Genomic DNA, 72,089 nt, shown 5'->3' on the forward strand with positions numbered 1-72,089 from the left:
TTGAATTCATAAGTTTTAGGGGAATCAGACCAAAACCTTGGCCGAATACTTGTGAAACACATAGGCTTTCAAAAGATTCATTTATTTCTCACAAAGAAGGACTAAATTAACTTTATCAACATCAATAAAATATCTATATTATGATATAGTCACATAAATCATATATTTTATGACCCCAATAATATCATTTGATAGAATCATTGCATTTCTTAACATTTATTTCGACGCCGACGCAATTGCCATAATGTTATGCAACGGGCGAACGAGCAGTAATTTGAGGAGCATTTAAAATTTAAGTTTTCATCATGTTCATATTATGCCATTATTGTTCTCTGTTTCTAGTTTTTGTCAATACGGTATCGTAGTATAGTGTTTACAGTGACAGACGGTTTTTATCTGTTCCTGTTATAAACGAAATTTGACAAATTGAGAAAAAATCAAACACTTTTTTTGAAATCATTGAAAGGAATTTCGTATTAAAACATTAACTTCTCTTATCATTCTGAAATTCATGATTAAGATTTTGATATTGAAAATTAATTATGTAGATGTGATTTATATTGATGAAAATCAATTTTGGAATTAAATTTCATAGCTTGGAGGTTGGAATTAGGATATATATTGCACAAATACAAATATGTTTTGATCAGTATTTTAATTCGTTCAAAATTGCATAAATTTATTAAAGAATCCATGTATCCATATACGTCTCCAATTGTTTCATATAAAATATACGTAAAGGATCGTTCGTTTCTCGTATCCATATTGCCACTATGTTGATTGTACTGTTTTCAGTTTTCTATGTTGATTAAGTCTATTGTATCAAGTTCTGAGTCCGAAGATGATGACAAGCTCAAATCTTGTCAGCTTATGGTGATCTAATGTGATTGAGGTGTCGAATATAGATTTTATAATTGCCTTCATCTCAGCTGTAATAACTAGATCATTTTGTTGTTCGTGTTGCTCCTCCTTTTTCTAGTCTATCTGCTCTCTCTACGTTGCTATAGTGGGATGTGATCTTTTTGTTGTTTAGAGCGTGTATTGGCAAAGTACAGACGAGGCATCAACAAGAAAAAAAACTTGTACTGTGATGTTGATTTATGTCAGTCGTCTGATGGCATTTGATGCTTGCATTATTGCTTGTATCTCTGTTTTAAAATTTGAAAAAAATTGGTGCCTGTTGGGATGGCCTCATATTGTTCATCATCATGCATCATAGTTTTGGTCAGTACTTTTTTTTGGAAATGGTGTTCTGAGCAGTAATTTTAAATTTTATATTTGGAACAGTTGTTTCTGTGATGGTAATTTTTTTCCGTCTCCTCATTTTTTTAGTTGATCATTCCATGCAAGCGATATTGGTGGAATACTGTCTGGTAATTGATTATGATGTTTCATTAGCTAAGCTTTGAAGACCCATAGGCGGCCTTTCATCCCAGTGGGATTGTTGTCCTTTGGAGATATTCACCATATCCATTCTCCTTATATTTGGTTTCATACACAAACTTGATCTTCTCAATCTTTCTGATAATATCTGTTCTTTGGTTTGTCCAGCATGCATTTGTGTTTTATTCCTTGGATCATAGCTTGTTCATTTCTGTATGATAAAAGTGTTAATTTGTGCATTCAATGTGTTTATTTCCTGAGTTGATATTATAATTCTCGAGTTTGCAATAAAAAGATAAAATTCATCAATGTAAATGCATCATAACCTTACATTTTACATATTATTTTGTTAAACCGGTATGCTTTTTATTGTATAACTTCTACTTCAGCTCACATGTAATTCCTGGCATATCAAGATTATATTTGTTTTTCTGTGTCATTGTTTAGACTGGGAAAGTTTAAAGCATCTCAACGATGTCCATAAAAAACAAAGATAGATTTATTAGTTTTCTGTATTTTCCTGTAAATAGTAATTGTTATTATCCTATGATACCAGATCCAGTTCCATTTCCAGGAAATCTACAATACGAAAATAGATACATCAATGTATGTTTACAAGCATTAGGCTCTTATAGGTTGTAGGTATTGCTGGAAGAGTAATCAAAGGAACCAAAGTTATAGCGGTTATCACAAGAATGTTATCCAGGGATAAAGATCAGACATGGAAAACAGACATACACAACAAAGAACATAAAGTGACTAAAATCATACATACAAAGTAACAAAAGCAAATGAGCAACACGGACTCAACTAACAACTGGGAGCATGGACCAGGTGTACCGGTAGGGTAAGCGTCCTCTTCTTTTCTAGAAAATAGGTATTCCTTCCTTATTTCTACTTCTACGTAAATGTATCTATGGGATAATGAAACTTGCATATTTGATATTTTAACATATAGAATTGTTATCTAGAAGAGAATGATGATGCGGTATATGTTTTCTCATCACACAAAATGATTGCATATCACTTTGGTTATTGAAATGTCACAAATTAAACATTTAAGCCCAGATAACTCCTTAAAAAAACTAATTTTTCTAACATTTCTGAGCAAATCCAATTACGCAGAGATCAAATAATGGTCATTTCAAATAGAGAAAATATCTTTGAATGAAATTACATTGTCAGATTGGTGGGGTTTTGATTTTTTCCCAATTTTGCCTGAATTATACAAAAACTTACACTTAATCAATAACAACGAACATAAAATTGGCAAGTTCGAAACAGATACACTTCATAGAATATTACGATAAATAATACATGTAATCAGTTAGGACACATTTAAATAGTAGGTAACCCGATTAAAATGCTTATTACACTTTTTATAGATGATGCAATATTGTTTTACTTTGATTCGCAAATAAATCGCTTTTTAACACTGCATGCAGTATCGTCCCAATGGTAGTCTTTTTCTGGGTAGATATGTAAACAGTCTTGTTCATGGTCATTGTTTGGTTCACCTGGTGCCCAGTCTGTAACCGAAAATCCTAAACCAGTACTTGCCCATTTCCATTCCCCTTCAATGATATCATCTCTACTACCAAGCCAATAATCTGCGATTACAATATTAAGAAAAAATGAAGAAAGATAGATCACTCAACGTGGTCTTAAACTAAAATGTATGTATTTCTTTGTGTACATCATGTTTTTAATTGTCAACTCCTCGTATAGGGCTGATATGTGATATTACAATAGACAATGTACAAACATTTCATGAATTTAATGTCGCGTTAGTAAACACTTATATAAAAATATTAAAATTCAACTTATTTAAATCGCAGTTCGTGAGTACTTATATGCTGACAGCATCTCGTTTCTACCTGTGGCAACAACCCTTCAGCACCTGCGTATGAAGTTTTCATATCACAACTAATATATTATGACAAAGCTTGACGAAACTACGCTAAACTTCTTAGGGTTACGATGCTACAAATTATAGTGATCAAAAAGTTTTGGCATTTATCATTAAAACGAATCATTATGATGTATCCATCAGCGGCAATTAGAACCGATTTATTCGCGGTGTCATAGTTTGCCAAACGTTTTCCTCTTTTGTCTACCACAGACAAAACATTTTATGAGAAACTCTGTGGAGTTCTAGAAATGTAGAGGTGCATTTTGTCCATGTTTTTTTGTTGTTTTTTTTGTTTTTTTTTTAGTCCGTGTTGCTCATTTACTTTTGTTTGTGTCTGTGTGTGTTATATTGGTGATTTCGTGTTCTTTGTTGTGTGTCTATATTCCGTTCGAATCTTGATTCCTTTTATTTCCCTTGGCATTAAATCCGAAAGGCATATAATTTTGATAATCTTGATGTAAAATCGTTGCTGTAAATTCGTATGTTCGTCAGAAGGAAGGTCGTCTGCCTAACAATCTTGTACACTGACCTATCTGTGGTGTGATTTGGTAACAAACAAAACAAACGAATTTTGCTTAATATCCTTATAAATGCACATTGGGAACACTATAAGAAATGCCTTTTTCCTGAGAGTACTAGTACTCTTAGGTGAAGATTAAATGATCAAAAAGGGATCGATGACCTCAGCATTGGAGGCCTGATTATTTCACTCCACAAGAGATGGAACAATTAGCAAACCATTGTATTTCTATAACTGAAAAAAGCTACAGTTACACTCGGTGGCAGCTTATTGAAATGGCAAAAACTATAAGTCGTGAGAAGTTCAAACACATCAAAAAAGAATTTGTTCTATGGAGTTTTATCAATGAATATCAGTAAAGATTGATGAGCAAAAATACAGGGGAAAGTTAGACATGATGTTAAGTACGAGCATTTCGCAAAATACTTGGTTCTATTTTGGATCAGCATGATTTGAAAATAAAGGCAGGTCAAATTTGGAACCTAGATAAAACCACACTTTCATTACACCACTCTTCACCAAAAGCATTGTCTCGGACAATACGTGATGTTTTTTTGTAACCTCAGGGAGGTCATCACCTGCAACACTAGTTTCAACTGTAGTGCTCCAGGCAAACCATTCCACTATGTATATGATATACGAGAGTCAACATTTTACCAGGACTTAGTCAGTGATGGTATTGATGGATCCAAATTAGAAATATACCCAAATAAATAGTTTTGGATTTATTCAAAAGTCATTCCTAGTACTTGGTTTTTTTTCTAAGATTGAAATTCAACCCATAAAACTCTAAAATATCTTAAACCTCCACGAAAAATGAAAGTAATCTCTTAGTCATGTCTTGCAGCCATCAGGATGGATTCTGACCCCCAAACACAATCTCAACTGAACGCAGATTTTCAAAAATGCATGAATATCCTTATTATGTTGTAACTAGTGAACGACTTCCTAGGTTTATTTACATTACAAACAAAAGTTTCATGGCTGTTTAAAAAAATAAAAGAATATCGATCGTTGAACTGGAATTTTTTTTCTGTTTTAATTATTAATTGTTCGTGACAAACTTGCCACATCATTTGAAACAAAAAAAAAATATTTTCAACATCCACTGCATCAACACGAAAGAAAGGAAAGATACAAGGTTAATTAAAGTGGAGTTTGAAAGTTGGGGAATACATTCGAAAATTCTACATTAAAACGATGAAACTAATAAAAAAGGGTCTACATTTCTTCTTCCATTTGGAGCTACAATAACTGATCATTCGTTTAGAGAAGGAAATCCTCATTACTATTACATTACTTTTCTCTGAAAACTTAAGAAAAGCAAATTAACAAGAACATGCCGATATGACGTCCTCCGGGTCTTTTCTACCGGGAATAATTTAGCAATTTGGTATTTAAAATCGATCTTTAACTAAAGATCAACCAGAGGGGAAATCTAGATACTTTCCATGCAATTAAACTAATACATGTTCTATCAATGTTTTGGACTGTTTGAAATCTGAAGACGCCTCAACTATATGCCCGTTCTGTCCCTGACGGTATTCATTTTCTTTGGAATGTCTAATTTGTTTAGCGGGTTCCATTCACATTTGGCCGGAGCAAATTTCTTGGCATGATTTGGGAATCTATGCCTACTATTAGTACTTCCAAATGGAAAAAAAAAGGGAAAAAATGCATTAAAATTTTTGCCGCAGCTAAAGCATATTTACTAACTTTATGATCCTCTGGGTGCACACTTCGTTGGGGAGACAAAATTGCCGTTGTGGGAAAAGAGTCAACAAGCATCGATAGGAAAATAAGGATCCTCGGTTTAGAATACTACATGCATGTAATCTTTTCAATCTTTTCAATCAACCTCATCAAGAAAAAAGTACGTGTTTTAGAAAAAATCTACTAATAATATTAATAGCCCAAAATTTGGCCAGTTTTGCGTAATGAAGGATGAGACAACTACTTGGGGAGAGCTATCTACTGCAATGTCATGAGAATGCAGTGATAAACTTACAGATGTTGGAAATTTATCAAGTGATTTGTGCAGTGATCATGTAAATGTAATGACCCTTTTAGCCAAATTTCTTTAATTTCTGAAAGACCTTCGAAATTTTAGACTTGGAAATTGAACATCAGGTGGCAGTAAATTCATATTTTCATTTTATTCTTCATTTTGCAGTTTGTACCATTTTACATTCTCGGTGTGTTATTATCAAAATGAATTCGAACATTTTGTATAATAACCTTTGTATACTAAGCAAGAAACTACATTTTCATAGGTTTGACAGGTTTTAAAGTAAACACAGAAAGGAAAAAAAATCTGAAGTTGTAAAACAAGTAAGACTAATTTAATAAGCTCTGCCGTTTTACATTTTTGTAATGAAGAGCAAAAACTATGACAGGATCATGCCATGTATCAGAGTGTGCCTTCTAACGTTAACATACAGATGTAGAAAGGTGCTAAATAGCATGCTCTTATCATATCAAGAAACATAGTCACATATTTCTTTGCTTTTACTTGAAAAGATATTAATTTTCAGTCTGTGAGGGTTTTACTGATAATAATATTAAATAAACTAACCATATCCATAAGACTTTGCTGTAATTCTCAGGAATCCTAATACGTGGCTTGAGTAAACCTCTGCAAGTCTTGCATTATGTGCCCTACAAGAACTCTTCAAAAAAGAGGTTGTAGAAGTAGTAGTTTTTAATATATGTAATCAAAACGTTGCAAGACATCCACGGTTAGAATTAGAAATAAGCAATTCAAATTAAATCAGACTATTTTGTGTCAAAATATAAGTGTACAGATCGGTAAAGCCTATGTCACACTGTCACACGCTGTCACGCTTTACAACACTCTTGTTCAATTATTGTTTTAAAAGTAAAATCAGACATAGGCTGAAAATACGTCGGCTTTTTTTAAAAAAAAAAAGATAATACTTGTTCTCAGATAAAGACATAGAAAAATATTTCAAATTAAAATAAAGGATGAAACGATTAGTTTTCTAGCTGTAATAGCGGTGATGTGTACTTATTTATACTTGAATTTAAATGCGACGTCATTTTGATCGTAGGCAGGCATAACGAGAATGGATATGGTGAATATGACAAAGAAACAACAACCCCAACGAGATGAAATATGTCAGTTCAAGGCCACCAATGGGATTTCAAAGAACGACGGGAATCCCTTAATACCACAGTGCATGCTGCAGATGGCCCTCAAATAACATTATACATGTACACACTTTTGTGTAACGAGAAAGACTGATGAGTTCCAATTGGTAACCATGGTTACCGCTACATGTAATACAAGCTAGACAATCATGGATTCGTACCATATACATACCTTATATTGCGTGTTGTTCTTATTTATTTATTTATTAATGTATTGTTGTACTATTTTTTGTATGAAGAATGAATTTCAATGAAGGTGTTTCCGATCAACAATTTTATATCTGTATACCCATACTGAGAGTAACTTCGCACAATAATGTTCAAATCGAATCGATCAAGTACTCTATGTTTTTAGACGGTTTTATAGTCAACATAATTTACTTTATTCTATTATTATATCCCTACGTGTAAATTTGCAAGTGGGGTATATTGTGATATGGATGTCCGTCCTTTCCTTTTATAATTCCTTCCGTACTTCTTTTGGTAACACAAAGGGGAACCGACCTCTTACTCCTCCTACACTACTGAATGAAAATTTAATGAAACTTTCAATGAATCTTTATTGCATATTCCCATTGTGCACCTCCTATTTTAGATTTGATCCAAATCGATCTCAGGTGATTTTGTTGGACATTTTTCAGAATGTTTTATTGATCATAATTATTGCATCCGTATTTTTTAGATAATTATTATTCCTTCATCTCGATCCAATACTGGTTGCTTGTTTTGTTCACTTTCAATTTCATTCAAGGTGTTATTATAGTTTCATCACTGACTTCATAGATCACCCTTGATAGAAATGAGACCTAGTGTTAGTCTTGTTCTGATATAGATATTGCTGTATGATGCAGCATGTGATACAGATTTTCCAATGTATTATTCTCTATGGAAAAAACAAAAACAAAACAAACATGTCCCTTTTATCTGCAATAATACGAACACTAAAATGGTGTTAAACTTGCATGTATATCATCTTCCTTATATTTATTTGTGGTTACCTCTGCATCGTACCAACTCAAAACATCGCTGCTGAAGAAAAAACAGGAGAACTCGTCATGAAACCATCCAAGGGGGCAATTAGCCGCTGACGCTTCTGAAATTGAATATGAACGGTATTAGAGCGAAAAATTTACTTTATGTCTTTTACTCCTCTTTGTTTCTTGGATAAACTAGTTTCCATTTTGAAGGTAGAAAATCTGAGCAAAGCTCGGTAGACGATACGAAGCTCCACGCCCAGGTAACAATATGATCAAAATATAAACAAAGTTGTAAAACACGAAGTTGATAATTCTTCAGTCTGAAATCGAGTCCCAGGATATTGCATACCTATATGAATATTTTGTTTAAGTATCAGGGTATAATTGGTCTGTAACAAGCAGTTACAGAGAAACCTTACAAAAAAAATATTTTCCAACCATATGGCAATAATATAAACAAGTCATCAGACATGGAGTTGATTTCGTTCAAGTAGTATGTCAATCCCGACGATAAAGCTTCTGTCAAAATAACAAGTGGCTGTCATTAATGGTTGCAGAGAAAACTGTAATGAAATAATTGTTGACGGACGGATGAATACATGTACCATAATCGCTATATATCTTCCACAAAACGGGGAAAACGTGTTTCCTTTCATAAAATTTGTAGCAAGTATGAAACAAAGTACTAGAAGTCTTAATATGGTTTCCATCTGGATTCTGTTTTGGTAAGTTAGTTATTTCCGGCAACAAGAACTTTTTTTCAAACTTACCAGCTTTTTGTGGTACTGATGAAAAGGTTAGCACTATGATGATCAAGGTATTGAATTCCATTTCTAAATAATGCAATAATGTATCAAGGGCATTATATTTAACCGATCCGGTTCTATGTTCTTATCTTGTCATGTATTAAGTGCAATGATTGTCAAAAGTAAGTTATCGTTAGTTATCGTTCCTGTTCAGGTGGTGCCGTCGTAGCCGGTCGCACAATTGCTTTCACTTTCGTTTAAACAACGAGATGTCAGTTAGAAAAGTTTACAAATTACACTTTTTACGATGTTTAGCACTGGTTGTGCAGTTCCTGGTTGTCATTTGAAAGGTTGACATGCTTTCTCAAGCGTAGAAGTTGGATCAACGCGGTACGCAAATTAGATGCCTTATTATGAAAAACATTCGTACTGATCATGAAATCGAGACACGTTGTGCAGCATTTCTGCAGGCCATGGAAAATCTATTCTGTAAAAATTGGAAACAGAAATGACAAAAAAGGCAGATTCCGATAAGGTAAAAGAAATAATACGAAAAACAATTAAAGAGTCTGAAATTACCCCAGATAAATTAGAACTTACCGAGATAGAAGAAACACTAAGCATGCAAGTGTCTGATATTCGTGAGAGTAGTCTAAGGGAAAAGAACATAATTATTCATGGTGCAAAAGAATGCAAGAGTGATGACAGTGCAACTAGAAAGCAACGAGATGCTGAATATGTCAAATATTTGACCATCTACTTGGAAGTTGAGTATAACGTTGCTTATGTCACTAGCATTGGGAAACGACTGGAGATAAAAGATGATGAAGAGCCAAAAGCTAGACCCATGAAAGTAGTTGGTTAGAGACCGATTCTAAACGCTCGTTCATGAAGAACTTAACTAGATTAAAAGGTATTAATGAAGAAAGTCCATACTTTGGTATAAGTTTATCACATGACATGACAGAAGATGAGAGAGATAACAACAAAAAGTCATTTCAAGAGGCAAAGCCAACATCGTCAATGAAAAGTCGGGAAAATACCACTACATAGTAAAGGGCCCATCGTGGGCCATAAGAACTGTAAAGATACCAAAGCAAAAACAAATATACGTGATAGAGACACTGTGCAAATCAATGTAAATATGTTAGTTGACAGTTACGTCGTGAATGGAATTTTAACGGCAATTCGTTTCTAAAACCATAAATGTTGAACATTGCGAATTAAATTAAGTAAAATGTATTTACATAAATACAGACAGTTTTATAAACAAGTTTGATGAATTAAAACTTCGTTATATGAGTGATGATAATTTAGCATCAGATATTATTATGGTCACTGAACTCTGGATATAAACTTAACAAGGCCGTATTATCACTAATAGGGTATGAGATGTTCCCAGATAGTTTCCTACCAGAGGAAGGGCGAGGAAATCCGATATATGTCAAACAGAAGTTCAAAGATGTAGAGGATAAAATTGAATAGAATTTCCAAGAGCATGTACGGATAAAAATAAATTTGAGAGACAATGATAAATTCCTCGTTGGCTGCATATACAAAAGCCCTTCATCTGATGGCACTAACTTATTGCAGCTAAATGGGTAGTAAACTTTGAAGATTAATTCAGCCAGATCCTAATAGCTAGAGACTAATTTTTCAAAAATTGATTGGTCAAAATGGAGTGGGAAATGACATAGACTTGAAATTTATTGAATGTATCCGTCATTGCTACTTTGCTACTTTTTCCATTTCTGGTCTTTGTCCCTGGATTACATTCTTTTGATTACCGCTATGGCCTTGGTTCCCTTGATTACTATTTGACCAGCTGGTTGATAAACCTACGAAATATCGTATGAACCAGGAACCTTCAGTTCTAGATCTAATAATAGTAAATGACAATAATCGAGCTTCAAAATTCTTGAAAGCCGACTTGGATCAAGTGATCACTACATTATGAACTTTAATTATCATTGCTATATAGACTATGACTCAATCGTTAGCGAGAAATACAACTATTTCAAAGGAGATTATGACAAAATAAAGAAGGAAATAGATTTAGATTAGAACCAACTTTTGAGTAACAAAATACTGAGGACATGATAACCATATTCATGGAGAGAATTACACATGGAATGGACAGTTGCATTTCAAAGAGTAAACCACGTAATAAAAAGAGTAAAATGCCGTAGTCGAAAGACGCAGTCAAGTGCATTAAGCGAAAACATAGATTATGGATTCACTATATAGAAACAAGAAACAGTAAATATAATAGAGTATTGCAAACGAGAAATAAAGCGAAGTCAGTAACAAAAAGTGAAAGAAAAATGAGTTAGGAATCGATAGAAGAATCTGCCACAACCAATTGCAAAATATTTTTGGAAATATGTGAACTCCAAACGCAAATCCGTTTCTGGTCTTGTATATCAGAATTATACCCTGAAGTTGAAGGAACTCCTTTTGTTGCTACTATGATAAAGCCGAAGTACTCGCTGAATTTTTCAGTAGCGTATTTACAACGGAGACGGATAACCCAGTTGATAATGGAAAGCATTATTGTGTCGAATCATCTTCCGATTCACCATTCATTAAAAAAAATTACAAAGATATTGAAGGAAATTAACCCGTCGAAATCACCAGGTCCAGACCAAATACACCCAAAAGTTTTATTCGATAATGGATACTCTACTTTGCATGACATTTAATGGAAGTTTCAACAGCGGAGTCGTGCCACAATAATGGAAAATTTGATGCATATTGTCAGAAGTATTTCCGTTCGCTGATGACACCAAGTTGTTTAGAGACATCAAAACTGAAGATGACGTTGAACTTATACAACATAATCTAAACAACCTCTTCGACTGGAGCATTGCATGGATATTACGCTTCCACCCAGAAAGTGCAGAATGCTTATAATACACAACAAGTGGAAAGAATGTGATGGCTACACATATACAATGCAGAAGTATGATGGCAACTTAACAACTCTTGAAGTAGTTGGTATGGAGAAGGATATTGGGTGCACATCGATAGCAATTTGTTATTCGACAAGCATATTCAAATCCAAGTCAACAAGGCAAATCAAATAGTCGGTATTATTCGTCTGACATTCTGCTCGTTAGAATACAAATCATTTAGTTTATTATTCAAGGTATTAGTAAGACCATATTTAGAGTACGCAAACGGTGTTTGGAACCCTTATAAAAGATATTGACGCAATTGAAAATGTACAACGAAGAGCAACCAAGATGCTACCACATATGTCAGAGAACATTTATCAAGATAGACTGGAAATGTTGAAACTGCCAAGACCAAAATTCAGACGCTTACGAGGAGATATAATTGGAACTTTTAAAACACTATTCTGAATCTATGATGAGAAAACGACAGATGGAATGTTTACATTGAATAGGTATACCACCAGAAGTCACAGTATGAAAGTTGTGAAACAGATGTAAACTTGATGTTCGAAAATATTTCTTCACCAACCGTATAGCCGACACATCGAACAGCGTACCTGATCATGGTGTAGCAACCATCAAAGTTAAAACATTCGAAATAGACTTGACAGTTGGAAAAACATCCACTAAAATACAATTATACAGCAGATTGTGGACTATTAAGAGCAAGTGACAAAATTGTTACACAGAGACAATAGAGATGAACATAGAGGATCAGCAGCTCCTGCGTTCATAATGAACGTAGATAATCGTAGGTAGGTAGACCAAACCACGTTCAAATCTTGAACGCCTTCCGAAACTGCTGTTGTTTGTACGGCTTATTCTACCGAAAATGACTAAAAACGGGAGACACTTCATGGTAAATGCGAATTATTCTAAGGTAAACATGTGCTTTAATGAGGCGTGAATATTTTTTGGAAAAGTTGAATCAGGAGGTACGTGTGAAGTATAATCAGGGTGCTGTGTGGCCTACGATTTCGTAATTGTATTTTTTAACCCATAAAAATAGACAAACATACTAGTCAACCTTTTGTTATGATGAAACTAACGATGGTTAAAGCTAGGACATTATGGATATGCGCTTTCCCTGAAATTGTCAAAGCATTGATTGAAATAGTAGAAACATAGGAAAAGCAACTGTCCAAATCAATTTTAGTTTCAAAACTTCATTTAGTGTGTAATATATAAGTTTTGATATTAAACAGTTTGGCCTCTGTCACACTTGAGCCCCACTAATTCCAAATCCTGGATCTGCCCGTGAAGAGAACATTGTAAAAATACAGGACTCCCTTATCTCACAACTCCATACGTTTGGCATACCAACTGAGTTTGATCAAATTTCTAAGATAATATAGGATATTTTTTTAAAAGAATACAAAGGGGATGTTACTACAGCAGAGAAAAGTTCAGGTCTTGAAGTAGTCATTAATGTGAATCACGTGTAGTACACATGAATACTCGGTGTCTTAATGTGAGATACGCACGTTGCTTTCATCCGATTTTATTGTTGCACAAAAGAAAAAAAGTTTAGTGTAAGGGGAAATGGCCGCGTAGTACCGATTAAACCTGGTTGATAAATTTGTGATCTGTACAGAACTCTTATCTCGAGCAAGCTGGGCTGTATATGAATTAAGGCAAACCTACACTCCATGAAATCACTTACGTACAGGCTATTTGATTTCTATAGGAGTATGAAAGAAAATTAAATCAAATTTTTGTCAAAATTAAAAAAAAAAATCGGTAACACATTTTCAATATCATACGAACTTATGACGCATATACCCAAAACTTTTATCTAGAAACAAAATTTTAAAAAAAGATTCCCGTTACCCCTAATGCAAAATTTTCAATAATATGGTCACATTTTTTGTAGGAATGACCAGGTAAAAGAAATAGTTATTTGAATATAACATGTTATTTTGATCTATTTTAGACATGACATGTGATGACATATTTTAAATACATGTATCGAAAGCCCCTCAATGGCTAGTTAAAAATATACCAAAAACACATGGTTTCTACTTATGTTTACATTTACCTGAGTTATTCCTATTACCTATTAGGTTAAAATTTTGCATTAGGGGTAATGGGAGACTTTTTTTATTTTATTATGATTTTTCCGGTAAATGGTTTCAGAGTTCGTATGATGTCAGAAATGCGTTTGCCAAAATGTAGTAAATTTGGTGAAAATCCTATTTTTAAAGATCCTATAGAAATACAATGGTCGTTTTAATTTATAGAATAACATGCGACTCGGGCGCTAGACCAGCATTACTGGCGAAGTCGATATAATTTAAAATCATTCAATATCGAATCATAAGAGTTTCACAGTCAAAGAAATTGCTCGACCAATGGAGCGGAAATTTAAGTCATTAAGAAATAGTAATTTCACAACAGGCCTACATGAATTTTTAAGTAGCAGACTTTGTAAGAATCATGCAAATTCTGCAAAATGTGAAACATCTAAAAAAAAAAAAAAAAAGCCACATATTTTTATTTTTGTTATTAAGTTGCTTTCTAGATCTATATGATGAAAAATATAATTATTCATTCCAATCATTACAACAGTTTCTATTGTATTTTACTGTCATTTACAGAGTTATCTCCCTTAGCTATGAATTCCCCAGTACACTCTATATAATTTTTATCTTTTAAGAGCACAGGTTATATGAAAAACAACATGTCAATTTCTGTTTACTATAACAATTTAAACAAAATATCAAAGATAAAAATATGTAGGCTTTCCAACTATGAATCACATTTTGCATGATTCTTAGGTGAAGTACTACTTAATATTTTAAACCAAAAATCTACTCCTGACTGCACAAAAGGGGCTTTTAGTTTTTCTATTTTATTTAAGTTCAAGAAAACATGTAATGAGTTACCTTAATTTGTTAACAATAAAATATTAAAGATAAAGTTAACATCTTTCTCCTGGCAATTATCATCGTTACGACTACTCTTACAACGTACAACGTTAGGGTGGCACCAAGTCAAAAAACAGCTTGCCAGACACCCTCTAGCACTGCTGGGGTATCATACCACATATATACGTGAATGCTGAAGTTAACTGACACAGATAGGCTTTGCACTACTACATTATAATATAAAAATGTTGTGCAAATGATACCTGTAAAAATTGCAAATGGCGAAAATGCTCCCCTTCCGGTAAAACCACATAGTAAACAGTTTTGGGTTTTTTTCAGCATGTTCGACAATGCAAAAAAATATTCTGAGACAGGAGTGACCCTCTTTTCCAACTTCCTTATAAAACCTCAAAATCAAAAGTTTTCGTTTATTTTTAAAACATTATTAATAAACTCCTTTGAAAAGGAACCGTATTTTTATACAAAGTCCTATGCCATGATCTATATTTTAAAACTACAATTTGTTCGGGTATAGGAAAGATTCTAACAATTCATCGATTAATACTGAATGTTTAAGATCTTTATATAGATATAAAATCAATTTATCGATAAAAAACGCACAAGTTCACACTGCCCCTATAAGAAAAGATGTTGAATTATCTGCGTAACATGCTGCAGAAGTGATAAAATAAAGTCTGCTGATCACGAATAAAGATCAAACACCAGCACTTTTCCTGGCATAACAATCCACAGTTTACCGGTTCTGTCCAAAACTATGCGATTCGGTGCAACAATATGCAGATATCTCTTTTTCAGTATTTTTGAAAAACGCGTGATTTCTTCGCCCTCACTAGTTAAAACGATGACGTCATTGTTCTTCTCGTCTGCTACAAATATTTGCGAAAAAGAATCACAGCAGACGTCGCTTAAAGATATTTTCTTTGGTGTTGTTGTTGCCATATCAATTTCTGTCTCCGGTGGGTATGTGAATTTAAGGGTACCGTCTTTATTCAAGACGCAAAGACGACTACTTCCGCCACCAATCCGGTCGATTACACAAACGTCGCCATTGTCGTTTTGCACGATGCGGTCGGGAACTTTAAACTCAATTTTATTCAAATCTTCGCTGTTCTGAATCTCAAGTTTTTCGTTCATTCGGACTATCCTTCTTTTTCCTTTAGGACTTTTAAAATCGACATTGTCGCACAAACACATCAAAATTTCGCCATTTTTGCACACATGTATCCCTCTTGGAATTGACTTAAGATCCCTTTTGTCTATGACTGTCCCATCAAGTTTAAACTTAATGACTGTTCTGTTGTCGGCATCGGTTGCGACGAACTCACTCCCGATTGATTGACTCATATCGTAAATACGATGGTCTGACATTTCCGTTTCGCGGGACTGTCCACTCGCTGCCATGGTTATCAGGAGCCTTTTTCTCGTTACAGGGACCATTAACATTGTGTCGTTTTTAACCGTGCTCGCTGATCGTATGTCATATTTCAGGGGCAGAGCAGCTACCAGGTTTGGTCGTATTTTCCACGACGAAAATGGCTTAGCCTTTGTTAATGTTTTCGAAAGAAGCTCTTCTCGTGTTTTCAAATGAAGTCCGCCGCTGAATACACCGATTAATTTTTCAACAGAGTTGTCATACGGACTTCCGGATATAAATTCTGGAATCTCTACTTGGGCATGTCGCTTTTTATATTCTTGTATATCCCACTGTAATTTAAGACGCGATTGGATAAGAGCAGCAGATTTTGCAGCTCCAGACTTGACAGCTTCTTCAGCTGCTACAAGCGACTGTTCGAGAACTTTGATCCCATTTGTCATTTTCTCTTCTAGGTCAGTAAGAAACACCCTTGCCCTCTCTTGATCCTTTCGGCAGATCTGGATCATACTGTCACGGTATTTTTCTATCTTTTTGATCAACTCAGACGTACGGCTCATTATCTTGTTCATAAGTTCTTCGAACTCCTTCCCAGATTTTTCCTTTGTCTTTGATATTGTTTTGATATGTTCTTTCAATCCTGGCATCGTTGTATTCTTCACCAATGGAATTTGCTGTGATAGATGAACTTTGTCCTCAAGACCTTGTTTATTGATAGCTTCAAGGTCGTGTGGTTTGTGCGAGTTTTTGATGCATTCGTCACACACCAGTTGATCACACGTTTTACAGAACATGACCACTGGGTTGTCATTGTGTTCCTGGCAAACTACATCACCTCCCCTTTTCCGTTGCACACTGTTCAGGGACCTCATGTCCGTTGAAGCCATCCCTTCTAAAATTAAAAAAAAATATTTTTTAACGGATTATTTTAAGTCCTTGTTTCTGATTCCTATGGATTAAAATTATATATATACACAGCAAGCATATTGTGTTGTAAATTTTTGGAACTATCACGGTTTTTAATTACATCTAATACGACATATCGTGTTAGTTGTTTTCTGTCGTTTAATTTGTTACTTTACGTGACTGTTTTTGTAAACATTTTTGTATCTTTTCGAACTGGCATGTTTGTTAATTCTCCTTTTATACCTGAAAAAGCGTGTCATTACGACTTTACTTCTGACAAAATCTTGATGATTGAAACACATCTCTAAACAATATGTACATATGATTTCTTTTAAATCTCAAATTAACAAAACACTATTTTACACTATTTTAAAAGTATCAAGCAACATTAAGATCTGATGCTCAAATTTGCGAAAACAATTCATTGCTTTCCTACCTTATTCAATGCCACTATTTAACCCTTCTCAAATGTTTTCCATATCTCCATGTATCACATATTATTACCACTGACAAAGTTCGATATCTAAAAGCCAATCTTTATTTTACAACCCACCGAATTATTCTGCAGATTGGATAAAACCCAAATTAAACCTATTGTTCTGTTAAACACCCTTTAGTATCTCTTACAGATTGTGTTGTTTCAACTCATCTAAAATTCAAATTAAGAACTTGGCAAATAAAAAAAACGCCTGTTGGTGAAAAATTTGACTACATGTGTATTGCGGAAAAGTGCATGTATGTAATTCTCTGTGTTTTTTTCGGTCGTCACCAATCATTGATATTACTACACCTTTGGTATGAATGTAAAAAGCACCTTTAAAATATTTACATTTTTTAAAAATTGTACAGGAAAATTGCGAAAATAGAAGTTTGAACGATGTGATGATATCAATCACGCAGTAATTTAATCTCGAAAGCCTAGTCCGTTCTGACTTTTGATAACGGCATTGGACAGAATGTTCCAATTCCAGATGATTCTGTATTAGAACAATTCGGTTGTTTTAATGTGCAACATAATGGTATCAAAGAAAAAGAGATACTTGTGTTCTGTTGAGACGGTCTTCGTTTCTCTTCTTTATGACACCACATTCGGTAAATCGGTGTAGATTTGGACGTAATTCGCAGTATATTTTTATCTTCACCCGAATATTTCTTTTTTCTATTTTAAAATGGAGAAGAGTCTATTCAGAGGATGTATTGGCTGTTCAAAACAAAAGCTTCAAACATCGGAAACACTCGGTTCTAAAACCCCGCCTATTTTTGCATATTGGTTCATTACAACGGAAACAGCTTAGCGGATATGTAATGAATCGTGTTCATGCTTAGTGAAAATTGGCACTGCCTATAAGTTAGCGGAGTGAGTCTGCTATTAGTCTGCAAAAGAGATTGCACCCTTTGACACCCTGTTCAGGTTCGCTTTGGTTTTTCATTGATCCATTCAATAGCTAAGGACTATACATCTTTTGTCCACAATATCACATTCACATAATTGTTGACAAATTCCATGCCTGATTCTTGGATCATTATGTTCGTATATTTATGCACCCTTTACAAGATTAACCAGTGATAGATTGTTATGTGTATTCAGGTTTGATGCTTATCTGTTTGTGCTTCTGCATGTTGAATATTAATATTTAGACCCGGTTGATGATTAGTGTCAATTGTGTCGTCATATCCCGACCCCGGTGCATGGGTCCATGATGGGTCTCAGATTATTAACTGTGTCATGTTCATATTGTAGCTACACCTAATGACGCTTAACACAATGCGAACGTCATGTAAACTTTGAATTATCTGAAATCTCTTCTTTAATATTTCTTTGATTTTAGCTCATCTGGACCGAAGGTGAGCTTTTACCATCCCTTGGCGTCCGCCGTCGTCGTCTGTTAATTTTTTTTTTAAATCTTCTCTTCTGAAACTATTTGCGCAGAATTTAATTAAACTTTGAATTGCACAGATGTTCCTTCTACACAATAATGTGTTTTGATCCATCAAAAATACATGGCCGCCGTAGCTAAAAATAGAACACAGATCTCTGACCATATGTTTTGAATTTTATTATTGAAACCGTAACAGAAAGGAGAAATCTGAAAAATCCTAGGTTCTTTGGCTCGATGAGATCTATCAATGTCATGATAATTAAATTACCGTGTTGGGTTATTTTCCTTTTCATGTTAATTTTACCAATTTTGGACGTTTTTGAATATATATTCTTTTGTGCTAACTGTAGGATAGTCGATGAGCATGCGTGGAGCATGTCCAACATACACTTCCGCGAGGAAAATTCTTTTGTTCTACCCAAGCCCTACCTCGCGGAAGTGTACATTGAGCATGCTCACCAACTTATCACAAAAGGGTCTATTCAAACTGTATTAAGGCTAAAAACCACTAATTCCACTTTCCATAGGCTTCTATGCTAATTTCACAATATTCAATGGCTTCTCTGGACTTTACCTTAACTTTAACCTGCAGAGGACTATATATCAGCATTATTCTATATATGTCAGCTCACAATCCTCAGAATGGCATGTGGGGTTAGCAGACTTGCAGTGCAGTACTGGTCACCGGAAGTGAAGGGTCTATAAATAGCATGGGAAATCCCAGTGTTTTCACAAGATAGGGGTATATTTAAAAATCATTATGGAGATTAGGCTTCACATCACAAGAAGCAAAATGCACCTATAAAATGTACAGAAATGTTTTTCCTTTCAGAAACTGTTTAATTTTTTTAAATAAGATGAGAACTTTTTTCACAGCACTATGAGGAACAGGGGTAATTTCTGCGTAGGACTATTTTTGCGTAGTTCCAAATGCTCATTGGTTGAATTGGTGGTCTGTAACCTAAAGAGTCACTTTTTGTCTTAGAAAAAATAAATAACTATACAGGTATATTCCTACACACATACTGAATGCATTTGCAAAGTTTCAGTGAAATGTGACAAGCACTTTTTTAAATATTTGATTTTTAAATATAGGGTAACCAAGTTGTGCGAACAAAAAAGTGACAATATTCTACCATACTTAAATGCATTAAATATTTGCAAAGAACTTTTTCTGACTTTTCAAATAAAAAATATCAATCACAACTTGTTTTTTAACAATATTAATGAAGAAATAGTTTTAAAAGTAATCATTTTCTGAGAAATTGGTCTATTTTTAAAAATTTATTTCTGACATGCCTTCCCCTTTTTCTTGATCACATGTCAAAAATCCTAAATCTTTAAATTTTCACAAAAGGTGATATATTTGGCTTTAAATTTGTAAATACAGTGTTTTCACATTAAAACATGACCAGTAAAGGGCACCTAAAACAAAAAAGTACTCAATAATGGATTTTCCATGTTGCCATAGGGGAATGCTGATATGGCCTGAACCGCAGTAATGAAAGTGAGTTTTTCCTCATTTCTAACCTAATTTTTGCTCAAATCTACACAAAACTTGATTTCAAGTGCTTATTACCACCATATTTAGGTAAATATAGCCCTCAAAGTTTAATATTTGATATTTTTACTAAATTTTCTACACTTTTTACAAGATAGGACATAAAAATCAGCCAAAAAGACCAATTTTCCATAATTTGGACCTATAACTTAAAAAAATGCATATTTTGAAGGATTTTTGTAGTGTATTCCTCTCATGGCAAAGTTAACAAGATCTTCAAGTAGTTTAAAGCTATTTCAAGAAACTTTTCATTTTGCCATGGCTTGATCTTCAGGCTAAAAACCACTAATTCCACTTTCCATAGGCTTCTATGCTAATTTCACAATATTCAATGGCTTCTCTGGACTTTACCTTAACTTTAACCTGCAGAGGACTATATATCAGCATTATTCTATATATGTCAGCTCACAATCCTCAGAATGGCATGTGGGGTTAGCAGACTTGCAGTGCAGTACTGGTCACCGGAAGTGAAGGGTCTATAAATAGCATGGGAAATCCCAGTGTTTTCACAAGATAGGGGTATATTTAAAAATCATTATGGAGATTAGGCTTCACATCACAAGAAGCAAAATGCACCTATAAAATGTACAGAAATGTTTTTCCTTTCAGAAACTGTTTAAATTTTTTAAATAAGATGAGAACTTTTTTCACAGCACTATGAGGAACAGGGGTAATTTCTGCGTAGGACTATTTTTGCGTAGTTCCAAATGCTCATTGGTTGAATTGGTGGTCTGTAACCTTAACAATATAAAGACAAGATCCATCATTGGTGCAAATTACAGACTAATCGCGGAGTTATGATCCTTGAAAGGTTCATTTTAAACGATTTTTCAAACTTTTCCTATTTATTTAGAAAATGATAACAGATTGATGTTTAATGTAATTTGAAAAATGTTAAGTAGAGTAAGATCTGTCGTTGGTGCAAATTTAAGAAGAATCTCTTTTGTTTTAGTCATGGCCCCTAAAATTGTAATTTTGACACTGCATCACGGATTTCTTTGAAACTTTGCAGGAATTGTCTATAAATTATGCTGGATACTAATGATATTCATTTCAGTGTGTTTCGATATAAAACATGGTCACCATTGCTAAAAATAGAAAATAGGGGTCAAAATGGAGTTTGTCCTTGTTTTTGCCTCTGCTATTATAAAGAACATTAAAATGGTATCATTACCTATTGAGACAGTTTGTCAGGTGAGCGATTCAGGCTATTTAGAGCCTCTAGTTACTTTGTTAGGTTATCCTCCTGAAATTATGTCAAATATTTATCATAGCAACTTTTAAGATTTCCGAATAATTTGTTCTGATTTTATTGTTTCTTAAAGACCTAACGTTTAAGAAGTTCATGATACTAGTCACTCTAATTATCTTTTAAAAGTTGCAGGCTTCTTTAGGGGTAAGTGTTACTTGTGCATGTACATGTATTTCTTGATTTTTTTTTCAACTCCCTTGTTACTTCTCCCTAGTTGTCTTTTTTTCTTTGTCTGTCCTTTGTTCAGGTTTTAATAGGATGTACTTCCTCCCACATCCAAGATAATGAAAGACCACCCATAAATACATGTTCACCTACAAAAACAGTCAAGACTGTTGCAATTTATGTACATATGTTTTCATGTGTATGTATATGAAGCTAGTGCTTCACAAACCTCTAGACTAGTTGATGTAATATACTTGTACTATTGTGGTACTGTGTATATTATGTAACTGGATGCAATTTAAAATAAAAATATCTGTCTATCTTAAAATGTTACTATTTTTGTGTTCAAAAGAAAAAAAGCCTTGGGCCTACTCTAATAAAGATGTATGGATCATAATTTACAAAGAACTGACATTTACATCTATTCTTGTATTTTCAAACTCCTTTTGTTCACAAGAAAAATTGTGTCATCCAGCATCGACATTGCTGTATAACAGCACATACTAATGCTCCACAGATTATTCCAGATTTTTATTTCATTCCTGGTTATCCAACCTTTTCCATCTGCTTTCTCTGCCACCACTTATCATAGACACTAGATATTTTGCCAGAGGCTTTATATTGGTATTCCATCTTGTGGAATTCAATTTCAGACTGAAGTGACATTGACTTCCTGTTTGAAGACTGTATATATTTGACCAAATGGTTACAGGGAGAGGGAGTTGGGGATATCCTTAGTGAGGTTTGCCAACAGTTTCTCTTGACAAGTCTATAATTGCCTTTTTTCTGTTTGATAATTGAAATTTTTCTTGCTTGTGTTATTCTTGAGGCTGCTGCTAGTAAGATACAAGTTGCAAAACATAACAAACACACACATTATCATCATTTCAGTTTTATTCTCAATTCCACTCTGGGAACTTTTCATAATAGAAACAAAATACAAACTGGACTAAGACTTGCTGCAAGATTGATAAGTATTTGCTTCAAAATGGTAATAAATATCCTTGAAAATCTTGAAATAAAAAAAATTCAACAATATTTTTATCTAATATAATAAATATTTTTAAAAAAACATTTTAACTTTTTTTTTTTAGAAAAAGAATATTTTACTGTTTTAAATCATTAAATAGAAATTAGTTATTTTAAAGATAGATTTAAAATTTACAAAAGTTCCTCTTCAATACTTTAATGTACTAACATTAAACAAAGGGTTTTTTGCAATGTATTTTAAAATCTGTATATAAGAGCTATACAGAACTTTTCACTCAAACTAAATTCCTAAAATATTATGTGATTTTATGGTAATTTGTATGTTAATTTTTTTTAAGAACAGTTAAAGAATATTAAAATTGGAAATTGATTATTGTGATTTTAGAAAAATCCTTCAAGGTCAATGTTGAAAATTCAATAACTTTATTTTCTTTTATTGTAATTTTTTAGTCTGACTCATTTTCCACCATACTTTAAACATCACAATAGTTATTAAATTAACAGAAGGAAATGGAAAATTATTTAGAAATAATGTTTATGGACATTATTTTTAAAAAAATTCCATAACAATTGATCTAATTAAAATCATCATGATATGTCACTCTAAGTGTTGTAAAAATGGTTAAAAAAATCATTGAAAAGGGATAAAAAAAAATTTTTTTAAATTGCCTCATAAAAATGTACAAAAATAACAAATAAGAAAGTGTTCTTCCATAAAAATACATAAAACACTTCAAAACGTTTCTAAAAACATATCATATACTATGCCTGATGGGCTCACTAACAAATTACTGGAAGTACAAAAATTTAAGAGACTAAAATAAATACTAATTAACAATGGTTTTCAAAAGCATGTCTCCCCTTTTCCTTTAAAGTCCCATTTTTCATAGGCAAATCAAAAGTTAAAATTTATAACAAAATATAAATGTGTCATCTAATCATTGTACTGCTATTTTGTGAGAGGTTTTCTTCCAGTCAGAATTTCAACATGAGAAATTAACAGAGAAGAAAATTTGTGACAGACAGATAGACAGACAGAAAAAAAAATGCTTCTCATTAAAGGAAGATGACAAAAAATTACAAAGTAAGGAACAATTACAATAATTATAAAACAAATTTCAGAAGAAATAATACACTAAACAAAATAATTTACAACAAACATAAAAAAAATGTACATGTATGTGTATTTAACATGTTAAAATACACTCAAGCACTACATGTGTAAATGAAATATACAAATGTACAACTGGTTTAGAATAACAATGTCATCATGAATAGGACTATTATTACATACTCATTCTGTTTGTTTACCATGTCAATGAGAACATGGAATCAACCATAATCCCTTACATTTCAGTATCTTCTCAAAATTAATAAATAAACTAAAACTACACTACTGAACATTTATACAATAAAAAGAAATATAGAAAAAAAAACTATGAAAAACTTCCACATAATGAGTATTTCCTTCCATTTACATCAACCCAAAAGGTCATTCAAACGTTTAATACAAACATATACTAACTTTCAACTAAGATATTCACATAACTGATTTTTCTAATGTTACTTAAGTTTTTCACATTATCTAGTAAATCTTTTATCTGTGTCAGTACAACCAATTAAGTCAGAATAATTACTTTTCTGACAATCCACACCAACCAATTCATTAAAAGTTTTGTTTTTTTTCACAGGAACAGCACTATCATGTTACCCAAGGGGAAGTAACTAATCTTCTGTGAACAGGGGAGATAATTCTCAACCACAACAGAATTCTTGTTCTGATACAATTGCAGCTACCCTGTGTTTAGTTTTTCAGTCGAAATGAGCATCTTCACTCCACAGTTACTTTGGTGTATGACTGCTTTGCAATAAAATTCTATAAAATGCTTAATGAATCATAAAAGTTTTTTTAAACACTATCAGCAAAAAACAGTCAAGTATTGCTCATATCAGTACTCCTGTTTCCGAGCAATCACTCATTGAACTAAAATGTTGCAGTGAGCCACCAGCTGACTTCACTTTCTGTTCTAATAAACTCTTCCATGTAAACTTCTGTTCCATGTTTGGGGCTCTGAACATTAGTTTTGCATGTCTCATCTGACTGGCACCAAAGTCTTTCAACAGGAAATGTAGAACAAATTCTGTTCCTGAAAGAATGGAGAAAACATTCAAATTGTAATTCAATAAAAACATAACAATACAAAAACTAAATGCATTAAAAAATTACGTAAACTAGGTGTAAACTCAATCAGCATACAGATAATAATTATTAGTACATGAATTTATTACCTAGGTCATATACAATTATATCTTCATAAACGACCTCTGGTTTTCCTAAAGTGAACTATTGATTTGACATTTTCCACTCTTGAAAGTTTTGAAACTTACCATGCCCTCTCATGGCTTCAATTCCATTCAGATCTCTCAAATGAAGTGGTTCATGTATAACCTTCATGTGTCCATCTCTGTCTGTTTCAGTTTCCACCAGTAAGTCAGAAAACAACATCACATGGAGCTAGAAAATATAAAAAATCAAATTAGTAAAATCAATAGCTTGTACTTATCCTTTAATATTTCAATACCTCAACACATTAACAAAATATGCATGAACAAATCAAAGTATGATTGTAAATTCTACACTTTCAACTGCCAATCAAATTGTTCAATGTATCCCTTTTTTATATAGTTGTTAAAAAATCAAAGTAATAGAACATAATGTAAAAATAATTACCTTTATCCATTGATTTCCTTCACACTTAAACAATTCCCCTGCATAAATTAAATGTCTCTCTTCTTTACATAACTGGAAAACCTGTGGAAAAAAATGAAAGTATATTATTATTAAATCCAAAAATCCTATGCAGCATACATATTTATCAAGATTATCTACCATTGTAAATTCTGATCAAAATTAAGAATAGCAAAATACTTTCAATCATTTTTTTTCCCGTTATATTTAATTTTCTTCAAGTATCTTTATGCATTTTCTCGTACCCAAAATCTCTAAATTCTTGAAAAACATTTACATGTTTACAATTAAGGATGTATTAAGGTCTTGAAAAAATATATTTCGTAAAATGTAAAAACTAATTCTTTTAACTCAAAAACTTACAGGTACATTTGGAGGAAAAACAAGTTTATCTTGAATCCTCATCACTTCAGAATCCATAGACCTCAGGGAACATGAGGCTGGAACTTTAGACGGGTGAGAGCTACTGCTGTCAGAACATGTCGATCGTGATTTGTGGCTCTCCGAGGCAGAGGTAGTTAGGGAAGACAAGCTGAGGACGCGGTCAACACAACTGTAGTTCGTGATACCATTAACACATTCCTGTAGAGCTGAAAAATATGAAATTCATATAATTAATTTGCTTACAAAGTATTTTATATTTATGTAATACATTGGTCGAATTTGGAATTCAACAACCCCAACACTTTGTGGGAACAGTTTTTTTTAATTTGGAGCAAAATTGAGTATATGACAACCTGGAATCCCCTTTTGTAAATTTATAATAAAATAATTCTAAATAATATCAAAATAACATTTATTGACTACCTGATAACATTTTATCCCTTACACCCACTGCACAATTAGTCACAGTCTGCTTGATTGACATCTAAAGGCTGTCTCTACCTTTTTCATATTTAGCTTTAACTTAGAAAGATTGATTTCTGACTTACAACACCTACCTTCAACAACCTGTTTGAGGCCCTGAAAGTCTCGACTCTGGTTATCTGTATTGAGGAATATTTCCTTCAGAGTCTGATAAAGCTCATTCACATGTTGTACAGGTCTGTATATAAATGCACTAATGGAGGGCTGGCTAGATTCTAATTTTGGTTCCTGAAAAAAAAACCACACATACATTTATTTTGATTCTTTCAATGGAAAAGTGATATACAAAATTAACAGTAAAATATGTTGAAATCTTTATCTACTATAGCAAGAAAAGAAATTCTACACTGATACAATTATATAGGTTTGAAATACTGCAATATTTAATAACACAATGATGTAATGATTGATTTTTGTTTTAACTTCTTTGATTACTCATACCAGCCGAACACTGAGAATTGCAAATACTTTTTTACATACCTTGACAAACTTGATAAATTCTGGTACCCTCCTCAATTCAGACAGAGCTTGGTTAGCTGATGCTATACCCCTGGCATACAGATCATAGGCCTGACAAATCATGTTCACCTGTAAAATGATAATATATTTAAGAAAATGATATATTTAAGAAAATGATAACTTTCAAAATAAATATTTTGCTTAGAAATATCAATGTGTGTATGTACATCTATACCATCATACACAATTTTGAATATGGTCTGCAGTTTCAGTATGGCTTTTACTGTCTTTGAAATTTCTCCTCTCTTAGTCATATATCGCCTAAATTTTTACCAGAATAATACCTTTTCATCATAAATGGACACTTATTTCTAATTTTAGATAAAACTATCACTAAATACCACCAACTTTACCAGTTGGGGTGAGAGGGTAATGATTAAACACCTACCTTAGACTGATAGATCATGCACAGATGCTGTACAAACTGATGTCCATTATCACTTGAGACTGAGGTACTGGTGTCAGTGTCTGAGGAATTCATGTTGTCCTGCATCTGTTTCACATGGTACTCTGATATCGTTACCAACTATAAAATACAATACACGAATAATGGTAAAAAATGTGACTTTTGAAGGAATTACCAAAAAGTTACTAATATTCTTAGACTTTCAGTTTTATTGCCCTGGGGAAAGTAGTTTTTCAGGAGTTGAGGATACAGAAGAACACAGAGTTATGGATTCTACCTGCCAAACAGACCACTGAACATAGATTTCTTTATTAACTTTTCTTCCTTTATTTCCAATATCATTTCATACAACTACATTAACTAATTACCAAATCAATGGTTAAAAAAACACAAGAATATTTTTATACCTTTTCAATATTTTGGAAGAGTGCTGAGTGTTGACCTTGGTTAAGGATGCAGTGACGTAGAGGGCGTGAGTATCTCTGCATTCCAGCATGCATTACATCAATAAAATCCATCTCTACTGTCAACAAGCGATGAATTGCTTCCTGTCGCCTCTTTTCTGTTGACTGAACAGTCTAAAACAAATGAAGACACATTATTTGAAGAAAATTCTCCGATTTTTTGTCTACAAAATATATTAAAACCTCATTGAGAAATTCACACTATATTTTACTCTGTTAATTTTTCACTCTTTGAAAGATTTTGATATTTATGTAATTTCTGAATATTAATTATCATCAAGTTTTACTTTTTTCTTATAGGTAAAAAAATTTAACTTTTATCACTTCCATAAATGTAATCAAATGACAAAGTTTGACATGAACAGAAGGAGTATACTTTAATTAATCCTACCTGGTATCCATTGCACATTAGAGGTAGAGGTGTACTGGTAATGAGGTTGCTGGGGAGAGAGTAGATACCCTCATCTACGGAGAATTCATTCTCTTTACAGTCATCATCAGAGAAACTATCTGAGCTGTTGTGTCTGTCCTGGATCTTACTCATTGCTACATAGTCTCCCTGTAAATAAATAGAACATGTGTAAGAATGGCTTATCAAATAACTGTACTTATCATATTCTGCTTGGGACATAAAATTTCTCACTGAAACTAAAGAGAAGATAATCATTGTTTCTGTATTATTGGTTTTATTTCCAAACTCTTTAAAGATTTATTTTTTTGTTATTTATGATCAACTTGAACACATTTTCACTTTACTCATTAACTCACAACCAATGAAAAAATGAGAAAAAAAGACATTTTATATACTAACCAAATGATAATCATAAGCCCTGTTCACATTATGGTATTCTGGTGCCCTGTATACATTTTGATGATCTGGAACCCTGAAGTTCTGGTAATCTGGTGCCCTGTCCAACCCCTTGATGTTCTGGTATTCAGTCAACTTTGTATTTTGGTATTCAGGCAACTTTCTGGTATGCATATAGTTCATATTCTGGTAGTTTGCGTTAATATTTTGGAAATTCTGCAGACCACGGAAATTTTGATAGTTCTGGACTTCCTTCATTGGGAGGTAGTCATAGGCACTCATGGAGGGTTGTCTAAACTCTGTCTTGTCCAGGGTTTCAGATGAAACTTGTTTAAGTCTTTGGATTTCTAAAACCAAATCTTGACCACCATTTCTACAAAAAATTTATACTTGTTTAACTTTTTGTTTATTGTTGTTTTTTTCTTTAAATTCGCATTAATATTATATTTTTAATTACAAAGTTAAAATTTTTTTCTGATTTTTATTGGAACAAAACACATTTACTAAACCAACTATTCTCTACTTACTTGACTAGTTTTGCCACACTTCCTGCTTGTGACCTTGACACATTCTGACCATTGACCTTGACAATACAATCTCCTGGAAGAAGGCCAGCATTTTCAGCAGGGGATGCTCCATCAACACGTCCAACTTTAACAGGGCACTCCTCCACAACAGAGAACCCATAACCATGTTTCCCTCTCTCAAGGGTAATCTGTAATCAAATAGAAGTCAGATGATCAATTTCTGATTTCAAAGTTGAATGAAATATTTCTGTCAATATTTCAGAGTGTTTGATAGTCATTTCTTTTTACTTATCTCATGCAATTACACCCTAATAGCTTAAGAATCAAAATATACCAATTAGCATTGCTTGTAACTGTGCCAACCTAACAGAAAGAAACTAAAGGAGATAACTTACAGTGAGTGATTCCATTCCCCATACATCTTGGTTTACAGCAGGAATGTTTTGAGCTAATAAGAGAAACAAAATGAAAATAAAATAATATTAAATTGTTATAAATATAATAAGATCAATTATACTTCCGCTTAAAATTTTCATTTATTAATAATAAAAAAATAATGAACTTCAGTTAACTCATTACAAGGGTATAAGTATGAAAAGTTAAGCTGATATGAGTCAAAAATCATAATAAGTACATATTTTTTTTCTTCCACAGTTCAAACTCAATTCATTATTGGTATGTACCTTTAAGTTGGAGATTTGGTCTCTGTTTGCTGGATACTTGTAAATGTTTTCTTCTCCCAAATTCTTCAGTCAACATGTAATACCAGCCAGTTATATCCTTAAATATTAAAAACAAATAAGATTGGTGGAAAAAATGTACATTGAAAATTATCTTTTTGTTCAATTAGTAACAGGACAAAATTAGAGTATATGAATTATTCTAACAAAATTTATATGCATTTACAAGCTTTAATAATTCGTTAAATATTTCAAATGAACTATGAAGTTTCTTATTTCAGTTTTAATTGTATTCTGAGAGTGAAATTCGCTGGAGGAAAATTTTTAAACAAGTTAACATGCTTTCCTGTTTTTGAATGACTCAAATTCTGCCCTTGTATGAACTAGTTGGTGCTATCATGCACCAACCCATTCAAAAGCCATACTTTCAGGTCAATTTGACATCTTAAGGTTATTTAACCTGGATATTTAAGTGTCTAAAAAGAGAGGTGCAATTTAACAACTAAATTTGACAAATTACGCATGTTAGCAAGTACAATGAAGGAGGATTTTTAATAACGACTCACCTTTTTGGGGTTTAACAAATGACGAACTCCGAATGACATTGATCCAAGAAATTCACACATACTAAAAAACAAAATAACATATTTTAAATTGAAGTCAAACTAAGCATAAATTACTTTAAAAAGAACTTAAAATACAGGTTACTATTCTCCTTGTCCAAACTTAATTGATAAAATCTTGAAATTTCAATGTACGAATTGCACTTGAAGTAAAGTTTCTATTTTCAAATCGTTAAAACTTTGTTAAGGTGTCAAATTAATTTGCTTAAATTGAATTTTCAGTCATTTGAAAATGTGTTAATAATACACTGCATTGTGACTGATCACAGATGATACAGATCAAAGAGTCACACCTGTAGGATCAAAGGTAATTTAGCTGACAAATTACCCCTCATGTTTCTGATAAAAATCAATGACCACTTTTTCAATTGTTACTATTTTCTATACAAATTCAACAAAAAATGAAGACATCATTCCATATTCAGTAAATATTTAATAGAATATAGAAATTGTAACATTTTGAAACATATGGAATATACAAAAACAAGAATGGAGAAAAAAATACATGAATATTGAAATAAAATTACTTTGAAGTTTGGTCCTTGTGCCAGACAGATATAAAGAGCCTTTTATTGTAGTCTTCTTCCAACAGCTCACTGAAAATAAAAAATATGAAAAATTAGTAAATCATGATACTCCTTAACCATGGAAATAAAAGTAACTTTTAAATTAATAATGCAAATCAAAATCCTTTTACTCATTATCTAAATAATAAACCATGGCAGGACGGCCAGACATTTGGGGTTTAAAATAAATTATTTTCATTAAATTTAACTTCAATTTAAATATCAATACCACAATAACAAATAAAACTTGGGTACATATCTAAATACCTTACCCATTGCCCGATAGTAATAACCAAAGGAATGTCCAAATTTTCCAAATACAAAATATTTTCCATAAAAAAATTCACATCTGTTTTCAATAGCCCTGGCAAAACATTGACCAAAGCACCATGTCACAAATGAGAAAAGACATGTTGAAAATTGTCTTGGGTTTGAAGATATTAGAGGGATCTTATACAGCATGTGGCCAAATTCTGTAACAAAGACCTAACTGCAGTGGTCTACTTAGGGATATAAGTTTGTTATAAGTGGCCTGAGACTTCCAGCAGAGGGATTAAGTGTTTTAATACATAGCAATCAAATGTCAAGTTTCAACAGACTAAAGCATTTGGTTTGAGTATACATGTAATACTCATAAGATCTATTGCTATACAAGTATGTGGATAAAAGGCACCAATACCTAAATTGAAGCTGGGAGACTTATAAAATTAAACACAATATTAGTAAATAAAACAATATCATAATTTATAAAAATACAAGTAGTTCTCATCAACACACTTAAAGCACTTACAGTTGTATAAAACATTTGCTGACTCCATTCATCCAGCAACTATGTTTTAAAAATTTGCTTGGAGGCACATTTATTTTCCGAATTAACAAATTTCATATTTTTCATTAAAAATTTTTGTTCTTAATTCAAGGTAAGTTTTAGCTTTATCTTCAAAGAATGTATCTTTGAAATTATTTTTCCTAATTTTCTTTTATTCAATAAAATCTAAAGATAAGCAATTTATCAACACACATTGCATAATCACTCAAAATATTACAAACATCAAATACATATGTATGTATTCTTAATATAACTCATTAGAAGAAGTCACAAAGATAAACAAACAAATATAACTATTCATAGGAGTACTCCTCCCATTCAGGACTTAATTTAACTGTGATGAAGCCAATAAAGTTGATAAAAGTTAACATTTCTTTGAAATGTCCTAATGTGTGCACAACAAAAGGAGCTAATGCTCCTCTTTGAGGAATTCCTTTGATGTTCAGAGATTAAGATAATCCTGTAACAGTGTAAACATGCAAGGTGTGAATCTCCTATATTTACCTTTGTAATGGATTAAAGAAGATCAGTTTAATGTCTTTGAAGTACTTTAACAGGATTAAATTTTACAAATATTTCTTTAAATATTAGAATCACTATCATATTTACTGTTCAAATTAGAGTGTGTTCCTTGTCATTAAACAAACAAAAAATTTTGACTTCTTCTTTTAACCTTTAGAAATATCAAAATTCATAAACAAACATTTAAAGAAATTAATTTCATATGCAGGTAAATATATCAAAGCTGAATCAAAGAGTAAATTTTTGGACTATTTCAATTTTTGTTACAAATATCATTTAAAAAAAAATTTCATTGATTATGAAAAAACCAAGTCTATTCAAATTTTAATTGAATTAATCCAAAAATTTGCCATTTATAATCAAAGAATAAAAAATGACAAGATAGTCAATACAGACCTGTAATTATAATCCCAAATGACACTGATTTAAAATTGTAATACAACTGCCATCTACCAGTAATTATTATGTTCAAACTTGTTATTCACTGTCAGAAAATCACACATTTCCTATTTTAAGTCTTTGAAACAGAACATGTACTTACAAAGAAAACTTGTCGTCATATAATGGGTTATTTGTTTCAGCACGAACATCAGTTTTGCATCTACACCTTTTACTATCATCAGGAATAAGAGAAACCTGAAATATTTTAAAGTAAATAAATAAAAGAAATAATAAGAAGACAACCAAGCAGAAATATTAAATCTAATTTATACCTAAAAAAATCTTTAAAATTATCAAAACATTTTCAGCTGTAATTAGCAACAATTATACATTTTATTTTTTTTTCTCAAATATTAGTTATCTCCCTTAAGCTTTAAATACTGAAGTGGAGTTATCTCCACTTACAACAAACTTACCTTAACAAATGAGTCACAAAGTGATTTCTGCTTTGAGGACAAGTGTCTGGCTTGAACAACTGAAAACAAACAACCATAAATTTTACTCTTTGATAAAATACCTTGCTATGAAGGAGACCAAATATTTTTAATTCTTCCTTATCCATGTGTTATTTAACAGTTTTCTGTATCCTTTCATGAAAGACCAAATGTATCTGGACAATTCTTAATTAAGTAATGTTGAATTGACAATATACATGTCTGATTACAGAAAGTTTTCACATCAAGCTCAGGATATCAAAGGTTTCATCTTCCAACACCAATTAATGAAATCAAGGGCAAACACAGCATGAAAATTGGTTAAACAATTTCAAACAGTTCAGTTATCTAGTTACAAGTATTTCATAACGTTATTCAGTTAATTTTCAATTGTATAAATAATCCACACAAAAAAAAGTCAAAAGTCAAAAAAAATATATCTTTTACTCACCATGGACAGTCAGTAATCCAAAATTCATGTATGCTGAAATCTTCAATTGACCTGGAAATACAAGATATCCTCAGTTAAAATATAACAAATAATTCTCATACTAAAATATGATTACGAAGCAAGTACTATTAACAAACAGAATACTCATCTCACCCATATTAATGAACAATTTGGCTTTAAAATTTTCTGTAGATTTTCAAATCATAGCGAACCTTTTGTAAGCATCCCCTTTTTAGGTTTTAATTCATGCACCGATGAAATCAACATTCTTAGTTTTTCCTGCATATTTCACACACAAAATCCAATTTCAAACAAAAATGTGTTTCTCTAACATAAATACATGAACATGTGAATCATAGGGGTACTTGAAGCAAGTGGGTATTAAGAGGAGTTTGTTTACAGATTATAATTACCTTAATGCCCTTGATTAGCAAATGTCTTTGATTGGAACATTACACCTGTATATCATGTGGATTGTAAATTTCAGGTGTGAAATGTACCTTTCTTGAGTATCAATTTTGTGGCACTTGAAGACAGTTTAAATACAACTTGACAATAAATGATGATTTATTGAGTGACAAGATTCAAACAAATCAACTAAATACCAAGTTTTATATTATGATTCCAAATATTATAAACCTTAAAATTACATAAATGTAAATGACATTTTGAACAGGGAGATTTATACAAGGGCCTCCTTGAAGGCTTTAACATAACAGGTCTATAAAATACTGAAATCATTACTCTACTCAAGGGTAGAGATTGTCAATTTGTATTCACCATACCATGTATGCTTATGTATAGATCAGAACTTATTACATCTTGTCATTCCTTCTCATATTTGTTGAAGGAATGACAAGATATATTGCTGTTTTTTGTTTTGTTTTGGGTTTTTCTGTGGGGGGAGGTTCTTGTGTGTTATTCTTTTTTGGGTGTGTGTCCATTTTTGCAGTAGAAAAGCTATAATACTGTTTAATCTAAGTTTTAAAAATATATCTTATTATCTCCCCTTACATAACTTAATTTTCAAACTTCTGTTGAAAAGAAAACATTCAAATCATTGAAATAAAATCACAACAATAATATTTCAATTACTCTCCAAATTTAGTGAACAATCCAACTCAAGGACACCTGCCTCTTTAGTATTAAAACCATATGGAAAATGTTCAGATTTTGACAAATGAGCTGACACAACTAACTCAGGTGTATAAGAATGCTTAACATGTGATGAAATTTGAAAATTTAAATCATAAATGTTCATGGTTCATGTGAAGGAATCTGATTAGAGGACAGCTGTTTGTTTCAAGGCAGGTGCAGAGTGGCGACATACAACTTCACCACAGTATGCAAGAACATTATGTAAATGTTGTTCAGATTTTAATTATTTCTAACATTAGTCAAAATGACATTATAATTGGGCTTAGTATAGCTTTCCACAGAAATGTGACACACACAAAAATGAAGGCATTCTAAAATTCTTATGTGTATGAAAAAATCAAGGTATAAGTTTGAAGTACAGATATAGGATTCCTCCAACGTACATTGTAGAAAAAGAAAGATATGGTGAAAGGCAACAAATATAGGATGTAACTAGTACATGTTACTGTACATGTATGTTATTCAGGTCAAAACAGAGAATATGTAAATAATAAGTCATTATAACTTCTGTTAAACTAAAATAAATTCATCATAAAACAACTTATCCATAGTTCATAGTTCATAGTTCATAGTTGCATATCATTATATAACAAGTTTCACTTAAGGATACAAAGAAATTCAACAATTTATTTTAACTGTGTCTTAGATACCGCTATTCATTCAAATACCTACAACTAAGGTCATGTGACTGACAGATGTTAACCCAAAGTTTGCAACAGCTCTCTTTTATCAACAATTTAAATTTCTGGCCACAACATTGTACCAAAATTTACATAAGCGAGTCAATATCCCCTACCAAGGCTCATTATTACCTTCAAATTTAATAAATTTAAATATCATTTTAATGTAGACAAATGTCAAAATTTAAATTTTCAAAAAATTCTATTTTGAAGGTGAGTGTTGAAAAATATTGAATGCACTAGGCACGCGTCAGGTACCCTATCACTAAAACCATAGAAGTTAAAGGTCCAAGTCAATAAATGATAGTAGAGCTGTTTTTGTTTGTTTTGTGGAGTTGAGATATCAAATTGGATGATATGATAATCTTACAAAGACCATTTTCAAATAAATCTTGTGTACTACTTTCATGATAAAGAGGACAATGAAAACTTGAACTTTTGCAGAAAACTGAATGAATTTGAGTTTAATTTTGCAACTGGTCTAAAAATTAAGTTGTTAAATTTTGACTTTTTTTATTTTTGCATTATTATATATACCAACATTTGTATTTAATTTATTCTACATATGACCCCTTTGCATTAAAAAGAATTGTCAGAAAGTTAATGTACATTTTTAATTCAATACCGGTAAATGAGCAACATTTTATTAGCAAGTTTAAAAGAATTTCTAAGCATATTTTGAAACCTAACACCAGACAGTATTATTCAAATACATAATTATAATCCATGTCCAGACCAAATGTGTTTTGATCATGAATAATCTGGACTCAATTTTCATGCATGGTCACTGGTCATTTCAATATATAAAATTACAGATCTAATTTTCAGATATCTAGTTTACAGTTTTATGACTTGATCTAACTCACATCAAAAAGTTTTAAAAGTCAGAGGAAGTTTGACTGACTTTGAATAATGGTGGGCCGTAAAAATAAAAATTTCACATAAAATTTCTTGAAATTGGCTGAAGTAGTTTTCATACCAAGAACAATTTTTACATTTTACTGTGTCAGTAGAAGTTCAAAGTTCACATAAAGTCACTTCATATTATACTAATTGAAGATTAATGACATTTCATACAGAATTGGCTAATTTAAGAAAGTTAAGTCTTGAACTTCAAGTTCATAGAAGTCAGAAGCAGTATATTCAACAGGGTAAAATTTTCAAGGCTCCCTTCAATTTTATTAAAAATTCACAGTACACATTGTAACTTAAAACCCAAGATTAGCTTGAGATGGTCAGTTGGCAAGTTTCTGTACTTAATTGTCCTAATTATCTATGGCTATTGAAATTGGAGGTTATCCCTTGTACTGGTCAAGTGACCATGTCTGAAAATAAAGCTATGACAGGATAGTGTCAAATAGCACATTTCATGAGAACCCTTAAAATGATAGTTAACAATCTTCCAAAATTTACAACTTGAATATTAACCCATCATCTTTAATATTTAACTATAAGATTTTCAAAACTATGAAAGTAAAAAACACTAAAAATGATGGAGTTGATTCAAAGAATTATTAAGGCTAAACTAATAACTATTTCATGATGAGTCATCCTAGTTTGATTATCAAACAAAAGTGATGCAACTTTTATCAAGAACACTCTCCCTTGAGAACACAATTTGTAGATACTTAGGAATTAGTGTTAAATCTTTATCTAAATGGCTAAATATTATCAGAATTATCAGCAAAAACTAACAAAATAATCTGTAAACTACCTAACCATTTTTACAAAATTTTTGTTGTTTACAAGGGGTTGTAATGATCTACCTTGTAGGACACCCAGGGTTTTTAACTAATTCTGGCATTGATAACATAAAAAAACTTTCTAAAGCTAAATGAAATATTTATATCATTTCCAGTGACACATACATTAATTTATTGTGTATAGAATATTGAAAACATATTGCCAATGTCCTTTTAATCTTAAAGGACCAATTCTAAGCCAATTTTAATGTACACAACACAACAGGATAGAGACCAAAAATCACCAAATTGATCAGCTAATTATTGAAAATGGACCCATTAAACACATTCACACTACAGGGGTCCAAATCTCCTGAAAACCCATACATCCAGGAAATAGCCATTGAACATTAACTCAATGAGCCAAGTCATAATCTTCTATACACAGGAAATTGTAAATGGGAGGAGATAAAGGGGGTTGTGTAATGTCGAAGTTGATAAGTGAATTGTCTTGATTGTGTAATGACAGAGAATCACAATGATCTACTCTGCTATTAACATTATCATCATGTCATAAAATCTTGACTGTCTTTTACTGAAGTTACAATTTAAAGAGGTTGAAATGTCTTAACAACTATGTGCCAATGAATTTGTGCTTTATGACTGATCACTGATTGAGAAACTTGTCACTTAAAATATCAGAAATGCTGACAAGGCACTTTAATAAAAAATTGTTTCTTCATAAAAAAATAAAAATAAAACTAATCTGCTTCTTTTCAATCCCTAGCATTACACTTTTTTGAAAAAATGTTGCATTTTTACCTTGATTCTGTAAAACTTTCATGGGCTTTGTCTTCGTCTTGGGAACAAGTCTCTGATTATTATTTGGAACCAAAACACCAAATTGTCTGCCATTACTGTGTTGTGAGCATGTACTGCCTGGGTTTGAGTCTTCAGCTGTTGATGATCCGCGACTTGGACATGAGTGGTTAGCTTTTGGGGTAGACTGTGATTGTGGGTAAGAACTGTCAGGCTGCAGACTACAATAGTTATCATCATTTATGTTCATCTTCACCAAAGGACTTGTAATTTCTTCATAGACATGCTCCATTATTGATGAATAGTGTGGCAAGTAAGGGGAGGTTACTGCATAATCTGAAACGAAAACAATCATATTTACTAAAACATTTGTTAAAATATTTTTAAACTAAATATCACAAATCAGAACAATATTTTGAATATCAAGCATAATATACTTTATCAAACTTTATTTAACAACTACAGTTAGAGTTAAAATTATGATATATTGAATTCATTCATTTAAATAAATAAGTTTTTTTACTTCAACAAAATTGTTTAATAGCACTTTCTTATAATCAAACTAATTCATTTAAAGTAATTGCTCATCAAATTCTAAAATGCAACTTTCTTAAAATATTATTTATATATGAAACAAGCACAAATTATTCATGGAAAAAAAATACCAACTTCTCATTTTGAAAGTTTTTCTTTACTGAAGTAAATACATTGACCGATTAATATTTTCACCAAAAAAAAATAATTTCTTGTCAAATAAACTTGTTCAGTGGGTTGTCAAAACTACAATGACCAGCCATGACCAAGTTGTCCGATTTTGTACCCAAATATCTCCATCTAAAGATAACTGTTCAATGTATTGTGTAAAAATCCCTCCTTTAAACAATAACACATGTCACCATGTAATGATCAGATTTAGATAAGGGGAGACAATTTTTGTCCACTGCAGTGAGGCCCTTAGGGGAAATTGTGTGTTGCGTATATTGTGTAGACATGTACATGACACATACACAATGTACTGTAATTGAGCTAATTTCAGTAATTAACTCAATGACATATGACTAATAAACTTGTGATTGTATTATACTAAGTTGTGTATTGACAATCTGGCATGGGACATAACCTCATATGAAGTACAGTGTTTTTTTTTTTTTAAATTTCAATCTAACTGATTGTAATGAAAATAAAAACATTTTATAATGGAAACGAAAACCTTTTTTATTTTAATAAATTTGAAATATTAGAAATGGTAAATAATTCTATGTAATGATTTGCATGTTTTAAATTTGCATATATGAATGCCAATAGTCACTGTATTTAATGTAGAAAATATCTCTTAGTGAAGTAGTCATAGTAGCAGTTTTAGAATAAAAATATACACTTAAAAAAAAAAAAACACAAAATTGTCAAGTTTTCTTCCTTTACTTGAGGCAATTTCTAATTAAGCCATTATCTTATTTGTGCACTAAGATAAGAAATGGCAGTCATCTTCTACATCATAATGACTGTTTTATCTAAGTTTAATGTCAGGCATGGTCATTACAAAACAATTATTGATTTTATCACAACAATGGATATTGAAGACTAATATACTACATGTGTCCATTAAAATTTCTTCAAACAAATTTCAAGCAATTGAAGTTGATCATGCAAGGGCTTCAAATAAACTCTGGTCCAAAGTCCCGGGCATTCAATTCCTGATGAAACTTCATGGGACCACTCATTTTCTTCTGGTAGACCTTTTAATGGGATACAAAAATGAAACCATTAACCTTTCACTCTTAAAAATAAATTCTGTCTTAAAGTTATTCTAAAAAAGAAAGCTTAAGTTAAAAGAAAAATATGGGAAAAATAATAAGGATCCGATTCAAAGAATGTCTTAAGTCAAATAGAGTTACCAATAGTCTAGCCTTCAAACAAGAAAAGGTCCAAATGACTTTATTCCCATGTGACTGAATACAGTGATTATCTCCCCAAATTTTATAAATATTGACTTAGAATCACATCAGAGAGCAAGCTGAATACCTCCACTTGATACAAACCTTTACCCAAGAGGAGAGCTTAATTTGAATGAAGTCAGTACAAGTATTTATTGTCTAAAACACAAAAATGTAGCTAATATTACAATAGCCGATATCGTAAATGGCATGTATTAACAGGGTGCAGTGGTCCACTAACCACAGAGGGTTAAAGTGAGGTTATGTTTTGATATGAAACATGTTTAAAATGTATGTGAAGCATGGATGATGTTCTTTGTATGAACATGTTAAGTTGTAAGCTTAGATGGTTGAAGGTGTCTTATGAAGAAAGAATTCAATTAAGTACAACTTTGTAATAGACCATTAACTTTACTGCCTCACAGTACATTTTTGACCATCTTAAGTACAGCCTCAGTGTGTTCACATCATTAGTGATACAAAGAGAAAGATGAAACAAAATACAGGATTAGCTACTGTAACCTTGATGTATAGTTACCTTGTAACTAAAAAAAAATTCATTTGTGAAACTTATAATAAGTTCCCTCGTTTCTGTTTTAACAAGGGACTCAGACCTTTTTGACTATTTTTTTTAGGTGTGATTAATTGTGTTATATTTTTTTCACAGTCACCAGATTTAAAAGGGGAGGATTTTGATTATGCCAAAATACTTAAACCCTGCCACATTTTTTTTTGTGCCTGTTCCAAGTCAGGAATTTCTGCCTTCCGTATATATTGTTTGTTTTCACTTTCAGTTTACTTTTATGTTACCAGAGTCTATAAGGGCAACTATCTTGCTGTTCCAATATATAATGTTTTAGGGCCAGCTACAGCCTGACATGTGGTGCGATGGCTTCCATGACTTCATTGAAGACCAATGAATGACAATAGGATGAGGATAAGGGTTAGACACAATAATCTGAAAAGGACTATTTAGTTGTATATTTATCTAAACATTTGGTATTAAAGCAGATGGTCCTGATAACAAGCTGCATCCTAAGCTACTAACAGGTAATTACTCCTACACTAGTATTTCTGTGGATTATCTTCATAACCTTAATGTGACAGCTCATTCAACTGACATCAGATGTTTATAAATATACATTTTAGATGAGAAATAAAATTCAACTGTAAGCAGATTCCAGTCCTGACATTTTGTTTTGATTCAGTGACTGGTGATCTTGGCCAAAAGTGCCCACTTCCTATAAAGAATGGGCTGAGTTTTGAAAACCAAAGCATTACATGGCTACATGTACACTTCATGTACAGTGCAGCACACATACACTTTATTCATGTTATTCAAATTTTACAAAGTTGAAAGAAAATCGCTTACACAAAACAATCTGCACTTTGGGGTAAGTTCTGAGTAACAAAAAATACTGTGTTGCCAATGTTGGTTGTAAATCTAAATTGAGAATTCTACTGCACTTTGTATTACATGTAGTCCTTGTTGAAATACATGTAGTAATCTCTTATTATACTTACAAATGTGTGAATAAAAATGTAGCTGAAGATACCCAAGGTTATTTCCAATCAGTTAACATTAATTTGGTACTTTATGAAGCAAATTCACATGACCATGGGAAATTTGACAAATGTGTTAAAATTCAAACTTTACTCTTTTATCCAAATAAACAATCAATCAAATCTGTAACAGGTTAAAATAGGAAGATCAAATGACCCCCATTAACCCACCATTCATACCTAGAATCATTCAAAAGAAAATCAATAATCATAATAATGGGAAATTTACAAAATAAGAAAAGGGGAAATGGACCCTTTGTCTGACTGCTTTTTCATTTCTTTTGTTATCCAAAGTCTATAAAAGATACTTGATCAACAATACAACCATGATTGAGTAGGACCCAGTGTAAATAAAATTTTGCTTCTAGTCATTTTGAGGCTTTTGTAGTTTTTTTCTCAAAATTGTGAGAAGTCAAGAGTTTAAATAGTCCAATGTTTAGGTCTTTGTGCGCTGTTTCTGGATATCTTAAAAGATGCGATAGATAGCAAAATGTCTGATTTTTTCAATAGACATTATAGAACACAAAATAACAAATAAAGATCAGATTAGCCGCAATCACAAGGTTAATGTTGATATCTTTCAATACATTACCACACAATGAGTTTTCTGAATGACAAATATGATGTCAGTTGATAATACAAATATGTAACCTAATGTGCAAGAGTTACTTATTTGTTATATATCTTCATGCATAGACCCACTTTTCTATAGAAAACATAAAGGTTTGAAAATTCTGACACTGTGTAATGTTTACAAATGTATGTTGAATGCACACATTTCTGGTTAATTTATACATGCACAATGTACATGTACATATAAAGTTGCTCAAAAAGTGGTGTTTCAATTAAACCACATTCATGTACTATTATCACAATATGCAATACAATGTAATGCCTAAATGACACGCCATAATTCAGAAAATAAAGCGATGTATATTATTGTATACACATTCATTTACACATGTACATGTATGAAATGCGTAGAAACTTTTATTAAGACTGCAAACTAGAATTGTGAAATGGACATGCTTTTCAAGCCTACAGCAGTTCTGACACCAGGGAAGTGTTGATTGAGGGGGTGTTACAAACTAATATTAGGCAGACATCAGACCCTGGGGCACTTAGGATACAATTTACATGTAATATACACATCATAAAGGTGTTATATACACTGTCTGTCCAGTTAAACATACACAATGTATACTGTTTTTCTGCATGCTTCAAAATATCAAGTTATCTCGCGAAGCTGATAATAAATCAGTCTTGGGAATATTGATGATACAAGAGGGGACATGGGGACTCGCATAAAGACATGGAATGATGGATACATTTGTATTATGCACAGCTAATTATGCAACTGAACTTACCAATAAAGAAACGGATGCAAATAAACAAATAAACAATAGCATAAGTGGCAGACTTAATTTTTGTATCACCATAAATATTATTGGTAATACCCTATTGGGACCCCCACGTGTTGCAGCGTTGAACATCTGCCACCCGATGACAAATGAAAAACTGACCATTATAAATTTGAATCTCATGCATGCGTTTTATTAATTGACTGAGAATAGTAAGAAGAAACAAGTCTTACCATAAAAATATTTTCCTCTTAATGAAATCTTCTGTAAAACTGTGTACTCCTAACTTTCCGATAAAATACGATTTGTTTATCGTAGCCATTCATTTACTCATTGTTGTTATCGTCGTTGAATTTACCGCTGGGGTGTGACGTCACGTACAGCGACATCTATCGAGCAAGGTGCCCGTTATAGTCTATTTCGAGTAACTCGAGTCCGGCTTTGGGTAAGATTAATCAGGATTAATCAAGCCATACATCAAACTAAGAAAAAACTAATCAAGCAAATATATTCTTGATTGATACGTGTATTATCAGAAGCCAAATTTTGAGTTATTGTAATCATTTTCCATATAAAATCTTATTTTTTCCTTTTTTTTAAAAGGGGAAAAGGGGGGGTGGAAATGATACTTTATTATTACGATAATATTGATAAGTTCACATATCGAAAAAAAAAAAAGAACTTTTGCTCCATCTTTCATACAGTAGCACCGTTCTTTAACGGAATTTACTGGAAAAAAAACTGTCACTACAGGGTTTTTTTGTTTGGATTTAGCGTTCGCAATAGATAAACTTGGTCAGGACGAGAAATTAAAGTATCTGAGGTTTAATCAAGACAAACACAAAATATTACTTTTTTAATTTGGGAACGGGCCAAATTTTACAGAAAAAAAACATCATTTAATGAAGTAAAATAATAAAATGAATAAATAAAAAATGAAAAACTATCAAAATACTAAAACTTGTTATTTTCCAAGATTACAGATTGACCAACGATTTTTGACTATCCTCACTGTTTGCTTCGATTTGCAAAGTGTAGCACTATTACTCATCTGTTTGGCCTCTTTGTCCCACTGCTTTAACCCTAAGACGCACAAACTACGACAAAATTACTGATGAGTATATGCTCTTCACGTCAAGTGACTGTCACAATTAAGCCTTTAACTGGCTTTAATTTTAAAAAAGGAAACCTGTTTTATTCAATGTACATTCAATTTGGTGCATGCCCACCTAATAATGAGGGATAAAAAGGGGTAGTTGTATTTATATATATATGTCCCGTCGATCATAAACATACCTCGTCTAATTTTCTACTGTGTGTCAAATTAGACGGGTTCAGATTACTAGATATGCTAGCATACAGAAGTAACGCCATCGCGTGCATCACCAGAGTCTCATCATTTCTATAAAAATATGTAGCAATTTTGACTCCGAGTTAGTCAGTTACTGACGGTGCATGTACGCTTTTCGGAGAAACAGTCGGTACAAAATTACAGTCTTGACTTATCTTACTATTCTTGTCCGTGGTCACTATCAGTATTAGTCTCTAAGAAAATAAAATGTATAAACTTCGTACAAAACTCATAGCTGATGAAGAGCCCAATGTTCAGGAAAGATTTTTTCTCAAATGGCCACTTTTAGCAGTTTTTCACAAATACACAATGTATAAGATTTTTATGGGCAATTTTTTATATTCTAAATGAAATCCTGTAACTTTAATCGACAGTTTTCAGCTTCAATGGGCCTATACATATCGTCCATGGCCACTGTCTTTCCCAATCACAGCGGTAACCTGTTTTTTTTTCAAACGCTACCGAAGAGATCTGCATATCGACTAAGTAAGTTTAGACCATCTTTATTTGACCGCAATCCAAAATACAGAATCCTTAATTTTACCACTAATAAATTGAAATTAACAAGGAGAAACCGTTTTAGTGGTTTCAGTTTATTGCCCGGCCAAAGATACAGATTGCTTGACTACGCGATCGTCCACACATTTGACACTTTAATTACCACCATGACAGAGAAATTATTTGAAAGTTCGTTTCTGGCCACATTTGATGTTTTGATTGTATCTTGTCTTTATTTTTGGATCTAAAGTCCATAAATCACAAATTTTATCTGATTAAATTTTTGAACACTGTCTATTTTGACCACCTGCGTCAATCGAAGTTCTGCATGTAGAAATTTTAATTAAGATCTTTTCTTGATGGACATCGATCATGTTAGATTTTATGAATCGCAGTAAGAACCGAAACCTATAGCCATTACTCCAACTTCATCTGATATGTTCAGATATCTTCATTAGCCAAAGATTCACCTTATAACAAAAGTAGCCAAAAATAAAAAAAAAGGAAAATAATAATAACACAAAGAAAACACAGTAGATAAAGCAAATAAACTGAAACATAGAAAACTGAGACAGACACAAAAGGAAAAATAAAATTCCTATAACTAAACAGAAGAAGAAGAAATTGAGCTAGTTGAATTGTACCAATGCCTCGGACCAAGGACCAGTTTGGCTATGTTAGGACCAGCATTTCTGTATTTTTCACATGCAACATAAGAGGGTCAAAGAGTAAAATAATTAGAACATTTTTTTCTAAAATAAGTTATCTTTCAAATTTGTGTAAATGGGAATTGTTACATTGCGAAAAATGTGTGTATGTATTTAAAGATGATTTTATATTACATACAACATATCCCTAAAAAGTATGTTTTTTCTTTAAAATTTAACTTGTAGATAAACATATTTTGGGTGACGGGATTGGGGCTCTAGTAATTTTAAAGGTCATTGCAGTTAAATTTAGTTTGTGTATAAGCAGGCTTTACAAGTGAAAACCTTCATCATTAACACTTAGAATTTTTTTGTATTGCAAGTTAGTTGTGATTTTTTTGCTAATATTGTGCCAAAAAGATTTTTTTTTACAGAATTTGACAACTTCTGGTGCTATTTACTATAATTTTACTTTTCTATTCTGTCAGGTTTTAAAACAAGAGTCTTCGAGGAGCCTGAATCGCTCACCTGGTTAATTTTTTGCCTTTAAAGGGCAATAACTCTAACAAGGAGTTATCTGACAATTTTGACTAAAGAAGATTACGGTAGAACTTATCATAACAATTATTTCATCACCTGAAAGTTTCATTCTATCTATTATGGTTTTCAAGATATTAGCTGAAAACTGCTAAAAATATATAATTGTTTGCCTTTCAAGGGCAATGACTCTAACAAGAAGTCTTCGACTTTGACCCCCCAACAAACTTTTGTAGGCCTTATCATCTTATCATAAGGGACATTTTAGCAAATGAAAGTTTCATTTATCTATCATAGCTTTTAACTATTTTTTTATAATAAAAACCGTTATTTTTCACCTTTCAAGGGCAATAACTCTTACATGGAGTCGTCATGCAACTTTGATCCCTTGGAGACTTGTGTGGGCCTTATGATAAGGATCATTGCAGCAATTGAAAGAATTTGACTGAACCTAACGGTTTTGGAAATATATGAGGCAACTTCTGACTTTCCCCCTTTGTTCTATTTTAAGTAACACAGCCATGTTTTTCCACTACAATCCCTACATCAGTTCTATGAAAAATAACCTAAGTAACATTCACGCCAAATCTGGTTTCAATTGGTCAAGTTGTGTCAGAGGAGATGATTTTTTTAAAAGAAATATCATTAAAAATAGCAAAAAAACAAAAAACAAAAAAAAAACATCAAAAAAGGACAATAACTCCAACATGGCTTCATAGAATAAAACAAAAATTTTACCATAGATAGATCTCATCATTCTGAACACTTTTATTTTATGTCAAAATTTGGCTGAACCTAACGGTTTTGGAGATACATGTATATGCGAAGAAAAACTTCTGTCTGACCACTATGTTTTATTGTTAGTAACGGCGGCCATATTTTTTGAAGAAATAAAAAATCCCCACAACAGTTCTATGCACGATACCCCAAGGAGCAATCATACCAAGTTTGGTTTCAATTATTCAAGTAGTGTCAAAGGAGAAGAGTTTTGAAAAATTGTTAGCGACGGACGACAAGTGATGGCAGTAGCTCACCTGGCCAACTAAAAAGGGGTGAGGGTTGTGATCACACAAATATACTTAAACCCTGCCGCATTTTTTGCGCCTGTCCCAAGTGAGGAATTTCTGGCCTCTGTATGTATTGTTGAGTTTTCACGTTCAATTTACTTCTATGTTGGAGTATAAATAGGGGCAACTATTGCACAGTGTTGTTTTAGTACCAGCTGCAGCCTCATCTGTGGTGTGAGTTTCTTCGCTGTTCACTGCAGACAAATGGATGGCCTTGAGCTGACATTTTTTTTTCATTCCAGTGGGGTTGTTCTCTCTTTGACATCCCACTTTTTATCCATCCTCTTTGTTTATGGCATCAGACTTTTACACCTTTTCCTGTCGGTGGTTTACGTATTATTTAACAAAAGTACAGCTTAAAAATGCATCAAAAGAACAAAGGGAACCAACTCACAAACCTTACACTTTGAAATGATCACTCTACATCCATATGCTTTACGATTTTTTAAAAGCTAATAGTTAACCGCTTTTTAAAAGATCCATTAGGTTAAAGAATAAAATGCAGAGGCCATGTGCTTATATTTAAAGCGTATATTCTTATCACATCTTTTTCGCCTCTCGTCTGTTTGTAACATGAAAATTCAATCAGTGTTAGCCAATCTCTTCATTAAGCATGAGCACATACCCAATATTTTATGAAATATTTAGTGAGGAATTTCGTGATTTTTTTTTAATTCAAAGGCTTTCTATAGACACTAGGATGTATTCACTTGGTCTTTGGAGACCGCTCATCTTGTGGTTGTATTGGTAGATTTTTGTTGTCTAACGATTGTTTTTCAGGCATATTTTTAACAATTCGGAGTTATAGAATAATTTTTAGGAAATATTTTCCCCAGTTGTAGTTTTCATTTTAAGTGCAATATATTCATGAAAAGAGATAACTTCATCAATTTTCATACTCTGTATATACAGCAAAGCCAACAGGGGCGAATCCAGGGTTTCAGGTTAAGTAGGGTGCATAGATAGAATAAAATTTGATAGCCTGAAAATACAATTTCAGGGAAGAATTTGTGAAAAATCAATACTTCAAGCCAAAATATAAAATTTTCCAAGTTTAGGGAGAAAAAGTGTGTGTGGGAGTTGGGAAGGAGGAGGGGGCAGGGCCAATGTCCCCTCAACCTGAATATGAATCTGCTACTTATCAATGACATCATGGATTCAAAGCTATTATTGCAGTGATACAATCTGGGAATATATATCACTGTTAACTTCCACATTTTTGTTGGAAATATCATGGTGGTATAAAATAAATGCTGCTCGTATCATACAACCATGTATTGATTAATTCAGTGTGGTTTTACATCATATGGCATATATTCAAGTCCATTTTTAAGAACAAGAACGGTTGACCAATCAAGTAAACCTGCTTTGTCATGTGATATTCAATGTGCTAGCTCCTCATAGAAGCAATACCTTGGACATAAATATATCACCTGGCTCTTCACACATATTCTGACAAGGTGTCCCTCTTATCTTTAAAATGCTGGTTGCTTTTTTTTGGGGGGGGGATCAGTGACCACTAATTCTAATGTCTTTGGATTTAACCTACCACCAATGACTTTGAGGTGAGAATGCTACAATTATACTGCTGGGCCGGTTCCATCAATAACCATAAGAGATTCCAAAAGAATAAAATTAACATAAAAAAAACATGAATATTATTAATTCATTTATTTATTTATAAATATGATATTGATAACAATAAAAATAAAACAATATGTACAAATAAATTAGCACTTGTTGGCACTATTACATATCAGAACTAAAGCATAGATTCTATCGTGTACATAAATTACAATTAAAATAGTGTCAGTTGTCCATGAATGTCACATATATCCATATACACAGAAATTTTCCAATGCAAACTCCTCCGATGAAACAGAAGATACTGGTGTATGTATGTCAGTTATCTGGTACAGGAACTTTCCTAAAATAGAATAGAAAATGTTTAGTTTTCATGCTTGAAATATTAAAGAATTAACTTATTTTTGCATAAAATAAAACAAATTATTGGTGAATGTTGAATACCCATTTTCATATATTTATAAAAATTCAGGAGAAGGAACACTTAATCAAACAAACTTATTCAATTATCATTCTTACATTCCCTTCCAATTATCTAGCCCAATTTAGTAAGTATTTGGCACTGCAATGAAAAATGTTATCAAGAAATTCTTAAACATCCACCTCATTACCAGCACTTTATGTTAGGCTTTCAATCTTTATATCAGTTCAATTAATTTCTTTTCATTATTGAAAAAAAATCAATTTTGCTCAATGATGATTCCATACATACCTTTACAGGAAATTGTGACAGGAACTGGACAGCTACTGGAGAAAATCTGTTCAGGCATCAATATGGAAGCCCTATTCACCACATGGTGCCATGTCAGGAACATATCACAGAAGGTTAAAAGGTTAAAATCAACTCAGTACTCCTGGAAGGTGGATAAGGTTGGCTGCCCATCACAGTGCCCCCTAGTTCCTGTTGCTGACTGGGTAACCGGCAGAGGTGAAAGTGAAGCTAGGTTGAGAATCTGGGACACACTTGGGTAGGATGCCATACTCTGGATACTAGATTGGAAAGCTAAAGAAAAAAATCAAATATTTTTAAATTGCATTGCAATAAAAAAATCGCAATTAATCAGAAATAAAATAGTTCAAAACAAACTGTCCCATAAAAGATTCTTTTGCATGACAAAAATTATTGTTGAACTAAGAAAGTTGACTATATGACAATCAATACCTGGTATATACTAAATGATTTGCTTCTAAATTTCATAATATTCTAAAACAAACATTTTTTTCCTTGATTATCATATGAGTTTGCTTTTGCTTAGCCCTTCTTTAGTACAATTCAAGGATTACCCATCAATGTAATTAATCAATAATTGTTTAGTAAGGGGACATAATTCATTGAAATATCAAATTATAATGGGATGTAGTTCACAAAAACCTTACCTTCCATGGTAGAGTGAAGATAGGTATCCTGTACACTGGTCAGGATCTGGGTCAGTAAGTTGTATACACGGACTATGTGCTGAATAGGGAGGTAGATAAAACTGCTGATGGATGGCTCGGAACCCTCGAGTGAGGAACTCTGAAAAATGAGGAAATCAATGAATACAATTCATCATTTAATGTAAAAAAAGACTTAGTTAAAATTAAGCTATAAGGTTTGATGTGACCAATTGTAATAAATTTAGTAATTATAAATGTTCCTTATTTGTTCCCGTATTTGATCTTTTTCAGATCTTTTCTGAATCTGTGTTACTTCTTTATACCAAAAGCTCTAATCATTTTCTGTGTAAAAAGGAGATAATTCATTGAACATCTAAGATATATATTTACCCTAACAAACTTGATGAAGTCGTCAGAACTGCTGAGGTCTGAGAGGACTCTGTTGGCCGCTGTGATACCCTTGGCATACAAGTCATAGGCTTGGCAGAGCATGGAGATCTGAAATGAGAATTTGCATTTATTTTAAAGATATGGTAAAACATGAGTAACCTTAAATATTAACAAACTGTTTTATTACCATTATTTCACAAAAATATATACTGGTATTCCTCAGTTATTCTTAAATCTGCATTGTTTTTCTTCTTATGATCTTGTAGAAAAAAATTAAAGGTTTGTTTTGGTTTCCACACTCAATTTGGTACATGACTGAAACCACTACAATTTTTGATAATAAGTATCTAAAATTTTTCCTTTACATACCTTAGATTGATAAATTTTGCTGATATGTTGAGCTGTGTCAGTGGCTGTTGATGAAGAACTGGAGTCGGAGTCTGAAGATGATGACTCGGATGAGGTAGGAATGTTGTTCTGGATTTGCTTGACTTGGAACTGGGAGATCATCACCAACTAGAAGATAAAAATTAAATTATAGTCCATTTCAAAATACATTTTAACTAATTAGAAGAAGAAATAAGTGGACATAACTTCAAATTTTCTTTAACATCACAGTAACATTTGTTTTACAGCAAAATATTTTAGTTTTTTAAGAAAGTGTTAAGAACACTAGTAGATAAAACAGTTACTAATTAATGCACATCCAATTCTCTCATATTTTCCTTAATAAATCTTTTAAATTTTTGGTCTCCATTTTGAACATTGTTTTTCAAGTTTGTTTTCCATCATACCAGAATAGACAATTTACCTTTTCAATGTTCTGGAAGAGGGTAATGTGCTGCTGGGTAGTAAGAATGCTGTGACGTAGGGGTCTGGAGTACTTCTGCATACCGGCCTGCATGATGTTGATGAAGTTGGACTCCTCGTACTGGAGGCGATGAATCAACTTGGACATCTTTTTGTCAGAGGCTGAAGACTGCAATGAAAGAAAATTGGTTTGTTATCTATAGCTAATCATTAAGTTAAGATTGTATACTCTCGGTAGAATGCTTCAAAAATCTTTTAAGTAAGTTCAAAAGACTGTTGATCTGCACAACACTGCTTATTAAAGAAATTGTGACCACTATTTTATTTTAGTAGCTGTCTTTGTAAGAATCATGCAAAATCTGAAATATGTGATACACCCCAAAAAAGGCTACATATTTTTATTTTTGTAATTAAGTTGTTTTATGGGTCTATACTATGAAATGAGTAATTATTCACTCAAATCTGCCTGCTCTTAGGAGATAATCAACATTGACAATCCAGTAGATTCTATTCTATTTGAGCGTCATTTACAGAGTTATCTCCCTTAATTTTGAAATGTACAGTGCATTCTATACAAGAGCATAGGTAATATGAAAAACCACATATTTTCTATTCACTATGACATTTCAAACAAAATATCAAAAAATAAAATATGTAGGCTTTTTACCCATGAATCACATTTTGCATGATCCTTAGCTTGAGTGCTACTTAACTAGATAATGAAGCTGACTTGTTTACGTTTTGGACATTGAGATAGTATCGTGGCTTTTTTGGATTATTTTGATAGTACAATAACATTGATTATTTTTCAGTTGATACAAAACTTATTTTCAATTCCCATGTTTCCAACATTAATCATTAAAATATGGAATAAAAGTATCCTATTAAAAGTATGACTTAGAAGCATTTTATGATATTTACCTGTGAGTTGTCTTTCTTGGGGGTACTGGTATGGTTGCTGGGCCAGGAGTAGATACCCTCATCACTGTCTGAAAGGTCAGACTCAGAGGTGTAACCTCTGTCATGGCTGGGTCGGATGTCCATTGGATCTAACAACAGGGTGGGTTCCTGTTGCCATAGTGACTGCTGGAGGATAGAGAACTGACCGGCATGCTGGATGTCTAAAATGAGGGTCGCACCACCATTCCTGTAAAAAAACCAAATGGTTAATCATTGTTGTATTATTTTCAAAATTACTTTATTTTACGTGATGACAAGATACAGGTACATGTAAAAGCTATTGAAATTAGATAATTTCAATCTAAAAATAGATCAACTTCTTAATAAAAAGATTATTTTTATGACTTTTTTGTTATCCTTTGAACAAACAAAATCATACCACAGACAAAATGTTACTGCAGTTAATTCTTCTGGATGATATTTACTTATATCAACATTTTGACCTTTTTTACCTTACAAATAGAAATACCTATTTCTTTGCACAAACATGTCGCAACAATTATGGCCTAGACTTACTTGACAATCTTAGCAACACTGGAGGAGTGTGATTTAGAGACGTTGTGACCATTTACTGCTACAACATGATCCCCTGGACATAATCCTGCCATGGCTGCTGGAGAACCTTTGTCAACCTTGCCGACCTTTACTGGACAGGAGTCAACCACGGTAAAACCAAAACCACTACCACGGCGGGAGAGACTGACCTGAAATTAATAAAAAAAATTGTAATATAATATAGAAAACAAAGGTAATATATATGTCGCCTAATTGGTTATAAAATACTTCATTGTTCATTTCTTATGAGTAACACACAGCTCTGGTCAGCTGGCTTTTATTAATAAGAATACATTTGAAACTCCATAAAACTTTGTATGATGTGATGTACCAGTGCTTTTCATAAGGCATTGTACCATCCTATTGATATCATTACAAGCTTAAAGCTTTGTTTTTATATATTCAGTGTATTATAATATTCTGTCATTCTATCCACCCTTTTCTTTTCTATCCTTCAAATCGAACTATTTTCTTTCGATATGAAAACCAAATAATCAACTTACAGTTATGGTATCAATGTCGAGGGATTTCTTCTCTGGAGATGGACACTTCTTGTAGGGAGTCATCCTGGCTTTGGTTGACACACGGAGATGCTTGTGTTGACTGATCTCTTCTGTCAGGAAGTGGAACCAACCCATGACTTCCTTAAAAACAAAAAAAAAGTTTATTAATACATAACGTCAAAAAGCTCAGCAAGCATACAATGGTACAACTAAATGAAGTCCTAAAAAGATAAAAGGTCATAAAAAAAAAGTATTGAAAAATAAATACAAGTAAGAATTCATCATTCAACTAATATGTTTTCATAATTCACCAACTAATATCATTTTTTAAAGAAATGCACCTCTCTTAAAGAAACGCCATCCACTTACTTCCATTTCATTGTTAAAAAAATATGTTTTAATGAATTATCTCCCCTTAGGTCACAATCCTAACCAGGATATCACTACATGGACATTATAAAACTACACGATATTCATCATCAACATCCTTTCTACACTCCTAGCATGTCATACAATAATTAGTTATAAATCACAGTGACTAGCCAATGACAATTAATCTGTCTTTTCCCAGGTCAGACAGGCGATTTTACAGATTTGTTTCTATTGAAAACTAGCAGTTTGATTTATGTACTAAACTTGACCTTAGGTTGTTCTTGTAATGCAATCCTTGTTTTATTTTTCAAACAAAATTTTATTTGTTAATATGTTAATTCATCTGAAGACTAACAATATTTGGGTTGACAAATTTGAATTTAAATATATATTTAGCATATTTAACATTTTACATGTAGATGTCTCTAACTCTCATTAATACCTATTTTCTTGTGATTTGCATGGTCAGAATCAGGACACTGACTCTCATTAAAAGACCTTAATAAGTTTTAAAATCTATACTTTGTTTCTTAAAATGGATTGAATCAAACACTCAATTTATTAAAGTACTTACTTTAGTAGGATTAAGAATATGTTGAATACCAAACGACATACCACCAAGGAACTCGCTTGAACTGAAAAAGAAATAAAAACATCATTATTCAAACATTTTACAAAATGATGAATTCTCTCTTCACAATTTAATTTATTTTTGAAGTGGACATCCTGCCAGAGAAATTATCACTTACTGTGAAAAAAGAGGGACAAAATTGGAAGTAATTTTCTCAATGAAGATAAATTACTTGTTTCCAAGTGGACATCCTGTCTTAATTGTGGAGAAATTTGGACATAATTGTTCAACCATTTTACAAATGATGACAAATATTCTCTTTCAATGTATAATTCAATCTTATGCAACCACAGGTGCTAAATGTGTTTAAAATTAAATATTAATTTGTTGTTTTTAATTTTTTTACTCTCTAAGTTGTCACATCTGTAATGCAGAGTTTAAGATCCTTTGTCCTTAGTGAAAACTCATTTTGGTTTAATCGACAGACTGTTTAAGAGAAAGTCAAGAAATCATTTGTAAATGATCTTAAGACCAGGGGTAAACAAACAATTAAAGTTTGCTGCTCTATTTTGCACCTGGTCCAACACAGTTTCATATTATGCATTATTGCATGAGGGGAAAATGTCATTGAAATTTAAATCTTTATGAAGACTAACTCACGGGACACACTTTTACCAGAAGAGTAAATGGAATAAATAGTAATACAATGTAGTTAGATACAAAAAATCAAAAAGCACAAAAAATAGGGTGTCTTTATTTTTTTCAATTTAAAAAAAAATACTTAAGACTTGAAAGTCAAACAAGTGATTTCAAACAATAATGTAGAAAAAACTTGATAGATTTGTGACTTGGATGAAACAATACCTTCAAACACACAACAGTACAAAGAATGAGATCTAATATATATATCTTTTCAATCTTGTATCATGCTATGTAACAGTAAATCTTAATCGTCGAAACTTAAACCTTTACACAACCTACCTTCCTGAATTATTCCTCAATAATGGGAAATTTTATCCACGAAGGTAACATCATCAGAGTTTTTAGGTCCCCTGTTTTCACAAAAAGTATTCACTCATAATCAAATTTCTCAAATTAGTAGCAAAGCTTGAACTCAGCTTGGAGAAATTGACTGTTATAATATCAGGAATTGATGAGTAATTGTTCAATAAAAACATTAATTTTAATCCAATTTAAAAATTATATTGTGCACCCAAGCTTCCATTTAACACTATCTTTTTGTTTTGTTTATCATCAGGTGAAACATCAAAGGGATTCACACCTTTGTGTTCAATAGAAGAAATTAAGTGATTTTCAGGTATGATAACATAAGAAATTGCTTTTTGATTGTTACAAAAATATCTCAAATTAGACAAATAAACATTGCTATATTGTCTCATCCTGAATGTAAACAAAGAAATATTTTAAAAAATTATATTTCTACCAATCAAATGCATTGTTTTCAAAATATTTATAGAAGTTTTAAATATATTGGAAAATTATTAAAATTCTTATGTAGGTTTGTTTATTCTATTAATGTACAATACAAAAAATAAACGAATAAATTTGCATTCCACAACATATAATATATCAAGGGTGATATTAATTTTAATATTTGTTTTTTTACAACACAATTGAAGCAAGAAAAAAATCTGCAAATATGCATTATAGACAAAATTTTAAAAATAATAGTATGTGTACAATTCAAGTCTCATTTAACCAAATTACCAATAAAAAATTGTATTTCAGAGGTAAAAAAAACTGACCATAGATTTTTAATAATTCATACAAATTTCACTTCCACTCATTTTAAATTTACAGCAATTTAATAATTTTAGCTTATTCAACACTTGCTCATTCATGTGACAAAATTTAAGGCAGCTGGCACAAATAAAATAACAGAGGCCAGGTGATCTATACTGAATTCCTATACACCCAGGCAAAAAGCGACAAAATTTTGTAAATTACATTTTTTGTTCTTTTGTTTGATATTATAGATTAATTTGTTTAACTGAGTAAATATTCAGGCTTCCAGAATTCCATCGCACGTCCATTATGACAAAATTTCAAATTTATCGTCCCATTAATTTGTCCATTTACTCTTGGTTGGTAATTTGCTGGTTGACAAAATATGTCAAGGCATCAGGTGGTCGTACCTTTCCTAATGTTTGTTCACCTGACATGAAATGTACATGTGTCTATTCAAATTTACACCTATTGTCACCTAATTATAATTTTGGCTATACCTTTAAAAGTGCAAATTACTTATGGAGCCCTTTAATTTTTGAAAAGTTATTTACCAATGAAAATTACAGACATATCTGGTTTTCTTTTACCTATTTTTTTTTCAGATCACAATGTATTCATTATTTCTCATAGAGCAATCCACAATAAACAGAAAAACTTTTCAAATACTTTATTATTAAGAGAACCTCTATCTTAGAAAGGAATCTTGTCTTGTTTCAAGCTTACTAGGGGTGGATCCAGGATTTCAGGTTGGGGGTGAAGAATTAAAGAATTAAATACTGAGTCAAGCAAGAGAATAAAATCTGCAAAAAATCAACTTTCTTCCCGAAAATTGTTTGCCCCCTCCTCCGCCCCGCAAGATCCACCATTGCTTAACATTCATTTTGAATTACATACCTCTTTTTGTTGTTGTTCCAGAGAGAAATATGGACTCTCTTCTTTAGGTCTTCTTCAGCTATGATGCTACAATAAAAAATATAAAATGTATAAACTTGCATTCAAATGAACTGGTATATCTCAAAGCATGATTGTATAAATTTGTAATTTTTGAATTTATAAATATAAAAAAAAATTGATTTTTAAAGTATGACAAGTTTTTTCCCCTATTTTCTGATAAATTATTCATCTTCAATGGAAACTGCTTAGTTTACAAAGAAAAAAGATAGCACATCAGTATAAAGATAATAGGAGTATAATTCCAAAATGGTAGATAAAAATTTTCATACATGTCTCTTTGAAATCATGTACAGTTATGATAGAGAGCATTCTGCCTAAGTCAGGAACTCCAGGTCAACAATACCTAATTGGTGGAGTTTGAATATGGCATGCTCTATAAGTGCAATTGCTGAGCACATGTCAAAATCCATGTAAATATAATATAGGTAGATAATTTGATAAGTAATTAGGGATTAGGATATACAGTTGATAAATTGACATGATAACTGTTGTAGTTTGTATCATAAATGAACAGCTCAAGAGAAGTGTCAATTTTTGATAATTAACAAAAAGGCATTCTATTAGGAAAGGTAGCTTAAAGCAACATGTTGTTGCAGATACACATAAGGGATTATGTCATTTGTTTTAGGATCAGTAAATGATTAAGAGATTTCATTCCAATTAATTTCTCAATTACAAGAATTTTGTAGTTAAAATTTCAATACAAATTTTATCAAATTTTCCCAGATATAAAATTATTCACTGAACTTTTTACATTTTTTGGCCTTAAACTTTCAAATATCTTTATTTCGCTTAACAAAAATTCAATTATAGAAAATCATTATCACCAAGTGGTTACTAATCCACTTCATATTCAATTTTTGAACTATAAATGAAAATTTTAAAGAATTCATTCTAAAAAAACAGAAGATAGCCCTTAACTGTCTAAATTTGACCACGAATTAAGACTGGAGTACCATTATAACATCATTAAACTGTGTTGAAACCTAAACTTTACCCAATTATCCCAAAATTATTGATATTATCTGTTAGCCATATGTAGAGCATTATACCTTTAATGAATTTGAGCAGGTGAGAAATGGACGCTCAACTTCAGGTGTATATTTCATGACTATCATCAATTTCACCTGTCTAATTACTTGCCAAAATTCCTTCACTATAAACACCAGGGAACCTCTACTAAATTGACCACAAAACCATATTGTGCCAATTACAGCCAAATTTCTGGGAGTTGAACTGATGTTTTGACAAATTTTACAGCAATGTAGCAATGTTGACACTGTCAACTTGACACATGTAAAATATTAATTTAAACACACACGTTTTGTTACTTTAACACAATTTTCATACCTTCTCTTAACAAATATTAATCTGACAGTCCAACCAGCTAGTCATGAATTTAATCAATATATAATAATTTGTAGTTCAATAATAATATTATGAAATCTTTCATTTTTCCCTCTTCATGTTTGTAAATAAAAAAATTCTATTAACCAGACAAGGAACTAAAGAATTCTTTGGCACATTATGCCGTAAAATTGATTAAAATATTTTATTTTCATAAATGCCAGCATGCAACAAAAAGGGTAATAAGCATTTGATGACTTATGAATATAAATTTCAAGATAATATAATAACAGATTTAATCTGAATATTCATCTTTATGTAACAGGTTTCTTAAAACGTCTTTGTCCTCATAAATTCCCACTGACAGTACAAAAGTTCAAACATTGATTGTAAAACAGGAATTGACCAAACAAAGAGGTTAAAAAAATCTGTGACCAAAGAGCCCAAAAATTGCACACGGCAACCATACAATTAAAACAATATTAAGCCAGATGTCTGCTTATCTGTAAACAAAGACCAAGGCAAAACAAAAATTGAACTTTTCCAATTTACTCATAGATTACAGATTTCAAATCTTGCACCATAAGGTTGAAATTTTCCCATGAAATTTTAATAATTAGTGTAAACAAAAGAGATTATTTCTGTAAGAAAACTTCCATAAACATTTATACATCTGGGATAGGTTTCTTATACACTGATAATAAACAATTTATATTAATTTTAATCTGATAATTGAAGAGATTTATGATTAATTTTCTTGATATTTTTATTAGATATTAATTTTATTTTCATTAGGTTTATAATTAAAATGGGATAATGTGTGGGAAAGAGGGTTAAATATTTACCCCTTGTTTTCCCATCCCATATGTCCCCATATTTAAAGATAAATAAACCCACATGCCTTCCCCACCCCCAAATTTTAAAGATAGCCAGCAATAATGATAGGAACTAACTGAGCTTATTTACTCACTGAGAGAGGGAGAAGTTTATTCCTACATGTATTTTTACAGATATAAAAGCTTTAAAACTATATTTATAATTCTAAATACGAATGACACAAAAGTCCAATTTTTTTACAAGTATGGTAGTTTGATTAAAAATTAGCTACGTTAACGCTGAACCATTGTCTCTCCTCTGTGGATGAAGTTGATACATACTACGTTCTCCTTTTCTTTAAAGAGAATTTCCTTTTTTAATTTTCAAATCTTATGAACCAGAGAGACTATAGTTTTCATTGAAACAGTCAGAACACTTTTCTAAGTAAAATATGATCCATTTAACATCATCAGATAACATTTACTGAAGAACATGTAATATCATGGATTCATGATATACATTAAGACCAAGTTTCATGAAGATATTTAGTCAAATGTGGTAACAAGTCATCAGAACTGATTTGAAAACAAACCAAAGATATACACATCTACCAAAAGTTACAAAGAATAAAGAAATGAAATACTTACAAGGAAAACTTGTGGTCAAAGAGAGGATTATTGGTGTCAGATACAATGGACGTCTTACTGCTACACTGTTTAACATCACCATCAGGAACTATGGCAACCTACAATGGTATAAAAAAATCAAAATCTACTTAGGAACCTTAGAAATTAAATAGAATTTAGGAACTGATGTTAGGTGGAAAGAAACCTCATAAATCAGGCCATAAACAGAATCTATATTTTACTTAATAGTTTTCTTTTTTCTAGTATCTTAATAAGTATGGCTTTACTTCATTTTTTAAAATGATGTTGATGAGTGTCTACAAGTGGATTATCAATATTGAGCTGTCTCTATGTCTATGAATTATATCATTTTGAGTGTGATAAAATCTAAATAATGATGGCTTTTGTTTACTGAGATGTCTAGGTTTAAGTCTCCGTTCCTTACTTTAACTATAGTAGTAGAGAGGGGTTTCTCTCTTGTAGACAACTGGCGGCCTTGGATAACTGAAAGAAAAAGAACAAGATTAAGCAATCATGTTGATTTTTTTTATTGACTTTTATTGTTACAGACACCCTTGTAAATGCAAGAATTCTTAGAACTTAATTGTTTATGTACTTCTGTAGTTATACAGAACAATTTCTGACCAAAATATTTGGCACTTTTTTAAAGAGATTTCTAATTTATCACAAGGTGAGTAACTCATACAAAAATTTAAGTGATGAAAAAGAAAAATACATGTATTAAACATTTAGAAGCAAAAAAAATAAATTTTACCATGTTTTGAATTAAAAAGTCATTTTAAATCATTATTTTTTTTTTTAAATGAAATAAAATATTAGTGGTACTTCTAAGTTTTCTCGTTAATAATTAACACTTAAAATAGTATTAAATTGTCATGTTCTACATTTTTTCACAATTCTTAATTAAATTTGGTAAATACTACTTATAAAATATATCCCTGTATGCAAATTTGGCAGGTGCTTCTCAGAAATTGGTGACAATTTCTAATTAAAATTAATAATATTATATCATATCAACTTAACTATTCAGAACTTTGAGTAAAAAGCAGTAGGGGGTGCTGACATTTGTGACTTATCTTTAAATAAAATTTATAGATTTTTAAAATTGGAAATGAACATTAAATAAATATATAAGATTTTGTACCATTTATGAGAAACTATAATAAAATACATAACTGATTAAAAATTATGCTTAAAACTATATGGAATACACCAGAAAAGCTCTATTTTTTCCAGAAACGCATCCAAAAATGATATAATATAAGTTTTTCTTAACTTAAAACTGACTTATAACACAGAAAATTTGACGAGTGGTAGAGTTGCAGCATAGGCACACTGAAGGAGCTTGGACAAAATTGTCCCCAAAATATCATTCAAATCTCTTAATGTACATTGAATATTGAAATAAGATTTGAAATATTCTTTACATATAGGGATATGCTTACCATGAACACTTAGAACACCATGGCTAATGCTTGCTGCTAACTTCAACTGGCCTGAAAAATATACACAATATAGTTAGCAGTTATATAACTTTTAATTAAAAACTGATGCTTAAAAAGACCCAGGCCTACAGCCCAACAGTTGGGGGAGTGAATAATACCCCATCATCCCAACATATGGAAGCAAAGACATAAAAAATATTTAAGAAATTAGTTTAAAAAAAACAGGTTCAGCATATGATAAGTCTAGAAAATTTTACAAAAATATCATCCTTCTGATACCATTCTCAAAAACAATACTGGCCATGAGCCTGAAACCTACTCAGTAAGAACAGTTTAACAACTTTTCTATGTAAAAATTACTTATCATTATATACTATAATTTTAAAATTTATTTGTATTCATATCTTTATAAAGAAAAAAAATAAAATTTTATCAATGAAAAACAAAGAAACTCTTGTGTCTTAGAAAAAGTCAGTTTCAAATATAAATTTAAAGAAATATTTATTGAAACATATCAATTACTTCATTAATTAAGATTATTATCGTTCCATTTGTCAAGATTTCAAGATAATATTTACATTCCATTTGCAACATGCACATATTCACTAAAATTTAATTCAAAACCTCCAGTCTTTTTTTTTTTTTCACTAAAAAAAATTTGAATACACATTACCTTGAGACAGTGTAGGAATTGGCTGCTGTATCACCATTGTGAAAACTTTAAGTCCAAAATTTCATAACACACAAAAAAATAACTTGAGATGACTGTTTCTGATGTTGATACTTAGAAATCTTAATTGAAAATAATTTTTTGGAGTAATTAATTCTCCTATCATGATAATCTAAACAATTAAGAACTACCTGACAAATGCAGTGATTTGATTGGCCAGTTTCCAATTAACTGTTTTGACAGATTATTACCTGATCAAGGTGAAGTGGGTGGAAAGGGGGCTTTGAAATAAACACAAATGTCTTATGGAATATACAACAGGTAGTTCTGAAGTGTGAAAATAAACACAGAATTAACTGGGAGCTTGCTACTGACACTTTGTTTTGACAACCATTTCCTTATAATGAAAACAAATAATAATAGAATCCTTTTCTTAAGTCATAAAAAAATGACAGGTATATTAAAAAAAGCTGAGAAAAGACAAACACTATTTATTCAAGACACATTTATGGTGTAAAATATCCTTAATCAGGTAGCACTTGTATATTACTAAGCTCAAGACATTCTGTCTGAGTCAATTTTTATCAATTCTTATTTCCTCAATAAATGTCATATTTGGCTTAACAGTTATTTCAATATAGAATAAGAGTATAATTTCAAATTATATCATCATTTTAATACTTGCATTAGGAGTTAGTGTAATGATTTTTTTATTCTTTACCCATTTATTGCTAATTATAACTCAAATTTTGTAGATAAATGTGCAGATTTTGGTAAATATTTGAGAATCAATGCATAAAAGTTATCAGTTTCAAAATTTCAAAAATAATTTATTTTGGCTGACCTTATTTCTATGATAATTTCTATATGTAACAACTATAAACAATATTTGTTCATATTTAATTTATAACTTTTAGTCCCATAATAGAAAAATTCTTAGATTCTTATCTAGATTTGTTCAAAGTTCTCACATTGGTACGATACAATCCTCCCCCTTTTTTATATCCTACCACATGAAGATGGTTAGGTATGATGTGACATCCTGCAAAAAGTTGGACATCAATCTGTCTCTAACTTGATTTAAAAAAAAAAATTGTGGACAGTGGTTAAGTACCACAAAATACAGATTAAGTGCAATTTTTTGAACATTTTGTCATCCTTTTTTCACTGTTATGTGGCAGGGAATCACTTACTGCTCTATTATTAAAATTTATAAAGCCAACAAAAGAAAAGCAGAACTTTAATGATGAATTAGTTCTAAAGGCATCCCTCAAATAAATGACAAGTCTAAAAGGTAAGTATGACTGTGAATAGTATAATAATAGGAATATCTGATATATTCATTAACCCTGTCACCAGGTTCATGCTTAGTTAAGCTCTGAGATGTATCTCAGGCCTGCCAATCAGTTAATTAACAAGATAAAAATCAGCTTCTGAATGGTACATGGTCAAACAATTTAGAAACCTCAGGGGGCATGTCATGGTTTCTTTCAAACATGCTTCTAAGGTATTGGAAAGCACAAAGTCAGACCAATTAGGCACAATTGATCTGTTTTCTGCAGAAATAAATCACAGACTCTCCCTTGGAGTCAGTCAATCCGCTCATAAACCATTTAAAGTCTAGAAAAGTTATATAAGAGATAGGGGCTTAAATTGTTCCCCAAACATTTTAGTTTCTTTAATTTGTCCAGCATTTCTCAATTTGTCACAATTAAAGAAAAGAGCTAAGTTAACAACAGGATGTTTGATTTCACAGTTGCAGATCATCAAGAAATTTGAGTGACAGCCATAAAGTCTTCAATTATTTAAGTGGTTTAGTCTGGTGTCTTCTAAAATTAGCAGTCTAGCTGTAAAAATCTAGCCCCATACTAGGAATTCCACAGTAGGGGCCAATAAAAACCTATATGGACCTACAGTGCAATATTGACTATGACAAATGGCCCTAATTAAATTATTATCTTTTTATTTGTCTTAATTTATCAAAATTATGGAAATTTGAAGATACAACAGAGATTTTCTATCATTATGTAATAAAACTCCCCCAGAAAATAGAAATTCCCAGCAGTTTGTGAGGGAGCAATTGCCATTGAGTACCCTCCTTTGGGACAATAGATTAGTTTAATCCTAAAACCAACAGTAATAGATTACATAACATTTATAGCTCTGACAATAATGGTCCTCAAATATTGATAAAGACTTCCATATTTGTCAAGAAGTAGTCTTAAATATTGGAAGTAAATAACTGTTATTGAGCATACTGAAAATAAAACAAATTAAAGCCCTTCTGATGTCAATGTGATTATTTTCAAAAGAAAATAAACTGTCTAAAATTTCCAAATTTAGCAACTTTTTAACCGAAATTCTAAAAGTTCAGATAGTGTCCCTTCAACAAACTTTGTGGAAGAAATGTAGTTTTCCTGAACCACAAGTGTGGCAATACACTCTAATTTATTCAGGAGTTGTCTCAGAGGAAAACATCATTGATACAGCAGGAAAACCATGACAGTTTAAAAGTCAAGAGATGTTATCAAAATGTATAAAAGAATCACAAATATATTTTTTAAGAGTCATAGACTTCTGCTACATTAAACTATAAAATGTAAAGCTCTTAACTTTGTTAATCTTGTGTAATTCTTAATTATGGTTCTTTTCATCAGTTTCGAATAAAAATGCAATGCTATTTCAATGATATATGTTGTTTTCAGGCCAATTAAAGACAATTCTTCCTGTAAGAAATTTCTACCCATCACTTAAAGGCAAATAGACTATCTTTGGCTTTTTGGCTTTTTTTATTGTTTGGTAGGGAGATTTCATGTTACCCTATTCTAATTTAAATTTTATACTTTTAAAGCCAGAAAGGTCATCTGAGCATTATCATCAATATCACACAATTCTAACAGTTCTAAAATGACTCTATTTTAACACCTGCATGTTGAAATAATCAATAACTAAATATAAACCCATTTTAAATTCAAAATTCTCAAGGGGACATGGTAAAATAATTGATAGCTTGCATCCATGAAAATCTCTTCAATGGAACAAAAGCATCCCATTGATAATGGCCTTAAATACCTTAATGTGTTTCAAGTATCATTTTTATTCATTAATAGCAACTCAATTATGATATTCAAAAATTCAAATCAATAGCTACAAGATTGTGGCATTTTCCAAACTGTAGCAGTTCCGTGACAAAATTGTATAGCCTAATTAAAGGGGGAAGATATGTTTAATAAAAGGGACATAACTCTATCATAGGAAATGTATAAATTTCTTTGTCCTGTGAATAAGTTTTGAATAGAGATCATGACCAGTTCATAGAAACACCACTTGCTACATTGATTTGTTAATTGTCAATTTGAAAATCATCCAGTAAAGGAAAGTTCACAATCCTTTCATCCATGGGACACTATCTTTCAGTACATTCTTTAAATTAGATGATTAAGAAATTATAATGATGGATTATGATATAGGAATAAAGAGACTATGTTTGAACCTTATAATTGAATATTTTCATTTTGTTAATTTTATTATAATGGAAGTTGAAGTTACCCACAATCACAAAAGTTCAACATCAAAGGTGAAAAAATATTATCTTGAAATAATGTTTGCCAAGGATATTTAAGCCTTCTTACGAAATATTTCGACAAAAAATATCCTCAAAATTACGCTGGAAACAAAATTTTCATGAAAATCGTCAATGTCTAGTCTTCATCAAGCTTAATAAATGGCTGTGTATAATCCATATATTAGTTTCTGATAATCTAAGTTAAAAAAGTTTCGCAAATAACATGAGATCATATATTAAACTCATGCATGTTTAATTCTAAACCACCCCCCCCTGCAGCAAGTTAGGGAAAAATGTCAAAAATGATCAGCTAGCAGGTGAAAAACATAGCTGATCCATTATATTTTGACAATAGAAGAGAAAATTAATACTGAACATTCAGGAACCTTTTTACAAAGGGCAAAGGTGAGCATGCTATTGATGATGAATATTATTTTCTATTGCAATGTCATTATCAAACATGTATCTTAACTGCAGGGGTTTGTTAACACAGTGTAATTCATGGTTCTGTTACAGTTAACTTGTCAAATTTATAGAGACTGGTTTTTAAAAGATAAAAACTTGTAAATATGTCAAAAAAATTGAATAACAATGTTCATTTAACAATACCAAACAAAGAAATGGCGAAGTAAAAAAATAAACATAAAAACTGAAGAAATATTACACTGATTGAAAATCAGATATAAAGTTTTGAGCTGTGTGATTTACCAAATAAGAGAAATACTGACAAACTGAACTTCATTTCTTCATAAGATTGACCAATTGAGCAAACCCTGTATAACAATGCTTTGGTGGATGGCTGTCCCATTTGCGATCATACCACACTTCCAATTTTTATATATGTAATGTTCTGCATGTTCAAATTATTATCTGGCAAAACCTTTCAGTGGTTGGCTATGTTTGGGGTACACTAGTTAATTGTGATTCCAGGGTTTCAAATTTACTTTCAACCCTGGATAGTCCTGGACTTTTCAAAGTTCGAAATTAACAGGAAAAAGAATGAATATGGTAATATGCAAAAAATGCAGCAGCCTATATCCTAAATCCAAAATAGCAAATTCTTTCACAGATCACCAAAGGGTCTCCTACAAGTGTAAACACACCTTTAAGAAAGCTTCACATGGCCAAGACAAAAAGTGATAAAATAAATACCCACTTGAGGTAAATCGCAAGTCCTCAATAAAGTGGCAATGAAGAAGGTAGAACGCCATGGACCTAGGCAGGCACGGATCCAAGAACTGGCGTACCGGGCGTACATCCCCCCCTAAATCGGTAAGAAAAAATATTTTCACCACTAGTTTCACCCCATTATATTTTTTGCCTTGCTTTGCACAGCATTTAATTCAATTAACGCCCCCCTAAACTCAAACCCTGGATCCGCCCCTGCTAGATACTGGTAAATGAAATTTTAAAGGTTAAAGGTTATAATTTGAGAGTCCCAGACCTAAGATCACCATTAATTTGAACCCCTGAATTCTAATTAACTTTTGAATAAGAAGTACCTTGAGATTTAAACTGTTTGCTCTTGTCATTGGTGACCGGGCACAGATACGTATCATCTGGAAGTCGAAATCTATCGTTTAAGATTGAGGTAGAGGTGAAGGGCACCCGTGATGCAGAGTCTTGGCAACCATTAGAAGCAGGGGAAGTCAACCTCAATGGGGTATGCAGCATATCTTTGTTGCGTTTACATGGTGTTGGTCTGTTCTCATCATTTTCAGTGTGGCAGACATATTTCATCTTTTTGCAGGATCCTGCAATGATTTCTTCGTAAACATGCTCCATTCTTTTCTTTCTGCAGGATTTATATATAAGACCCACATCTGAAAACAGAAAAAAATCTTTGTTAAAGCTTGTTTAAAATCAGAGACTGAAACTAACATAATACATATCTATAGGCAGGCTTTCTCTATGAGAAATAAACATCACAATTTAAAATTCATGTGACTACATAAAAGCATTTCTGTAATCATGCATGGTGTTTGTTCTTTGAAAGCAGAGGGTTTTGCAGGCATTTACCAGGAACTGTGGCATGACTAATAAAAAATTTCCACTGTCTGATTAAATATTGAAAAACACACGAAAAGTTACGGGAAGAAATCCCAGTCATGTCGCTACAATAAACTAAATAAATAAGAACACTGGAACTTAGCATTTGTTCAGTTGTATGAATATCAGTAATCAAGAAACTAGACACATTGTTACACCACTATATTTACATAATTTTTGGATTTTTTTTTCTACAACTTTCAATTTACAAGATAAATGTTATCAGATATACCTTACCATGATAAACTCCTCTCACTCATAACACACATTATCATAAAATCAATTTATCTGCAGTACAACATAATTAAGGAGCTAATTAATATTGATGTCATGAAGGACTGCATGAAAAATTATTTGTAAATATATTTGAACTTCATTCCATCTTGCCTTAAGCTAATGTACCCTTATAATTAGTGAGGATTTTAATACCCTGATAAATGAACTTTCAACTTCAAGGAAATTTCACTTTGCTAGGGTCATTTTTCAAGTGGTCAGTGATTTCACTAATGAAAGGAGTAAGCTTGAATGTCAAAAATTATATTAATGATCCAAATGGTAGGCCTTCTTGTGAAATTGATATTTGAATTTAATACAGTACAAAGCTCTGTTATTTACTATTTAATCAAAACTAAATATAGATTTATTGAGCATGAAATCGGTTGTATGGTCTGGCTGTGTGTAAAAAGGGTATAATTTGTGAACATAAATATTGTAGTGCAAATAGCAGGATGTGAAGTGATATGATTAATTATGGTGAAACTAGCACCAAGAAAAGGCACCGCTTATCACTTTTTAATGTTTAGAACTTAACATTGTTATTATCAGAACTGTTCTTATAGTAAACTGTTAACTGACTACCTAAAATATTTGATAAATGGTCAATCAATTTAAAACTTTCTCATGGAAAAACCAAACATATGATTAATGACAATTTGTACAGCATGTGACTTAGAACCTTGTGCTCTTTTAACTGGTTAAGATAAAACAACTTATGTATGCACAGTTTGCTGAACAATGAATGTTTTCAGCAAGGAACCAATTGCAAGCTACTTTGGCATACCTGTATTTAGTTTTAAGTGATTCAACATGCAAGTATATAAAAGATCAAATCTGTACCCAAAGAAGTCATATCTAAAAAATCTGAATCATAGTCCTTAAAATAACTAATTAAATAACGGGTCTATATCTGAACATATGAAAGTCAATATCAATTTCTCCAAACGGATTGAAGAGTAATCCAAAGTTGAGGGTGGTGTTAATATGATATGCGAAAGTTTAAGGGTACAATCTTCGTGATTTCACATCAAAATGTTAACACTTCCTTTTTCAACAAATGCAAAAATACATGTCGATCGTATCTAAATGAAAAGATCAAAGGTATCGCTGGTGTAAATATTCACACTAATCAATCAAGTGCACCCTCTGGCGGAAGCAGTGTGATATTTGAATCGATCTCGGATCATAATTGATTATTTTCCGGGTAAATCAAAAATATTTTAAAAAAATCGGACTTTCACTTAATTATTTTGTATTTTAGTCAAATTTTTTAAAATCGAGACGCCAAAAACTCAGCATGAGGACGACCTCTCTTTATCCTAAACCACAATTAAAATCACCTTTGTGTGTATTCTTTCCGCTAGATTAATCCAAAATAAACAGGGAGAATTTCACAGTGCTAATACTTCAACATTACTTTAGGGTCACCTTTGATCTGCATTTTATTAATTCTCCGTATTCTTGAGTATATTGTTTGTTAAAGTAGTCATTTAAGGTCATGCTTAGAAAAATATAAGATGTATAAAAGCGGTGTTTTGATATTGAGCTTTAACCACATTTTATTTATTTTTACCGAAAACCCAAGCAGTTCTTATTGGTAGTACCGCTTAGCACCACGTTTAAAAATTCTTTAAAGTTTATGCTGATATGAACTGAAAATTAATTAATTTGTAAATATATTGGAATAAATTTGGACAGGAGATTTGGATCCCTTAAAAAGTAGTTCTGATTTCTTCATTTCAATTACATGTACAGCTGGAGCAGCATTCCCATTACTGTCGAAAACCAGGTGTTAAGTTTTACATGATGAACTTTATGATATCATAGAATACATGTACTTGTACAAATCCGCTGGCCATTTTATGATCATTCATGTTGTTCAAGACCATAAAAATCAATGGGCCCGACACACTTTCTGAATAATAACACAGTCAGAAGTGTCTGGCTTCTGTCTGCAACTAAGACACAAAAGCCCTCTGGGTTTCTCGTAACAAGTGCACGTGTGATTTAATCCTCACTTTATCCCGTTTTTATCCCCTGTTTTCGTTCACGATTTCGAGATAGCGTATTCAATTATTCATGCGTTGGAGTGTTTTTATTCTCTTATTCAGATGGATAATTAAAATGTAGCAGCTTGTGTCGGTTGATCCGATCTAAATGGTCGTAAACCATGCATCTTTAACATTCAAACATTTATTTAATAACAGCCCATATTAGTGCAAAAACTTTTAAAGGCTGGAATTTTTAAAAACAAGTTTCAAGGCCGCTAAAACGGTTGCTATACAGTATAAATGAAATATGCACATTCTTTGATATGATGCATTTATTTTCTATCTCTACGTAGGTTACTCAACTCACGAAGTTATCGTATGATAACATATTAAATTGAGGAATACAAATTTCTACAGTTTTTACAATATTTCAACGCTTTACAGGCATTATGTTTGAAACCTTAACATGCCAAATACCGTACATCATAGACCTGTAGCAACCCTGGTATCAACTTTTCTATATAAAATATAGTTTCAATAAAGTACATGCAGATAACCATAAGTAAAAAGTAGCCACACATTTAAAATGTAAAAATAGAACTAAATTGAAATAAAAAGGAAGACAAAAATTTTCGACCTTACAGTCTAACTGTATGCACAAAAGGAGAGAAGTCAATAGCGCATATTTACTTCACTAAACTCCAAAAACTTAGTATCTTTGTCATTATCAAGTAAAAGCAGAGGTTCCTTTATTATCACCAGATTAATTGATCAACACATTAGACTATCATATCAATGTCTCCCTACTGATAGGACAAATTTCCTAAACCATAATAAAACTTTTAGGGTTGTTTACTGATAAAATAGAGAGTTCAATTATTTAGAAAGGCCTGTCCGAATTTTGTAAGAACAGATCACCCGTAATGTGTAAAATTATTTGAATTATTTTTACCTAGAAATAAAATAAGATTATAGTTTTCGGGTTTCTTCTTGATTTGTTGATTTGTTAATTCAGAATGTGAAGCCTTGTGAATTGAATGCTCAACATACAAGTCATCAAAGAAAAAAAATTAGAGAAAACATATGTAATAATAAAAAATCTAAAACAAAGAAAATCAGTATAAAGTCTTACCTTTCTCAACCGATACCATTATTTTCGATCATTTGGTGGTGTAAAAAAAGTCAATATAATATTTAAGAAAGTCAACTATATTTCCGAAAATTAACACTTCGTTCCTAGCCTAGCGATGACTCCTCTATTTTGTGGTTACAGTATTCCAACATTGTCAAGAAAAGTCATAAACCACATGTGTAATCAATTCTATATTATAATCCGCTTAAATTAATTCCCTTAATGTAAAACAAAAACACTGGACAAGACTTTCCCATAAAATTTGTCAGTCCATCCCGATACGACTCGAAATTTACAACTGGCGGGGGGCGTTTCCCAAAACGTTATCATGACAGTCAATCGATCGATGTCAAAGCTAGCGTGCACTAGCTACCACACTCGCGTCCCTTTAATACGTTATCAGAGAGAAACTTGACAAAGGGTACTTAAAATTTCTGTATATAGTAGAAAAAAGAGAAATAAAAGGAGAGGGGAAATATTTAAATGAGAACTTTGATAACCGTAAAATTGTATGTCGTTATAGCATAATTATCCATTAAAAATGATTCTAAATATTTAATTTTGATTTAATGCCAAAATGCATTGAGCATCTGTTAATAAATAAATAGTGAAAACAGTTTAAACTGTAAGAGATAATATAATTTGGATCAAAAAGGGAAAAGAAAGGAAAAAAAGAAAGAAAGAAAAATAGTTTAATATTTGAAGAACCTTTTTCCACCAATCATTTACGATAAAACAATAGTAAAATATTACTTACTTATATGGTAAAAGTTACAATAATTCCAGTGCTTTCCAATCACATTTCAGACAGAAATTTTAACACGAATTTTTGAAACCAGAAAGCTTAATTACGTCTTTGCCCTTCCACAAAAGAATCACAAATGAATTTTTGGAGATAGTTAGTAAATTAAGATCAGGTACAAAAGATTACAGAAATTAGTTCCTGATAAAAATCAGGTTTAATGACTTTTACAAAAGTCAGGCCAATTATCGTGTAACTATCGGAATTTAATTGTGGACAGGTGAAGTCGAACACACCCTTAGGCAATCTAAAAATAGTTCTAATGGACTGGCACGCTTCAACACTATACTGGACCAAACTACAGGTGGACTAAGGGCATAATGTGTCATTTTGTTATCTAAATGATTTGACACAGAAAAGGATTATTGAAAATAATCATATCTTAAACAAATCTAAATTAAATATTATGCATTTCTATTGAAATTTCGAATGTAAGTGTCAGAATTTGAACATGTAGTTGGTTTAGATTAGCGATTAATCTGATAAACTGGAACTGGGAAATTGCCACAACTGGTAAAGGCACATGCTAGGTTTTGAACAAATTGGTACTTTCGGAAAGAAAGTTTGCGAACTGTAGTACCGTCACTATTTTCAGACGAGATATTTTTATTACCATATATTAGGCAACATAAATTAGTTGCAACTTGTATTTGACTGTATA

At 31.8% G+C, this 72,089-nt stretch overlaps 4 protein-coding genes across 6 annotated transcripts; all 4 read right to left on the reverse strand.

Moving 5' to 3' along the window:
- Window positions 1-1,864: 1,864 nt before the first annotated feature.
- Window positions 1,865-8,872, reverse strand: LOC148612794 (perlucin-like protein). The gene is made up of 5 exons (XM_088594529.1): window positions 8,734-8,872; window positions 7,985-8,079; window positions 6,391-6,484; window positions 2,789-2,993; window positions 1,865-1,962 (listed from the first exon to the last, which is right to left on the reverse strand). Exons 1-5 carry the CDS (start codon window positions 8,792-8,794, stop codon window positions 1,923-1,925), a joined length of 495 nt encoding a protein of 164 aa, XP_088450655.1. The 5' UTR covers window positions 8,795-8,872; the 3' UTR covers window positions 1,865-1,922.
- Window positions 8,873-15,088: 6,216 nt separating this feature from the next.
- Window positions 15,089-17,403, reverse strand: LOC148612795 (uncharacterized). The gene is made up of 2 exons (XM_088594533.1): window positions 17,269-17,403; window positions 15,089-16,818 (listed from the first exon to the last, which is right to left on the reverse strand). Exon 2 carries the CDS (start codon window positions 16,811-16,813, stop codon window positions 15,236-15,238), a length of 1,578 nt encoding a protein of 525 aa, XP_088450659.1. The 5' UTR covers window positions 16,814-16,818; window positions 17,269-17,403; the 3' UTR covers window positions 15,089-15,235.
- Window positions 17,404-22,566: 5,163 nt separating this feature from the next.
- On the reverse strand, window positions 22,567-43,138 carry LOC148612796 (uncharacterized). 3 transcript variants are annotated; one of them, XM_088594531.1, is made up of 20 exons: window positions 42,997-43,138; window positions 37,909-38,241; window positions 33,567-33,617; window positions 33,098-33,156; window positions 32,782-32,876; window positions 30,851-30,919; window positions 30,267-30,327; window positions 29,704-29,800; window positions 29,416-29,468; window positions 29,021-29,208; window positions 28,497-28,866; window positions 28,077-28,244; window positions 27,629-27,799; window positions 27,204-27,341; window positions 26,777-26,884; window positions 26,371-26,524; window positions 25,793-26,019; window positions 25,412-25,492; window positions 25,069-25,195; window positions 22,567-24,827 (listed from the first exon to the last, which is right to left on the reverse strand). In XM_088594531.1, exons 2-20 carry the CDS (start codon window positions 38,195-38,197, stop codon window positions 24,625-24,627), a joined length of 2,709 nt encoding a protein of 902 aa, XP_088450657.1. In that variant the 5' UTR covers window positions 38,198-38,241; window positions 42,997-43,138; the 3' UTR covers window positions 22,567-24,624. The 3 variants fall into 3 exon arrangements, with proteins under 3 accessions (XP_088450657.1, XP_088450658.1, XP_088450656.1); XM_088594532.1 differs by lacking the exon at window positions 42,997-43,138 and adding an exon at window positions 38,726-38,810 and having other exon boundaries at window positions 23,008-24,827; XM_088594530.1 differs by lacking the exon at window positions 42,997-43,138 and adding an exon at window positions 38,575-38,710 and having other exon boundaries at window positions 23,008-24,827.
- A 5,403-nt stretch (window positions 43,139-48,541) lies between these two features.
- Window positions 48,542-70,918, reverse strand: LOC148612797 (uncharacterized). The gene is made up of 16 exons (XM_088594534.1): window positions 70,627-70,918; window positions 66,681-67,001; window positions 60,944-60,994; window positions 59,923-59,981; window positions 59,499-59,596; window positions 56,629-56,694; window positions 53,989-54,049; window positions 53,043-53,183; window positions 52,501-52,688; window positions 51,946-52,171; window positions 51,026-51,193; window positions 50,584-50,730; window positions 50,215-50,322; window positions 49,825-49,963; window positions 49,160-49,450; window positions 48,542-48,790 (listed from the first exon to the last, which is right to left on the reverse strand). Exons 1-15 carry the CDS (start codon window positions 70,643-70,645, stop codon window positions 49,293-49,295), a joined length of 1,950 nt encoding a protein of 649 aa, XP_088450660.1. The 5' UTR covers window positions 70,646-70,918; the 3' UTR covers window positions 48,542-48,790; window positions 49,160-49,292.
- Window positions 70,919-72,089: the final 1,171 nt, after the last annotated feature.

The sequence above is a fragment of the Perna viridis genome, chromosome 7, assembly GCF_037379345.1.
Source record: "Perna viridis isolate PV_CMFRI_1.1 ecotype Kerala chromosome 7, ASM3737934v1, whole genome shotgun sequence".
In the NCBI taxonomy this organism is placed as follows: Eukaryota; Metazoa; Mollusca; class Bivalvia; order Mytilida; family Mytilidae; genus Perna; species Perna viridis.

Bases quoted from the DNA above. Each gene is read 5' to 3' on its own strand.
- LOC148612794 (XM_088594529.1), bottom strand. From the start codon at position 8,794: ATGGAATTCAATACCTTGATCATCATAGTGCTAACCTTTTCATCAGTA. The intron at 2,994-6,390 runs GTTAGTTTATTT...TTGTAATCGCAG, and splicing joins AGCAAAGTCTTATGGATATG to ATTATTGGCTTGGTAGTAGA. The intron at 1,963-2,788 runs GTAAAACAATAT...TTCGTATTGTAG, and splicing joins CGATTTATTTGCGAATCAAA to ATTTCCTGGAAATGGAACTG.
- LOC148612795 (XM_088594533.1), bottom strand. From the start codon at position 16,813: ATGGCTTCAACGGACATGAGGTCCCTGAACAGTGTGCAACGGAAAAGG.
- LOC148612796 (XM_088594530.1), bottom strand. The intron at 25,493-25,792 runs GTAAGTTTTTGA...TTTTTTCCACAG, and splicing joins TTTTTCCTCCAAATGTACCT to GTTTTCCAGTTATGTAAAGA. The intron at 24,828-25,068 runs GTAAGTTTCAAA...CCATTCTTTCAG, and splicing joins TGAAGCCATGAGAGGGCATG to GAACAGAATTTGTTCTACAT.
- LOC148612797 (XM_088594534.1), bottom strand. The intron at 56,695-59,498 runs GTAAGTATTTCA...TTTTTATTGTAG, and splicing joins TTTGACCACAAGTTTTCCTT to CATCATAGCTGAAGAAGACC. The intron at 52,172-52,500 runs GTAAGTCTAGGC...GTTTTTTTACAG, and splicing joins AGTGTTGCTAAGATTGTCAA to GAATGGTGGTGCGACCCTCA.